This window comes from Lepisosteus platostomus, chromosome 1, assembly GCF_059453375.1.
Source record: "Lepisosteus platostomus isolate fLepPlt1 chromosome 1, fLepPlt1.hap1, whole genome shotgun sequence".
NCBI lineage: Eukaryota > Metazoa > Chordata > Actinopteri > Semionotiformes > Lepisosteidae > Lepisosteus > Lepisosteus platostomus.
In genome coordinates this window covers 76679421-76750715 of record NC_142611.1, presented here as the reverse complement: position 1 = coordinate 76750715, position 71295 = coordinate 76679421, and the positions used below count along the sequence as shown (strand labels likewise).

Here is a 71295-nt window from a genome sequence, read left to right as displayed (position 1 = left end):
GTTCCTGGTGCTTTTTTGTCAGGAAGTTTATAAGTTCTTATAGACAGAAAGCTATTGTTTGGCAAGGGCACAGATGGTTCATGTAGAACAGCACCAGGGCTAGGCTCTGCTGCTAGAGCACAGTCATCCAAGGCTCAATAAGATAAATTGTTCTGTCGCTGAATCCTGTGTCAGTGTTTGTTTCTGAAAAGACAGAAGCCATTTGACTTCAACACTATACATTTTCTTGCATGTCATGTTGAATGTGATCGTACTGAAGTTTTGGAGGGTCACATACAACCAGTCATCGACAAACCAAGCAAAATGTGGTCTTTGGACATTACCTTGTGCTCCTCCAGCTTGTTTGTCAAAAGCTTATCTCTCACTTGAATGCATTCCTTCAGCTGCTTGAGATCCCTGTTTGGAAAAATCTAACAAGACAAGGTAAAAATGTTAACTTGTGTCTGAAGTACTGTAGCTGAGAAAACATTTTTTTTTCTTCCTGCTTCATTTCACTGGCTTTTTCTTGGAAGTTAATAAAAGTTATTTTCTCTTTTTCTGCAGGTTAATGAGGAGGGTTCAGGATATACTAGACATCGTTTATCCAGTGGTTCCACTTGAAGTATGGAGTTGTGAGTTTACATATGAACAGCTTCCCGTCCTCCGGATGAGACGTAAAACCGAGGTCCTGACTTTCTGTGCTCATTAAAAATCTTAGGGCATTTCTCGAAAAGAGTAGGGGTGTAACCCCATTGGCCCTTACCAATCATGGCCTCTTAATAATCCCCATCCATCATGAACTGGCTTCATTACTCTGCTCTCCTCCCCACTGAGAGCTGATGTGTGGTGAGAGTACTGGTGCACTACTGTATGGTTGCCGTTGCATCATGGTGGAGGGGAGTCCCCATGACCTGTAAAGCGCTTTGAGTGGAGTGTCCAGAAAAGTACTATATAAGTGTAAGCAATTATTATTATTAATAATTATATTGATTTATTTTCGTTTCTACCACAGATCCAGTGAGGAGAATATTGCAAAGGTGTGTCAAATTTTGCAGCCAACAAGTGAGGCACCTAGCTAGTTCACTGACTGCTCCTCACACATGCATTTAGGGAGAGATCACTTACTTAGTTATTGCATACAAAATAGGAAACAATTTACCAGATAGCCTCACCTAGTTCTTCACCTAGTGTGGCTTTAGTCATGGGGATCTGAGGACAAGAGGAGCAGGCAGGAAGGGTACCTTTAGCCAGGGAAATATGTCCACTAGGTTTCCTCGTGCAATGGTGTGCACTATGCCGTTGTTGTACTCCATCACCGTGTTGAACTCTGCGTCTTCAGGATGGTACTTGGAGCTGAAGACAAGGGTGCACACCACATTGGTGACAGCTCTGGTCAGCACTGGCCCGGGGTCCAGGGGCTCCCCTGCTTTTGCTGATAGGATGGAGCACAGGATGGAGGCCTCCTCACACACTGCAGAGGGACATGGGACACATGGCCTCATTCAGACAGCCTAGACGGCAACAGCCACCGGGTGGTGTGTTGTGTTATTTAGACAGGCGTGCCAAGACCACCTTGCCCTAGAGTCCAAACAGGCACTTTGTGTTAGGGAGGAAAGAAGGTTTGTTGGCCCACAATTCTACCAGCGATGATTTGCTTTGCACTTAGCACGCAGACAGCCGTCTCAGAGCTTCAGCTGGAGCCATGGAAAGATTCAAAAAGAGGCTCATCACAGCCAAGATATTAAAACGAGGGCCAAGGCCGAGCCATGAGGCAAACGCTTCTTGGCATTAGAGACCAGTATTCCAGGAAAGGCTCTCAGTAATGGGACACACATAGAAGGAGGGAGGTCAGGGAATGTTTAAACCACAGTGCCGAAACACGGGGACGATGACAGCGAAGGAAAGTGATCCTGTACAAATAAACATGACAAGCCTGCCACCGCAATTCTCAAATGTTTAGCATGAGAGATGCTTTAAAATAAAACATAGCAAAGGCAAGCTGTGGCACTGTTCTCAACTATGATTACAGTGCAATTTTAGAAGCTTGTTTAACCCAAAAGATTGGAATGAATGCTGTGTGCTCTAGAGAGCGTTGCTGATAAAATTGTGGTTATAACTTATTTTAGTGGCTTATAACTAATTATTCACAGATGCAATCTGTAGGCAAGCCTTGCCTTTGTAAGAATTATCAGCAATATTTGTATGCGTAAGGCAGCATGGTGGTGCAGTGCTGCCTCGCATGGCTGGGAATCTGGGGTGCTGTCTGCATGGAGTTCATATGTTTTCCCCCTGTTTGCACAGATGTCCTCCGGGTGCTCGAGTTTCTTCACACAATCTCAGACATACAGGTAGGTTAATTGGCCTCAGGGAAAACTGCTGTGAGTGAGTATGTGCTTGTGTATGTGTGTGCCCTGTGAAGGAGTGACGTCCTGCCCAGGGTGTATCCCGCCCTGCTCCTGTTACTTGTCGGGATAGGCTTTTTTGGATAAGGTGGTTAGAAAACAAATGGATGAATTTACATGCATGAAGAATTTTGCAAACCAAGATTATTCAGATCGGATATAGGTATGTCTTAAATGAGAGATTTGACATTCAACTTTGTTGTGTTGCTTTCCTGAGGGAAGAAGACAGGTTCAAAGAGAGCTTCACCTATGCTTTGCAGTTTGCTGCTGCCTTCTCCAGATGCCACAAAGGAGGAGTGTACGAGCCTGCGGTGGGCCTTCCAGAGAGGGCTGTAATCAGCGAAGGCAATGTCCTTCCCCCCTCGGCTGAGCAGGTCTGTCGTCATCTGGGCAGCAGACGAGAAAAAGGACAGTGCTAGTCTGGAACCAAGTCAAAGAAGAGCCACCGTTCTTAATTCTTGGCCTTATAGAAATCTCCCACAAAGATGTGTGGGTCCAAATGCCCCAGTTTAGTGATGGGGATTCTCTACTGTTAAAAGGCGCCGTCCTTTGGATGAGACATACTGTAATATTGAGGTACTGACTCTCTGTGGTCATTAAAAATCCCAGGGCATTTCTGAAAAGAGTTGGGGTGTAACCCTGGTGTCCTGGGCAAATTTCACACTGGCCTTTACCAATCATGGCCTGCTAATAATCCCCGTCTATGAACTGGCTTCATCTCCATGTTTTGCTCCCCACTGAGAGCTGACGTGTGGTGAGTGAACAGGTGCACCATGGCTGCTGTCGCATCATCCAGGTGGGGAGTTCCCATTACTTGTAAAGTGCTTTGAGTGGAGAGTCCAGGCGTCCCCCCAGTAGACTCTGTTAGACTGTGTGGTGGCAACAACAGTTTTTCTTCACCAGGGGAAATGTCATTTCAGTGAGAAGAAGAGGGAGCTAGGCTCTGACCCTGAATGTTTTACAATGTCGGACTGAGCTTGTTCTGCAGATGGAGATTGAGAGATGCATTATCTTAAAACTGTTCCATCCAGGTGTTAGACAATACTGGGGACTCATTTCACAATGCTTTGGTATGTCTATTCGACACAACATCAGTGCTATCGATACAAAAATATTGTTGTTCTTATGATAATGTTTTGAGGTTGTTCCAGTTATAAGCAACTTTTAACTTTCTGTTGAAGCTCAGAGAATTATCTGAGAATCATTTTTTCTGTGTGGCTTGTTTAAGGAAAATATTTTTCCCCTTTTCCCCCCCAATATCTTACTGTATTTATAATTTTCCAGATAATAACCTTATTATTAATTGCAGTTATAATTGAAGAATTGCTTTTTAAAATTTAATATGCAGTAACTGAGGTTTTAAATTCTAAACAGAAATCTGTAAACAGAATATGTCTGGTCAATGACATTCTAGCGTGGCTGCAACAAAAAAAGATTTTCTACCTTTTCTGAACTTTCTGAATTCATTGCAATTGTCAGTCATAAGTTTCCTTCGATGCTCAGCAATTGCAACACTTGATATTAGTTTAAAAAAACAAGTAGCATAATTACACTGATTTGTGCACTAACAAATCTACCTGTACCTGATGAAATGCAATTTAAAAACAAAAAATAATAGGGTCAAGTTTAGCACAGTATATCAGCAGGGATTCAGCCTGTTGCTCTCCTGATGATGAGTCAGTTCTAGCCAGCTTCGTCCATGGATGAGCTCCTGAAAAGAGACGCTTAGGAGCAGATGACGTCTCACAGAAGAGATCCTATTACAAATATAATTTTTGAGACATACAAGACACTTCTAATTCAGGCCTCCAATTTTAAAACTCGCAAAACAAGAGATATGAAACCAAAAGGGAGAAATGGAGTCAAATATGAAAGTAACCTTTTTGTTATGAAAATGCCATAAGAGCCTTGAGTATGGTTGGAATTGGGTACTAACTGAAAGGGCTCAGTCAAACCACAGGTGTCTGGCAGCTGCAGTGAGCAAATAAGGCAGACTGATCAAGTCCAGGCCGAAGAGCGCTGTGTCTCTGGGGCTAGCTTTCAGATCATGTTACCGAAATGTCCTAGAATCCGTCTAGAAAAAGGCTGGATGAGATCCTTGGATCTATGAACTACTAACATGTCTGTGACCTTTCTAAGTTCTTATTCAAGCTCAAGATCAACACACCCACTCTTTCCTAGGTCATCTTGTAAATGTAGCCCCCAGCCTTGGAAAGTATAGTAGTGATCTACAGAGCCTGTGTTTTAGACTTACAATTATTAAGTTCTAGTGCTCATCACGTATTGTGGAAGGAGGCATTTAAAGGATGAGTCACTCTAGAAAACCTATCATTAAAAAACTAAAATATCCGAAATAACAAAAATATCAACTTCAGTCAAAGGTTTCAGGGAAGCACTTAGGCAGAGAGAGAAAGAAACATATTGGAGAATACAATAAGAGCTTTCGCCAAATGCATAAATCCTGCAGCATTTTTCCCTCATTTCTTGTTTTTCCCTTCAGCTTGAATTAAAAATGAGCTCCTGTGAGCAGTCGGTCATTGCACAGATCAATAACAAAACACCAAGGTCATGTATTCAAACAGAGGCAGAATAATAATTTGCCCTAAACAGAACCCCTCAATAATGCACAGCTGTGAAAGGGAACTTTTGAAAATCAATATAAATCATAGGTTTCAAATGGATGGTTATCTCATACCATTTATTCAATTAAGATAAGATAGTAGCTGTTTAGTAAATTCAGAGTTACTGTTCTTGCACTGAGTCTATTCTTTCTCTTTGGAAATGACCTTTGTGGTTCAAATGCAGGAGAAACAGACGTCTGCAAGCTTCATAGAGTGTGTGATCCTTGTGTCTGAACACCAGATTATGTCTATTGAAAATGACATTCCCCCTTCACATTCCTGAGTCCAAAAGCTTGGTCAGCAAATTAGGAATGGTTACAACTACAGTAAACTACAGAATACAATCTATACCTTCTTGTTCATTGCTAGGCATGCTCTTTCAATTTGCCCTGGACCAACTGAAGCAATGAACAGTAGACTTGCTGACAAACACAGGTTGCGGTGCTGAACTGGGATCCCGGTGAGTTCTCACCTGAGCTTGGTTTGGATTTTTCAGTTCAAGTGATACACATACTGTACTGAACCAGCCTATGTTTCGGTCACCATTCTGTAAATCATAGGAAGGCTGATATTAATTAGCTCTCACCGTTTCACAACACTAAGGCATTAGGCCGGAGGAGATCATAGAGTAAGTCAGCTGATAGAAAAGGAACGAGCTGGACGTGTTGAATGACTTCCTCCCGTTGACAACTTTTCTCATACCCGTAGGCACTTACGAACTCCTTAATTTGGAGGAACTGCTTGCTCGTTACTTCCACCATATCCCTGAAAAGTGTTCCTTGCAAAACCCATACGGCATCTATCCAATCTATCCACCTGCATTCAAGGCAACTTACTGTTACGCCACGCCCCCAGAGGACTCGCCATTCCACCTCGCATTCCAGCGCGGTTCCTGATTAGCCCATTTACCCCAGCCTATTTAATGCTGCTTCACACTCTCCCCTCTGTTCAGTATTAGGTTTTTCCTGGCTAGAGCTCCCTCAACTTTTCGCAATTAATTACTACTTGGTTTTTGACTTCCTGGCCCTGGTTTGTTCTCTGTCTACATCTCCTGGTTTTGCTTTGCTACCTTGGTTCTTGCTCCGGTTTTGACTCTCGGCTTCCTCGCGGCTTACAGCTCCGCTTCTGGTTTTGTACTTTCGCACTGGTTTGTTTACCTTCGGCTTTCGGCCCTCGGACTGTTTAATCGACAGCGCCTCTGGAGTTCGTCCTGGTTTTTCTGCGTAGGGTCCTCATTAATATTCCCTAACACTTACAAAACACACAATAATGTGTTCTCCTGTTATGCCCCCAAGCTCTGGAACTCTTTGCCCAAGGATATTAGAGAGTCACCTTCTCTAAACTCCTTCAAATCCAGACTCAAAACCTTCTACTTCACAAAAAGCCTTTACTTAACTGGTTCCGTTCTTCACCCCTCTGCTCTTCTTAGTACCACCTTCCACGGTCTCCTCTATTGTTATTGTTGTATTGATGTCATTATAATTGTGTCCTATCTTGTGAAATCTTCTTATTTATTGTTGTAGTCTTCTTATTTATTGTTATTGTCATCCTGTAAAGCGCTTTGAGAAGCCACCTTTAAAGGCGCTATATAAAATAAAGTTTATTATTATTATTATAATGTCTGCACTTTCTGCCTGCCTAAATACTGTAAGTGTTGGCACTTATTATACATGCAATGTTTAGAATTAGAATTGCTTAGAATTAGCAACAACAGGGCCTCATTCAAGGCAGACTTACCATATGGGGTCTCCCTGCGAATGCCTTGCCATTGTGCAGCAGGACCTCCTTGGCGAGCGTGAAGCTGTTGATGACCACGGTGTAGTGCGGCCCCACGTACAGGGCGAACAGCTCTCCGTACTTCTCCCTCAGAGAGGTGAACTGCAGATGGAGGGGGAGGCTGGTCTTCAGGCTCAGCAGGCTGCCCACGATGGGCAGGGACGGCAGGCAGGGCAGGGTGGCTGGGTAAGGCTGAGCCGTGCTCTTCAGCAGCAAGAGGACCATACAGGCAGCCAGCGCAGAAACCAGCAGCCACTCCAGCATGGAAATCGCCATCCTTGCTGTGTTCCCTTGTCTGAGGCAGAGGCAGAGGACACAGCGTGCTGCGGGGAAGCCGATGACTAGGAAGTGCGTCTCATGCCTTGTACTTAACAGGCTCTGTCTGTGACATCACACAGCCTTGACAGAGTTTAGGGGGTCATGGGTTGAACGCCTGCACTCAGACGAACCACGTTCATGCTACTGCCTACGTCAACACTGAGATTAAATGAATAGTCCTGCCATCTCAAGGTGCCACAGAGTGTCTCTTCTGGAAAAGAAAGCAAGCAACCTTGGAGGCTTCCGGCAGAGCTCCTATTGTTTGTTGTTAGAAAGCCTTTTACAAGTGAATGGAAAGGATGGCTTTAATAATTTTTTTGTCCAGAAAGGAACACATACTGCTGGATAAGGCACTTCATCAAGTTATGTTTTTAATAGTGGAAGTGACATCTTCAGGAAAATGAAGACAATTTAATAAAACTTTTAAGAAGCCAAATTTTGCCCACCATTTTGTGAAAGTTGTTTACCCATGTGGGCAATGGTGCCACGGGACCATATCTTTGTTGTTTCGAGTTTTCAGACTTCTTTTGTGGACAAGATTTTATCCAACACAGAACAATCCAGAAAAACTGGAACTTGAGCAACGATGCCCTCTTCCTCCAACACACACCTCCATTGGTGGTACCCTTGTCCAATTCACCAGCCGACTTGTCCCCAAACTACATTCACACAGCTGACTGTATCAGCACATACAGATACTGTATCGGCTTCCCCAAGTGGAGACACCACTTCCCTCCCGGTATTGAAGTGCTGTGAAGAGGAGAGCCCAGACTTCAAACAGATACCAAAACACAGTTCACTAGGAATGGCAACAGCCAAGAATAAGGTGTATTGAAAGGTTTATTAAGTATTTTAAGTATTAAGTATTTTATTTTACAATTATTTGGTTTAACCCACCTGGCTGAGGTCTAACCTCCTGCCCAGAGGACGAGGAGACTGGGACCCCTTGCAGAGTGAGGGGTGACCAAGATGCAGCAGTGGAGGAGGAGATGGGGTGGAGGAGGAATGCAAAAAGAGATATATGAGGGAGATAAAGGGATTATATACAGTATTTCTGATCTTTTAGGTGAGGAATTGATGTCAGGATTGATTATGAATTGCTAACAGCTGAGGCTGACTGAACTTGGCTGTTGTCATCCTTCCCGAACTTTCATTGTAAACTCAATGAGCACCTAACCATATGGACAATGCCCACAATCCACAGGGGAGGTCTGGCACAGCCGCCCCTCCACCACACTTTCACGCTGAGGAATAGAGAATTAAATAGGCAGTCACTTTCTTTACCACATGAATTTCAAAACTGTAGACTGCAAGCTGTTCAAATACTCTGAGCAGGGAGAAAGAGGAATCCTAAAAATAAAAACTATGAAGCGGTGAAGCATATTCATTTTAATTATGTAGACCCGTGGAGCTTGAAGGGAATTACTGTAGGCGTTTTCACGTTAATGTCCACCTGTTTAAAAATGTTATTCATGTTGCTTTGCTGTCGTGGCACGGAAAGAAGAGCAAATCTCTGATAAAACCGAATTATCAGCGGTGTCGGTATCAGTGGTGCCTGACCACTGGCGCAGTCAGAGGAAAGCTGACGTTCTCCAGTGCTGTAATGTTGTTTGGACCAATTCATTTTCTATCCTGATAGACCGCCACAATAAGAAAAAAATCACAACACAAGCTCACCTGACCATGTTTCCAGGATAGTGGCCCAACAGTGACATTTCTAGCTTCCCAATTTTCTAACTGTCGCCTGCGACTTTTCGGGGTGAGCTTTTCATTTCCAGAGTGTTCTGTGATCTGGAGCTCCTGGAAAAAACGGAACTCTCCCGAACCCAGTGAAATGGCAAATCTGCCGCAGGTGTCCTCCGGATCCACAGCTTGTGTGAGCAGAGATGGCAGTGATGGCTGCAGATCGCCGCAGCATCAGAGACACTGAACATCTACATGAGTAACAACGTCCACTTTTGTGAGAATGCCTGACATTTCTTAGGAATCTCTCTACTGCTGCTGCTTGATTCCTCTCCTCCCCTTGATTGGGGATCTCTGAGCAAAATCTGAGGTTACAGTTAAACATTAGGAAATAAGAACTTATTGATTTTACACATTCTCATTTGTTTTGCTCTTTTTATTCTTCTTTAGCTTTCTCATATCAGTCCATATCTCGTATGTTTTATTTTACTAATATTTATGATTATTTAGCTTTTTAGGGTGTCGCAGTATATCGATGTTGTTTGTCTGGGTTGTAGGGTTAAGGGAAGAAGTGTTTTGATTGAAGGTTATAGAATAGTGTCAATATTACTGATTTAAACACAGGGAAGATTTGGGAATTGGGAAGGGCATCTAATGAGCATTGCATCTCCTCCCATGGCGTTTTCTGCTTGTCGGGAGGTGGGGATCTTGTTTTGGTAGTTGTTTGGGATGGGGGATGTGGTGTGTGATGATTTGAGATAAGATAAGATCACTTTATTAGCCATATACAATTTCTTGCATTAGGAATTCATCTTTTTGCATACCCCAGCTTGCTCTCCATGAGACACAGACACACAGACTCCCTTGGGGTCAGAATGCAGGGTCAGCCATTGTACAGCACCCCTGGTGCAGTTGGGGTTAAGGGCCTTGCTCAGGGGCCCAATGGAGTAGGATTCCTCTGCTGGCTGCAGAATACAAACTGGCAACCTTCCAGCCACAGGAGCAGATCCTCAGCCACAGAGCCACTGCACCACCCCAAAATATTCTAGCGAGTTTGGGTTCTCATGCCTTCACCGCATGGGCTCAAACCCAGCTCACCGGTGTTGCTCAACAAGGGTATTGCCGGCTGAGCTGAAGAAGACCTTCCTTAATAACTATTAGCGGTAAGTTAACATCTAACGAAAGAACGTTTTTGTTGCTGTTTTCAAAGCAAGCCTATTCATTTTTGCAGATTCATTTCTTAAATCTAAGAAAAATATAAAAATGACCTGTGGCTGCAAAGAGAGACTTGTTTACAGGATGTTTTTCTTCAGAAATCTATCAGAAATCTATTCTGAGGAAAGAATGAGTGACATTACCCTCCTCTCTAATTTGCAGTGGCAGTCTGCAGTGCTGTATGTTGTTCAGTATCTCTGTGTTCTGCCCCTGACACTGACCAGAGCTGCTTATAAATACAGCAAGGCCTCTCTCAGCCTTGGGAGTCCAGATACTAGAAGACAGTAAATCATCACTTTTGTAAGAAGAATTTGTTTTGCATCGTTCTTTAATGACCTTCCAGTGTAAGCACATTGTAGATAAATGGGCTTTTAAACCTTCCTGCAGAATCCATTTAAATAATGGGCTTAGCTTACATTCATAAAGTTTTGTAACTCATGTTCCTAAGGATCACACTTGACTTGTAAGGTTCACATTCTTTATTCCATGGTATATATATATATTTGAAATATATACATCATTTTATGTTGGTATCACAATATGATCATTTAGGATGATCATTTAGTTCTTTCCAGAGTCATTGAATAGTAGGATTATAAAAGGCAGAAGAATAGGTATTCAGATCTTTGTACAAGTAAGATATGGAAATATCTCGTTACATGAGCTGAACTCCTTCCTCAAAAACTGTTTGGAAGGTGAAAACTTGTATAATAGATACGAAGTTACCAGTACAGTCCTTCCCATGTTGTAGACTCTGATTGGATCCAAAAATGTTCCCTCAAACACCCATACTTCACCTTAATGTAGCACAGAACAATACCTCAGTATAAAAACAATAACATTCCTGGCTAATTATTAGAGTTACATGCTTAAAATCATTAGCCAATGCAGAAACAATAGATAGGAGATCAGTTACACTCCTGCAAGGGGTTTAACGAGGGATTACTGTAGTTTGAGATGCAAATTAAGGGACATGGGAAAGCCATATTAGCAAACGCTGTGACACGCTGGACCTTTAAAAATGGCAGGGGAGAGCAATGACAGATGGTCAAATCAAGGGTGCAGATTTTTCAAAATTCTTAAAGTTTTTTTGAAGGGTAATTAAGCAATTTATCCATGAACATCCTGGCATGTCAAAATTTACCAAGCAGGCTCTTGCAAAAAGATGAAAAAGAGCTTATCACAGGGGCTAGAAAGTCTGATGCTCTCCCCTCATTTGAAAACTTTCTTAAGGTTCTACTGGATGAGTTTGCAAAACCTTAGCTGGGAAGATCACCACCAGAGACTTACATCCATTAAAGAGCTGCAGGAGCTTTTCAATAAAAAAAATAAAATAATAATAATAATAATTAACTTTATTTATAGATTACCTTTTATACAAATAGCAGCTCAAAGTGCTTTGCAAACCAAGGGTAAAAATAAAATCTTAAAATTAAGAGATATCCTTTCAGTGCTAAAGGAAAACACGGTAATACAGTAAAGCGACATAAATGTCAATTTTAGGCTTGAAAAAGAAATAAATAGAAATGGGGAAAGTCGTAATAAAATAAGAACAATAAAAGATAAATAAAAAAAGAAAGAGAAAGAACAAAGAACCATTTTAACTAAAAGCTAAATTAAAAAGATATGTTTTCAAATGTTTTTTAAAACAACGTACCGAGCTTGACTGCCTCATAAAAAAGTGATAGTGAGTTCCATCATTTAGAGCATAAAAACAAAAAGCAGCCTCTCCACTCTTTCTGTATTTCACATGTGGGATCTGCAGAAGGCCAGTATTTGCAGATCTCAGGTCACGTATAGGAGCATATAAAGACAGACATTCAGTAAGGTACACAGGTGCTAGGCTGATTAGAGCTTTAAAAACAAGTAAAAGAACTTTAAAATCTATCCTAGATAATACAGGTAACCAGTGAAGTTCTTTCAAAACAGGAGTGATATGTGTTCTCTTTCTTGTTTTTGTTAGGATCCGTGCTGCTGCATTCTGAACAAGTTGCTGGGGATTTATTGTTTTCTTGGGAAGCCCACTAAACGGAGCATTACAATAATGGATTCTACTGGACCAGTGGAGGCTGTATCTCATTTGGTTACTGACGGTGAGACAAGGGCTCGGCGCTGAGACCCTGAGATCACACCTGAATCAAAGCAGCTGAAGCAGCCGGGATGAATTCCTCCCTTAAGGATGTTCCGCATCATGGCCTCAGCTGGCAGTCAGAAAGGTTACTTCTAATTGATTACATGCCACACAGACACACAATCACTGTCATCAGCAATATTATGCTGAGTCGCTGCTGTGTCAGCCTACTGTATCTGTGAAAATCAGTAGGAGGGGGGGTTGACACCTGATGTTCCCCCTCTACATGACAATTTGTCATTTCACAAGGCCAGTGTAACACAGACTGCTACTCACCGTGGGGGGGGGTTCAAATAGCTGAATGACTATTATTTATTACCACAATATCTATACTGCTTGGCATACATACACACATAAGACAAAGGCGAACAACCGGATATGTTAATGGTCACAGGTTCAAATGCAGAGTGGGATTCTGCTGGTGTGACCTTGAGCACGGTGCTTCATTTGATATTGCTCCAGTGAACGCCCTGCTGTATAAATGGGTCTCTACATCCTCACTGCAAAAGAGAATGTTTTTGGAACTGTCTTATTTGACAGAGTTCTAGGAAAAAATCGAGTAAAACAGAGGAACAGAAAAAATGAGAGAGGCCACAGTATCGGTGGAGCGGTGGCACTGTGGCTCAGGATCTGCGCCTGTGGCTGGAAAGTTGCCGGTTTGTATCCCGCGGCCAGCAGAGGAATCCTACTCCTCTGGGCCCCTGAGCAAGGCCCTTCACCCCAACTGCTCCAGGAGCGCTGTACAATGGCTGACCCTGCGCTCTGACCCCAAGCTTCTCTCCCTGTCTGTGTGTCTCATGGAGAGCAAGCTGGGGTATGTGAAAAGACAAATTCCTAATACAAGAAATTGTTTAGGGCCAATAAAGTGATCTTATCTTATCTGTGCAGGTGCAGTTCCGTGAATGACATGGACACTGTTTAGCTTGGGGCATAGATCTACAGAGCAATTCAAAAACAGTAGAGTCCAAAGAAAAGCTGCAGGGCAGGAGTTAAAAACAGAAATGAGAAGAAGACCAGATCTAGATTCTGGCACAGGATAGTGAACTAGTCATATTAGTAAATAACACCAGTATAGCATGATTAGTAAGCCATTTCAGCAGAAACTGAAAAATAAAAATTCAAAAGGCCTTTGACATTATTAATGGGAAAACACCTGGCACTTATTATTTATCCAGACAAGTGCAGAGTGTTACAGGTAGGAAAAACACAAACTACAGGCAAACAGGCAAACTCTGAGCAGTATCTGAAGCATATGAAACACATGTTCTGACCAGACCTCTCTGCAGCACCTCAGTAAAGCACTGAGGACAAGAAAGGTGATTTTACTACTAACTACAGCTCTTTTACCAACATGTCAGAGGGTAAAAGACAAAAGCTCATGCACATATCTGGAGGTTTTTTTAAGAAAAGGGGACAGTTCCTTTCCGGTTACTGCAAAGACCATTGCAGTGAAGCATTGCATATATTGGAGTGTTCTTTACAGCACTTTCTAGCTTGTGCAGTGACGTTGTGATTATCAGAGTCTTTTGTCTTTTGCTAGAGTGAAATCCACCCTTCTGTGATAGCTTTGAAAGTAAGAAATGGTCAGGTATTGTGTGTATTTGTTTGGCTGGGTTTGGTTGGTCTTTAAATATATATCTAAAGTAGATAACTGGTAGCATTTTTTGTTCAGTCCATAATCAATAGCCAAACATTAAGATAACTGGTGAAACAGTAGTACTGTTGCTCATTTCCTTAAAAAAATAACTCCAAACATTTGACTCCAGAACAAATATTTGCTATGCTAACACAAAGAGAAGTATATACTGTAATAAGCAAAGCCACAAAGCAGGGTTGTTTTTTTTACTCCCAGTACACAGCATGGTTGGACTGGGAAAGGGATTAAATTATAGGCCTGTATTTCTGCACTTCAGTTAATGCATGTGGTATTGGTTCAACTTTGTCCTCGGTGACATTGCACAGATGCATGAGAGCATAACCTAATCTAAAATATGTACAGGTCAAAGGATGCCCTCTAATGGTCAAAAGCTGTAAGTATTTTTTTTTCTGTTCCTTACCAGCACTGCACAGACTATTCATTTTTTAAATGTAAATCTGTCCTTGGCAGTCCTCTCTCCACAGAGTTATTGATCCGCCAGGGAAAACACCTGTGTGCAACTTGTAAGGCTATACTGAAAAATATGTTCCCCAGTTTCTTTCTACACACTAACAATACATAGAATGCTCTAGAAGAAAAACAAAATTCTAAGTCTCACAATCCAAAATGTCTTTAATTCCTGTAGTTTAGTTCCACACTGAAAAATAGAGAGAAGAAACACAATTATTTGTATTTTTCAGTGAGGAATTAACCTTTATGTGTTTGTTTGCAGCTACTGCACACAGCTCTCCAATCAAACATTCTTAACCAAACACACCATTTGATTCAAGACAGCAATTAAAGCAATCTGATGCCAGGGAATAAACTGTGGATTCAGTTCACAATGTGCTATAATGATGATTTTGCAGAGACTGACCAACAGTGAAGCATGCTGGGGGGTTTATGAAGCAGAGAAAATACAGATGCCTTATCCATCACTGTAGAGCAGAGCTCATTCTATCTGTGCAAGCAGATACTGAAGTTTATTAAAGTCCTAATTTAATAGCTTGGTTAAGAAGATAATTGTTGTTCATTGGCAGTAACTGTTGGCACTTCCAAGCATTTAATCTGTGCTTTCTCAATGACAAGGTGTCTGGAATATAACTTCACCCTTTGTTGATACTTCATTAATTGACAATCAAGATGTAATTCGGGCCAATGGTTTCTTAAATGAACTGAGGGCAGACAAAGCACAGTTCTGTTTGAGAAACTTCCTAGAAACAGGTCGCCAAAGACACAACAGAAATATGTTTTAAAAAGTGTTCAGTAATTGCAGGCTAATTGCATGCTCTAACTTTAAATAAATTAGATAATAATTCTAAATAAAAGGCAGCGCACATACCACCTGTTTAGTTTACCTTGTGATGAGCAATAATAAACTAAATGTTGAATTACTCTTTTCATCAAACACCAACTCAAGCTTAAAAATAACAAAGCAAAGCCAAAACATTAACAGTGGCACTGGATTTGGACACAGGTTTCTTTAATACAAAGGCCCCAAAATTAAGAACTTAGATGTAGCAAAGCCCAGAAGACACAGAGGCCTTTGGGTTTTCTCAAAGGCCTAAAACAAAGGCCAAAGCAACTCTGTTCGATATGCCCTGCTGCTCCTCGGTAGTGTGGATGTGGTTTTGTTCCTGCAGAGTGAATATTTGCTGGTTTGGCACTTCAGAGTGTATTTCAACAAAACTCAATTCAGAAAAGTTTTAAACCCCAAGTCTCCACAGAAAAGAAAATGTATTCAGTAAAGTCCTTTATTGTGACCAAACATAACAAGATAGGCAAATCAGCTTGATTATAAAAAATTGACACATGAAATATGAAGTGCTATATGGTACTTGACACTGACCGTCTGAGATGTATTTGGAGTAGTATTGATAAGGTTTCAGGAGGTCTGAGCCTTCAGAATGCGTTTGTTGTGTTTCTGGAAAAATCTCTTTAATTTCTCTCTAGTACAGTGATTTCCAGCCCTGGTCCTGAAGATCCCCAGTTCAGTAGGTTTTGTAGGGCAACATTAAATTTCACAAAATGGAACTATTCAATTGTGAGCAATTAAACAGGTGATTTAAAGGGATAAATTAAGTATTTTAGAGCTCATCCATTCGCATTCTTACTACTTCTTCCAATTCAGGGTCACTGAGAGCCAAATACTTTCAGCAAGCAATGGGGGCAAAGCAGGGTACACCCTGGACAGGATGCCAGTCCGTCACAGGGCAGACACAGACACAGACATGCACACTCACACCAGGGTTAATTTTCACAGATGCCAATTAACCTACCAACATGTTTTTAGACTGTAGGAGGACACCCACACAAACAGAGGGAGAACATTCAAACTCCAAGCAGATTGCTCACTAACAATTGAACTCAGAGGGCCCCAGCACTGTGAGGTAGCAATGCTAATCACTGCGTCACCATGCCGACCATTTTAGAGATCACTGAGTACCAAAATCTAAGCACTCTTCAATCTTTGAGGACCAGAATCCTCTCAATTGAACAGATTACTTGCTTGATTCATCAGAACCAAGATATAAAAGATCTCTTTTTGATTGGCTTGGAGGTTTCTTTTTCGATTCTAGATGACGGTCTAAAAATAATTACCAACATCCAATGCTGCCTTTCACTTTCACAATTAACACTCAACACATCCAGCATTTACCTAGCACGGTGGTTAATCACAAATTGTTTACCTCATGCAAGAAAACAACTTACTGTATGGTAAGAAGAACAGATGATAGAACCAGCAACTGTGATCATAATATGGTATAGTCTGAAGCAACGGTTTTCAATTTCAGGAAAACAGACAATGAAGAAAGAATGTTTATTATAAAAATTAATAAAATCTATGCCCTTCTACCAAGATCTTGCCTCATTATTACTTTGCCACAGTTTAATAGCTTTTTGCAGTTTCTATTGTGCTGTAGTGTAATACTTTCATGTGCTTCCAGATTAACTCCGCTGGATTTTGTAATATCTCTACCAAGGCCGATTTTGTGAGTGAGTCTGTTACAGTGATGTAACACCCCCAGAAACCCAATAGTATTGAATTCTCCGAGACACAACAGCACTTGCACTTTCTGCGGTGCTTAAAGCCATGCGGTTTGGGGAAGCAGCTCCTCAAGAACTTTTACTGCAGCACCATAGAAAGTGTCCTCACTAGTGGCATCACTGTGTGGTACAGCAGTACTACCATGCATGACAAACACACACTACAAAGAGTATGCAACGGCATAGAGGATTGTAGGATGTGATTTACCATCAATCTGTGAAATTCACACCATCCGCTGTCGCAATAAAGCCCGATCCATCATACAGGATCTAAACTATCCCGGCCACAAACTGTTCTCCCCTCTACCCTCTGGCAAGCGGTACCGCACTGTTAAACCACAGATCCCCTAGACTCAGAACAGCTTCTATCCCACTGCAGTGCGCATCCTCAACAGTTAACTGCAGTGCCTAAATAAACATCTACACTACGCACTTTTTGCATGGTCTACCAAGTTTTTTTTCTCACTATAACATATTTATTGTCCCACTACATATCTATTGTTCAAGTTGTCTACATTGTGTGGTGTTGGCTGCTGTACTGTGTATGTCTCGAGAGATTGGCGCATATGGCAATAAACTACTTTACTCTACTCTCTACAAAAGACCACCCCTTTGGTATAGGGGAATTCACCACCATTGCAGATGATGTGTGGCTCTGGCCTATGAGAGGGCTGTCAAATCCCACCTGGGCATAACAGGATGCAGTTTCATACCTGAGTATGAGAAAATCATAGGAAAACTGGGATCTCAGCACTTGGCTGACACATATACATATTCAAATGCTGGTAGTTTGCTAGAAATAAAAAAAATCTTTTGAGTAAATCTACCTTTCTAATTATGCAATAATCTCTATTTCTAACTTGTGTTGATAAAGTATATTTAAGATTCTTTTTTAGGTCCTGGCTGGATATACAGTTTATGTTTAACTTTGACGCCTGTTCTCATTCCTTAAACCCCTACCAACTTTGGGAAATTAGATCCAGTGCAGGTAGTGAGTACATAACTGATTCTTCATTCTGATATAGACCCACTAAAAACCATGATATCAGCTGACACCGGACAAAAATGTGTCGCAGTGGTTAGCATTGCTGCCTCGCAGTACTGGGCCCCTGGGTTCAATTCTGTATGGAGTTTGTATGTTCCCTCTGTGTTTGCGTGGGTTTCCTCTGGGGGCTGTGATTTCCTATCACAGTCCAAAGACCTACTGGTAGGTTAACTAGCTTCTGGAAAAACTGGCCATGGAGTGAGTGTGTGTTTATGCCCTGTGACCCATGGTGAACTGGTGTCTTGTCCAAAGTGTATCTTGCCTTGTGCCCATTGCTTGCCAGGATAGGCTCCTGTTCACCCCCATCCAGTACTGGATGAATCAGTTAGGAAATGGATCGATGGATGCCTGAAAAATTGATACGTAATAATTAATAATTGCTTCCACTTATATAGTGCTCTTCTGGACACGCCACTCAAAGCACTTTACAGGTAATGGGGACTCTCGTCCACCACCAACGTGCAGCCCCACCTGGATGATGCGACAGCAGCCAAAGTGCACCAGTACGCACACCACACACCAGCTATCAGTGGGGAGGAGAACAGAGTGATAATGGAGATTATCCATTATCGAAAGACAGCGCCTTTTTACAGTATAGTGTCCCCGTCACTATACTGGGGCATTAGGACACACACAGATTGCAGGGTGAGCACCCCCTGCTGGCCCCACTAACACCTCTTCCAGCACCAATCTTAGTTTTTCCCAGGAGTCTCTCCTCCATGTACTGACCAGGCTCACACCTGCTGAGCTTCAGTGGGGGCTGCCAGTTGTGAGTTGCTGCTGGGTGATATGGCTGCTGGCAAAGTGTTTGCCCAACACTTTGGGCTAACCAAACACCAAGTCCCAGAACTGGATTCCTCCTACTTGTAAACAGCCGGGAAACATGGAGTTGCATTAAATTCCAAAAGCCAGGAGTCTCTCGCTGTGCTTTGCTTTTCCAGCTGGGTCAAGGACAATTATTCTCCTGAAACCCGGTCACGCCAAACATTGAAAAAACAAGGGGAAGTATGAAGGTAGGGAAGACAGAAATAGAGGAAGACACTCATAGGTAAATATTCAACACTTTGTACATTCTTAACACATACTGTCACAGTCCTTCCATTGCAAACTCACTCATGTTACTGCTCTGCTAGTTGAACCTCTAATTCTTTTCCGACTTCTTGGAAATAATGGGTGACCATGGGAGAATAGCCCAGTGAAAATTAACTGCAGGACTAGAAGTGCAGATAATAAGAGCTACAGATTTTTTCTTCATATTTTGTGTACCATAGCCCTGTTTGCATGCGAGACAGATGTAATGATCAGCCCACTGTGAAATTAAACAAATAAGAATGGAAGTTCACCACCGTGCAGCTTCTTGAAATCTGACAATCTTGGAAAATGATTTTTTAGAAATTAACATTTGAATCCCCCCCCCCAAATTAAATATATTAAAAAGATAACACCAACACCTCTAGAGATTTCGCAAGAAAGTTCCATGCATGAAGTTTGTCAATAGACACAAGAAATTGTTTCTGTAGTGTAATTGTTTTTTATAAATTGTGATTTTGATTTAGTATGGTTCAGCAGAGAAATGTTCCATTTCCCTAATCTATGTACACAGTTCAGTAAACAAAAAGACATTAGAGATTATCTGGTCTCAGGAAATTTACAACGGATTAAAGGCCAGTTTTTATCAAGCAGATAGCGTCTTACCCTGCCTTTGGCATATACTATCTGTTCAGGCGCTGTCTTTTAAGTTGATTCTGTTTGCACAAGAAAATTAAATAGTACATTTTCATAGAACAGTTTATCCTTATGCGAGTTCCTCAAAGTTTACCTTGTGAGTTAAGTCTATACTGTAAACAGGCGCTGTCCTTTGGATGAGACGTAAAACCGAGGTCCTGACTCTCTGTGGTCATTAAAAATCCCAGGGCGTTTCTCGAAAAGAGTAGGGGTGTAACCCCGGCGTCCTGGCCCAATTTCCCATTGGCCCTTACCAATCATGGCCTCCTAATAATCCCCCTCTATGAATTGGCTTCATTACTCTGCTCTCCTCCCCACTAATAGCTGGTGTGTGGTGAGTGTTCTGGCGCACTATGGCTGCCGTCGCATCATCCAGGTGGGGCTGCACACTGGTGGTGGTGGAGGGGAGTCCCCATTACCTGTAAAGCGCTTTGAGTGGAGTGTCCAGAAAAGCGCTATATAAGTGTAAGCAATTATTATTATTATTATTATTATTATTATTATTATTATTATACCAAATGAATGCACTCTTAACGGCACGATTGGATTCGCTGTTCGGTATGCCATAGTCAAGAGATACCTTCATTCAACAGCATGCAGTTTTAGTGCAATCCCACCGCTGTTTTTGTCTGTAACCTTTCTTACGTTCTAATGTCCATACGTGATGCACAGCCTTTATGCACCAGCAACCATATCACATAGCAGAGCAGCTAGAAAACTGAGAAAGGACTTCACCAGTTGAATTAATGGTAAAATAGAAGTACCCCATGGTTGTGAGTGGTTAACAATGCTCCATCACAGTGCTTGGACCCTGAGCTCAATTCCTGGGATCGTGTCTAAATGGAGAGTGTATGTTCTCCTTGTGTTTGAATGGGGTTCCTCTTGATTCTCATTTTTTCAGACCTTTAATTTTCTTTTCACAAATAAATACACAAAAATCACAAAAGGGAACCTTTACAGTATTATATATACCTAAAACAGTATATATGCACTAGATAAGATCTAGTTAAGATTAGATAAGACACTAGACAAGATTAAAAAAACAACAGAATCATATTTGTTCAGGTGCATTAGAATATCAACATGAAGGGTTCTTGAGATACTGCCCAATGCCCTCTATTTCCCACAGATTTTCTGCTTCCTCCCTCCCTTCTCTCCACAGATCTCTGAGGTAATAGTTCTCTCGGGTGATGAACAGGGCCAAGCTCCTTGCTGCCTTGACTGGGACCTCGATGCCTTTGAACAGCCCCATGTTCCTCACTCTCCACAGGGCGTCTTTCCCACTGTTCGCCACGGCCCAGATCCTGTCAAACACGTCAGGAGGAAGTTTGACAGGAGAGATGCCGTATCTAACGAAAGCAGCGGTCAGGGAAAATTGGGGCAAGAGAGCTTGCAACCAGTCTTCAAACTGGGCCCAGAAGGCCTTAGCAAAATGGCAGGACCACAGGAGATGGGCCAAAAACATACTGGTTGGTTAACTGGCTTTTGGGAAAAATGGCTGGGATGTGATATGATGTAAGGAGCACCCTGCCTTGCGCCCGTTGCTTGTCGTGATAGGCTCCATCTGCCCCCCCGAATTGGATAAAGCAGTTAGAAAATGGACAGATTTAGATCGGCAAAATCCAGCGATCGCACCCCTTCTGTGACAAACAGTCCCATGGCATCTTTAATGACTACTTAGCCAAGTCAAACACTGGTACAGCAACACAGCACACAGGAGAAACCTGGTTTTCCTGTGATAGAGGTCCGGTACTGACCAGGCCCAGCCTAGCTTATCCCCAGAGAGCTGACCACACGATCAGGGTGCAGTATGGTAACTCCGCTGTCACAAGCAGGACAGGTCAGGCACGGCGGTCCTCAGAAGTATCTGCACACCTCACTTTAGGTTCCTTTGTGAGATGATACTGTAAGTAATTGTGTATTTTGTTGTGACCTGACTTCAACAGGGCTCAGGTGTTACCACCTTCAAGTGAGACCGCAGGAACTTCACTGGTGTCAAATATTGCTCTACGGGCTTTCTTAATTGCCACAAATAGCAGGGCAGAACTAAATATGCCTACGGCTATCATTGTTCCAGTGAGGAACAGAGCTTTCATGTGATGATGTGCAGACAGCCACTGATAAAATGGCTACAGTACTTTGCATCTGCTATAAACACATAAACAGAACGTCAGAAATTCAATGCATTACAGAATGCAGTTACATGGACTGTATTTGCCTCTACGTATTGTTTCACTGTACCACAGAAACTTACTCCGAATACAATTTATAACAACCATCTGCTCAATTGAACCATAAAACAAATGTCTGCCTAAATGATGTAGAGGGACTGGGAGTTCTTCCAGGCAGGACATACTGTACAGTACCTTAAAAAGGTATAATGTATGAGTGAGCAAAGGTACTGGACCTGCAACTAGGATACCTGAGACATGGTGTTACTATTATGCAGATAACTGGGCAGTATACAGTATAGTGGCACTCGAATTGAAGACGTTTTAACTAGTCAAATTAACGACTTGAGTGTACGGGAGTGGCCGTGCTTTCATTGTCATTAAAGCAGAACCTAGCACAACTGGTATACAGTTACGTCACCGTTAAAACAAAGCCGAGCATAATCTGCTCACAGTTTAAGACGGTATTTTTTTTTATTCAGTAAATGTTTCTTGCTCGCAAAACAGGCTCTCTATCAACATAACGCTTATGTTACTGTAGCTCTGCAGTCAAAAGATCCTCCGGGCCACCCAAGCAACCAGGTTGCGAGAAAAAGCAATTCCACCAGGATGCATTGAAATGAGTCGCAAAGCAATAAATGTTTCCCGTGAGCCCAGTTTAAAACAGGAATGTAGGCAAAAAAACAAACAAACAGATTATTGGGTCCTCAAAGGGTACGTGGCAAGATCTCTAGGAGACTTGAGAAAAACTGGAAAACTGCACGGACGCGAGTCCAGTTGTCCAGTTTTCGCCAAGTCTCGCCTGCCTGCAGCCAGCGTTGCGTAAAACTAAAAGACAAGAGACGGTCTCTCAGGCTTCAGGTAAGCCATCGTCTCGGAGACCTGCCACATTGCACAGATCCTTCACACACATATCCAGTAACCCCAAAACCCCAGTGTGCGTCTCCCTCCAGCTCCGATCTGTCAGCCCAGATCAGTTTTAAAAAACATGGTTGATTCAGAGTTGCACGCCAGCCTCTCGTCTCTCTTTCTCATCCTTCGTGCGACCCGATTGGCTCCCGCTGTCATGTTCCAGCCCCACTCCCAGCCACTCCACGCGTGCCTTTCCCCCACGTGACTCCCCGAGCGTTCCAAAGTTAAAAACAGAATCTGTTTATGTGTTTAAAGGTGCATCGGGTTGTTTAGCGTGCATGCGAAACAAAAGATTTTCACTTGTTTTGGGGGAAAAACAAGTACGCCCATTTGCTCTTTTAGAATCGTGCGATCTTTTTTATCGTTTTCTTAAACGGGAAACCTATTTTTTTTTTAGTGAGTCTGAGGGTCCCGTAATTTTTTCTTTTATTTTGTTGTGAAGACGGAAAGAGGAAGGTGAGGTGTCTCTTTAAATGCATCAAAAAATAATCGGCGCATGTAGGGTGCGCACAATTTTCCAAGAAAAAGGCATATTTTTAAAACAAGTGCAAGAACTGCGCTGCTGAGGTGCTCATGCATTTGCGTTTTGTTTTCTGCCAGACCCACAGCCGTGAAAGGGGGCGAGAATTAAAGATTTAAAGCAGACGGAGAAATGGCGACTGACGTGGAAGCATGGACCTCCGTTCCACAGCAGGACGGTGAGTTTTTTTTCCGGATTTTTCTCTGAAATTAAGTTGAATTCGCCGTCTGTTAGCCAGTCTTGTGCATTTAAAGCTGCGGAAACCTTCCCGTTTGCACCTTTGTGCACTTTTCACGTATCAGTTCGGCGTTGCAGATAGCCGTGTAGTTGAAATAAACTGCAGCTTTTCGTATTTGTATTAAGCGCTCACACGAATAAGTGATCTTGCAGGGCTGTTGCATGTCAGTTGGCTTGGTTTCTGTGATGATCAGACGTGTTTTGCCTTCGTCACACACAGGCGCTGAGAAATTCCTCTGACACCTTCACGTGGCTGTTTTGCTATACCTCACCATGTAGCCTTTCAGCAGTTCGTTGTATATTCTCTGTTGCATCTCAGAAGAAAGAAAAAAACTATTTTTGGGGGAGGGGGGGCGGTGTTAATTTAGCTACCGTGCTCATTCCCTCAAAGGTGCTGCGTGCAGCTCTTCAGCAATGAATTGTGAAGTCGGCGTGCGTGTTGTCTTCGTTTTTGTGGGGCCTGTTACTTCCCAAATGACGTTATCTGTTGTGGGGAGTCACTCGCTCGCCGAGGACAGCTTCTGTTACGGTTTTACTGCACTTTTCCTTTATAACTGAGCGGGGGTCACGGAAACAAAACAGAGCAGGCACCACAAAGTTCCTTCGTTGTACAGTATATTATATTTACACATTGCGCTAATGTGTACATTTATAAAATCTTAAAATACACACTCACCGTTGACAATCTATTAAAATAAACACTATCCTACGTTACTCGCCCATTTGTCAGAGGTGGTCGACGGAGTTACAAGGGTCTTTGTCTGGAGACTTTAATGTCAGAAAGCCTTTTCGCCTTGTAGCGAGTGGCCACGCCCCCTCTCTGGCTGGTCTGCGGCGCTGCGTGTTCCGCTGTTTTTGTTGTCTTATCTCTCTGCAAAGGCAGCTCAAGAAAAAAAAAATGCATTCGTATGCAATCAAGTTCAGGGAGGCGACTTGGCGCCTGTTTTACGTGATTGGATTTTATTTTTTCTTTCGTGTATTGAATATGAATCTAGTCCCTGCAGATCCTCTTCCCCGTTTGTTATGTAATGATTTGCCTGGTAGATGTCAGTAGTTCTTTGTCAAAACTTCGAGCGTTAATCCCTTGTCGGGAATGGCCTTCGTTGGCGTGGTAATATTTCAGTTTTCCGCACAAACGTGAGTTTTTCTAGCAGGGATCACTAGTTCTAAGCAGTTGGTTCACTCTACTGCTGCACGTTAATATCGATCTCCCCACGTCTACGTTTTTGTCCCTGTGGGTTTCTGCTCCAGCGAGAACAGTAACGTTATGTTCTCCCCCGTTTATTTTTGAATACAGTTCACCGCAGTATCTCTGAACGTACGATTTCGTACGGCCTTTACGGTACAGTAATTGATTATGTAAATGAGGTATCTTTGTTTAGAGCGGTGTCCGATCTGCCAAGCCCTATCGCGTTATTTTTTTGTGTGTGTGTGTCGAAAATGACATACAGCTAGAAGAGTAGATATTTTTCCTAATGTTTCCGATGTGGAAGGCCACGACCTTCAACATTCGTGAGCAAATAACTTCATCCGTGAGATTGACACTCAAGGTCCCTGCAGTTTGTAGGTGAGTGGTGACACCAAGTCAGATCACCTGAGTAAATTATTCTTCTTCCCACAGTGGACCAAGTCGTGTGGTATCAGCGGCATGCACGACGCTGATGTACACTACATCTACTCTGTTTTCTGGGCTGTTCCGAAGGCTAGGGGCGGGCTGTATGCTTGATTTGGGAATGACATGCCCGATTAAACAGTACCCTGCAATGGAGGCCCTTTTGCAGTCAAAGAGCCAGTGCGTGGGTTGTAAAACATTCTTCAGACTCCTCGTGCGTTTTGTGGCAGAGTGCAAACTACAGTACACTGGCAAAATAACATTTATAAGCAACTGCTCTGGTAACCCTTTAGCAAAAATATTCCACTATTATTTTAAGCAGTAGTTTCGCAGAGCCTGATATAAGCACGGATTTTGCCATTTTCACACCCCAGTATTATTATTTTTATCAGCATTTTGATTGCTTTCTGTATAGTATTATTCATTTTCATTTTTCCTAACTAGCAAACTTGAGGCCAGGAGTGGTATGCCAAAAAATACTGAATCCGTTGACGGATTTGAAGACTCCCCCCCCCCCCCCCCAAAAAAAAAAGAGAGACACTTAAAAATAAAAGACCACCGTTAAGGAGGGGATCAGCTCTTAACTGTCACTTTAATTCCTGTTATCTGCTCACCTGATTCTCCACAGCCCCTGTTGAACAGGACTGAAGTCTCTTATCAGACAAAGCTGTACTTCAGTTAATGTTATCAGTAGTACCACTGAAAGTTACCCGTCTAACGTTAACTCTTCAGTTGTCGGTATCAGAAATAAGGTTTTGTTTTTGACTGTTTCTGTTTATCAGTCAGGAGAGTGGCCTTTAAGAGACTAGCACAAGTCCCTGCTGAAGTACTGCGTCGGTCTTCTGTGGAGTAGAGGTTGGCTTGGGTAAAACAGTAAGGCACTACATAGTTTATTCCCCCTAGTACAGCTGTGTGGGTTTACAGTTTGTTAAGCCCAGTTCTCCCAGTAAACGTTTCGATTGTCTTCCTGGATATTAAGGACATGAGGATCACGGTGGTGCAGTGGTTAGCCGTGGGTTCACTTCCAGAACTGGGGTGCTGTCTGCGTGGAGTTTGTATGTTCTGTCCAGGTCTTTGTGGGTGTCCTCCAGGTGCTCCGGTTTCCTCCCACACTCCAAAAAACTGTACTGGTAGGTTAATCGGGTTCTGACAAAATTGGCCCTGGTGTGTGTGTGTGTGTGTCCTGTTATGGACTGACATCCCACCCAGGGTGTGCCCTGCCTTGTGCCTGTGGCTTACTGGGATAGACTCCAGCTCCCCTGTTACCACATGGATAGTTGGAAATAAAGAATAATAATAATAATAATAATAATAATTGCTTACACTTATATAGCGCTTTTCTGGACACTCCACTCAAAGCTCTTTACAGGTAATGGGGACTCCCCTCCACCACCACCAACGTGCAGCATCCACCTGGATGATGCGACGGCAGCCATAGTGCGCCAGAACGCTCACCACACATCAGCGATCAGTGGGGAGGAGAGCAGAGTAATGCAGCCAATTCATAGAGGGGGATTGTTAGGAGGCCATGATTGGTAAGGGCCAATGGGAAATTTGGCCAGGACGCCGGGGTTACTCCCCTACTCTTTTCGAGAAATGCCCTGGGATTTTTAATGACCACAGAGAGTCAGGACCTCGGTTTTACGTCTCATCCGAAGGACGGCGCCTGTTTACAGTATAGTGTCCCCGTCACTATACTGGGGCATTAGGACCCACATGGACCGCAGGGTGAGCGCCCCCTGCTGGCCCCACTAACACCTCTCAATACAATACAAGTGAGAGGAGGCCATTTTGGCTTATCTTGCATGCTTGTTTGCGAGTATCTAACTGATTGTAAGATCTCATTCAGCTAATTTTGTGAAGAAGCCAAGGTATTGGCTTCAACAGTATGGCTGGGTAGATTGTTCCATACTCCCACAAACCTTTGTGTAAAGAAGTGCCTCACGGTCTGATTGGAGGAACTCGTCCAGCTCTTTCTTGAAAGAAGCCAGGGTAAAGGCTTTAGCAACATGGCCTTTAAAATTTGTTCCTACTGTAACGAAGTAAGCTGTACAAGCAAATAGGAACTCAATCCAAATAAGGACAAGTACAGAGTCCCTAATAATTAGTTTTTACAGGGAAGAATTTTAAGATTCATTTCTGGTTTTCAACTTGTAATTGAATTCTGTAATTACTACAGATTAATAACTTTTCATATTGCGTTAACCCCACTGTTTTAGAGGAGAAGTTATGTCTTAGGCCAGTCTGGGATATTTGTCACTTTGAATAAAATGTGGTTTCGCTCTTGTGAAGCTATGTCTTTGGCAACACAAACTGTTGCGGCAACCCGTCTGCCCCCGAAACGGTCGAAACCTCTTGCTGGCCTGTGGCGTTGACTGAAGAGCCTGAGTCTCCGAGAGCAGGGCTGGCAGGCAGGTTTCGTTTGCCGAAAGGAGGAAGCTCAGCCCCTGTTGTTGGCAGGGCAGGGCAGCGTGCGTTTGTTGAAGAGGAACCTGCTGAAGGGGTGCTCGACATGGCCCTGCGCTCCTGTGGTTAAATCAGAGAGCGAAGTGCTTCCTTCCTGACCTACCATAGTGCGCGCTGGGGAGAACAAAAAGTGCAGATTGTTTCTGGGATTTGTTTCCACGCGTCTTTTTAAAAGTTGCCTTTTCTTCTTTTTTTCTCTGCTTGTGCAGGGTGGAAGGATATTTGATGTCATTGTTGGGGAGCCTAGTTCTGAAAGCTGAGTGGGTTTTCAATGGTTTTGTAGTGTAGGTGAGGACTTTGAGGACAGGGTTTTTGAGAAAATATGATATCTTCCCAAAAAATAGAGGCTTTCATGTGCTTACTTTTGTGTTGTTTCTGAAAATTATTTTTACAACGGAGATATAGCCATAACAATGAAATGTGTGTGAAAATATTTGTCTTTTCAAGATGTGTTTTTATGCCTCAGACCTATATGTTGCTAGGATGTTGGCGCGAAATGGCTTCATTTGATGAACATTTGAGAATTCGGGTCACAGTATTACAAAAAGAGCTGGGAGAAAGTACTATTAAATTCTTGTTTTCCTTACAAGGCTTGAGATGGACGTGTCTCAGATCTGCAACGTTTCCTGTCAGTTCAGCCATTTCTTTCACCTGAATATTTGTGGCGGTGGGTTAGTTCTGCTTTTAATGGATTTTAAAAAAAGTACTAGCATGAGAGACTTAACACCTGGTTGACACAGAAAATGTTGTGGGGGCTTGGCAGAGGTTTTTAACGGAGAAGCTTATCTGACCCATTGCACCCTGGTCCCAGGATTAATGTGAAGGCAGGGGAGTAACTATGACTGAGGAGGTCTTTACAGACTTGTAATGTACAGACTAATGTCTTGCACTGGTTGTGACAGAGTGGTGATTGATTGAATGTTGATTGATTGCTGCCCTGCTGTGTGTGTTTGAGCACTCCCCTGACCGCATGGTTGTCCTAATTTGGACACTGCCATATGGACTGATTCCTTTCCTGGATTGTATGGAGCGAGACAGAAGTTACAAGAGGAATGTCTCTTTTCCCTGCTTAGGTCGGAGCTGCGTGGTGATTAATTTGATATGAGCTGCTTTTCAGATAATTTATGTGTGACGCTGTAGTGTGTTTTTATTTTTTTGCCATGTGTAGATTGTGTAATCAATGAGTCTGTAAATAGTCAGTGAAGTCAGAGCGACTCTGTGGAATCTGTTGAGACAGCAAGACAGTGTTCATCCTGCAGTGCTGAATGGCAATAATATAGTATTTAATAGTAGCGTGAGCAGTTAGGAGCTTGTGTGTTCTAAAACTGCTTTTTAAAGTGGTAAGGCTTTCGATTGGAATAATTAAGTCTATGTCCCGAGCAGGGAACTCAGACCAGCATTACACTGGTGAAATGAAAACTGTGTATTCTGAGTGACCAGTATTGACCACGACTAGGACACAATCAGTGACCATACCTTTAAGATGCTTGGAGACCCGGGTTATTTCTTGGTCCTAAAAGAATGTCATAACACACCTAAACTGAATATCTTATTTGAAGAAAGGAGGGGATGTTGGGGACTTGTTCATAGAAATTAAGTACTTTGGTTTTACTAGCAAAAACATTAAAAAGGACCCTTGGACACAAAAGGATGTGCTTTCAGGACTGACAACAGAAATCCCCTTACACAAAGAGTTGTGGGTGTCAGGAAAAAGTTATCAGCCATGTGCTTGCAGGAGATTACATTGGATTCAATGAGGAATGGCAGAGGCCCTTGGATCAGTAGGCTGCTAGTAACGAAGGGAGCAAAATGGACCACGACACATCCTTTTCACTGGTAACATCTCCTGCTGTATGTTCTTATGATTCTGTGTATTTCTCTTAATGAGAGGATCTATTCAGAATACTCAAAGGCATTGAAAAGCCCTGTAGCGCTTGTTGGAGTTAACAGTGAGAGATTATTTCAAGGACACGTTGAAGTTATGGGGACGTGCAATTAAAGCAGTGAAGAGTATGCACTTCTTTACAAAGGTATTCTCTCTCTGTATGTTACTCGTAGGCATTTTTGGCCTGTCAGATAAACAAAGGTGGGAAACATTTGCAAAATATAAGTAACTTTGTTATTAGTTTGATGAAGTAGAAGATAAAGGAAAAGGTACTTTGAATTCTTGATAATTGCTCTCCTGGCCAAGAGAGGTGATCAGTAGTGAGCTCCTCTGTTAGCGCATTGGCCAGCAAGTTAATGTTTAATCAGCATGTCAGGCATGAAAATCTGAAATATCTTCGGCACTGGGAGGCAACTATCAACAGAGCCTAACAGAAGCATTATATAATCGTCTTTTGTGTTACTTGCTCACGGCAGTTGTGTGTGCTGATTAGCCAACAAATGGAATGGGTAAGAGCCCACTCCTTCCTGGTAGATAGAGCACAGTGTGTCTTCTGCAGTTTCACATGCATCTGGCTGTTCAGATATGGTGGACACATTAATCTAAGTGGATTTTGCTTTTATGCACTGAAGCACGTGATGTGGTCATCTTTCAGAAGAGCAGAAATTGGGAGTTCTGTAGGCGGTGCTGTGCTTTGGATGAGATTTTAAACCTGATAAGGTTCTGACTTTGGATCCTATGAAAGTTTTTATAATGGTTTTCCCACTGGGTTTGCACAGTTTGGCCTACCTAGGTTTTCCCCTTGACTAGTTCAGGAGTTTTAGGCTCCGGCTTAATCTTTCAATTCAGTGGTGGAAAGTGCTTCCTATATGTGCAGCACTTTGAGATCTGTTGAGAAATGGCAGCTCTGTCCGGCGGAAAGGAATTCATATTATTATTGCTCCTGATGCTCACCACTCTGTACTCCTTTGTAAAGCAGGTGAGATTATTCATGTATTAACACAAATAAAGTCCCATGAAGGGATTGCTGGATAGTTCATCCAGGTACAATTGTCTTTTGGAAAATATTGCTTTTTTGGAAAAGCAAAATATGCTTGCTGTGTGTTATCAAATTGCTGTTAATTCTCCGTTTCACAGAATTCATGTCGAACTTTGAAGGTGCCTAACAAAGCGAATTGTAAATGGCAAAGACTGGCATGAACCTTTAGGCATGGTCACTTACTAGCAGGAGACTGAGCCAGTGTTGATGCTTTCCATTTATGATGGTTTATAAAGGATTCATACCTGCAGCTACTGTACGGGCGTGTTAAGGAATTATCTAAATATTATGATAATGAAATGGAGAAGAACAAAATGTTCCTTAATGTTTATATTATGTAAATGCAAGTCAGTGTTTCCCAAACAAAACATGTCTTTTAATGAAATTTCTTTTGTGATTATTTCACTGGTCGATGCTCTAACAAGCACCTGCTGTCTTGTAGTGAGACGTTCATCAGATTTGACAAGTTTCTGTGATTGGTGGCCCGGTAACCACAATATGAAGTTCACCATCTAGATAAAAATTCAGAAGCTCAACTCAACTTCCTCAGTATTCTAAATCACTTGTGTACTGCAGTTTTGTTTTACCAATATTGCACCTATCTACCTGTGCGAACTGTGTTAAGGTCACTATTGTGAAAGAACCGAAGAATGCTACTCTGTTCCCACTGCACGGCCGCCTTGAGTAACAGTAACAAAGTAAACTTTTCTCACCTCTTTCTGTTCTTTGGGTGTGTTTTGGTAATTCGCAAATTCGGAGTATTTCAGTCTCATCACAGTGTTGAAGTAATTGGTTTTCCTTTGTTAAATTAATTTGTGTTTGGAATGAAATCCACCGATTGTAGAAGCAATTTCTAATGGAGATATGCACAGTGCTTCGTGGGAATGGTTACAGAGAGGGAAACGAGACGCAGACAAGCCGCCAAGGAGCAGTAACTCAGAGCCATGAGGTCGGTGTTTGTGTTGGGGACGCTCGATTCAACAGCTGGTGTGAAGGCGGAGGGCCGGAACTGTCAGTGTAGGCGGACGGCGCAGTGAGTCACCGCGTCCCTGTTTCCAGGGGCAGGGTGGAGGAGACAAAGGGCCGCGGCGTCCAGCCGAAAAACCACATCGGTCGGGCAAGGCCGCGCCGCGAGCCCTGAGCCGGGCCCCCACCCCCAGAGAGTGCGCCGACAGTTCACAGTCCTCGGGAAAGGGTGCCCGTTCCTGCGAGAGAGGCGTCCTCTCTCACGTCGGTGGGAGGAGCGAGGTCGCTGGATCGGGTTGTCATGTCCAACTCGAGGAGAGGCTCGTTGCGGACCGTGTTGGCGCACCGCGAACGCAAGGTTATCTGTGTGTAGACATATTTTAAGCTCAAAAGGCTTGTTTGTTTTTTTTATAAATATCGCACTTGTTAAAAAATAGCCCAGGATCCCTGATATAGTTGGTTGGACCCGGGCGGTAACAGGGGCATCCTGAGCTCTCAGTAGAGGAAGAATAAACTCGTCATGGTTTATTAATTGGCTCGCGTATTAGTGTCTTAAATCATGTGATTGCAGTTAAGAGTGTGCTTTAGGTTCTGTGAGATCTACTCCATTATGGGGCATGTGAGAACGGGCACTGACGACCTGGCCTCCTCTGGCAGTCAGGCAGGAGTGTTTTAACAGAGGGCCTTGATTACATTGAAAGACCGCTGCAGTTCAGCCACCTTAATATCCACACATTCTGTGCCTCTTGCAGTAACCTCCTTGCATGGAAGACTCAGTCGGAGCTGTTGCCTGACGCTTCTTAAACTACCGTGGTCTATTTCTGCTGCCGAGTACTGACAACGGGGAAAGTCCTAAGCAAAACGGGGGTTTTTAATGCTTCTAAGGAAGCTTGTTCTTCTGCTTGCTGGTCGATAGGATAGGCTGAATTGAGACACCCGCTCTTGTGTTTTTACATGTGAAAAAGCATTTAGGTGAAGTGCAGCGCTGAAATGGAAGTCATGTAGGCCGAACAGGTTCTCTTGGACTCTTTATTATATGGACTCATTTTGTCACCAAGCAACTAACTTATTTTGAATTAAAAGTTGTCTGATCCTCAAGGCATAAATGATTCTCAGTCAGCATTTGGGCCCAAATGATCTCTAAATTACTCAATGTAACACACCCCCCCGCTACATTGATGTCATGTAGACCAGGCAGATTATCTTGGACTGTTTATTATATTACTGTTTGTCACTGTGGAGGATTTGTCCAGCGCTGGTGCCAAACCTCTCTGCAGGACAGGATGGTAATGCGTCTCCATCTATCAAATTCTGCCTTTTTTTCAGCCTGCCTCGGTGCCAAGCCTGGTGAAATCAAGAAAGACAGAAAGATGCCGGAGGCTGGACTGTTTGTACACTGTCACTCTCTGTCTAGGGTGTTCAAAGCCAGTGATTGTTACCTGACAAGGTGCTGCAGTCTGTGTTAGCCCACATTCTGGAAGACCATCTGACTAAGCGCAATGGGGAAATCGAGAGTCTGGCCAGAAGGGTCTGGTTGCTACAGAATCCCACACACATTGCCTAAAATCATTTAAACCCATCCAGCAGTGTCCACCTTTGTGAAATTACAAAGCCTTACAAAGCCTTTGAGTTCTTCTTCTGGTCTGTACCTTTATACAACTTTATTTTTGCAGACCCTTGGTCTTCATAGTTGAAACTCCGTTTGACTGTTAGTTCACAGAGGTATTTATACCGAAACCACGTAAAATACTATTATTGCACAAAACGCGCTCAAGTAGACGTGTGGTTCGTTAAGGTAATTTTGTGCACCTAAATTCGTGTAGTTTTCCCACAGTAAAAGGTTTCAATGGTTAAAATGTAAAATTGAAAATCACAGTCTTATGACTTTTCTTTCTTATTATCTATTTACATAACTGGCCCTAGTGTGAGTGTGTTTGTCCTGTCCTGGGTGTGTGAGTGTGTGTGTGTGTGTGTGTGTGTGTCTGTGTGTGTCCTGTGATGGACTGGCGTCCTGTCCTGGGTGTGTCAGTGTGTGTGTCTGTGTGTGCCCTGTGATGGACTGGTGTCCTGTCCTGGGTGTGTCAGTGTGTGTGTCTGTGTGTGTCCTGTGATGGACTGGTGTCCTGTCCTGGGTGTGTCAGTGTGTGTGTGCCCTGTGATGGACTGGTGTCCTGTCCTGGGTGTGTCAGTGTGTGTGTCTGTTTGTGTCCTGTGATGGACTGGTGTCCTGTCCTGGGTGTGTCAGTGTGTGTGTCTGTGTGTGTCCTGTGATGGACTGGTGTCCTGTCCTGGGTGTGTCAGTGTGTGTGTGCCCTGTGATGGACTGGTGTCCTGTCCTGGGTGTGTCAGTGTGTGTGTCTGTTTGTGTCCTGTGATGGACTGGTGTCCTGTCCTGGGTGTGTCAGTGTGTGTGTCTGTGTGTGTCCTGTGATGGACTGGTGTCCTGTCCTGGGTGTGTCAGTGTGTGTGTGCCCTGTGATGGACTGGTGTCCTGTCCTGGGTGTGTCAGTGTGTGTGTGCCCTGTGATGGACTGGTGTCCTGTCCTGGGTGTGTCAGTGTGTGTGTGTCCTGTGATGGACTGGTGTCCTGTCCTGGGTGTGTCAGTGTGTGTGTCTGTGTGTGTCCTGTGATGGACTGGTGTCCTGTCCTGGGTGTACCCTGCTTTGTGCCCGTTGCTTGTGGGAATAGGCTCTAAGCTCTCCTATACTGAATAACGTGGTTTAGAAAATCACTAGATTGATGATGATAATAATAATAATAATTCCTTATACTTATACAGTGCTGCTCTGGACACTCTACTCAAAGCGCATTACAGGTAAAATAACAACATAACAACAACAACATAACCAATTTATTAGCCCTGTACAATTTCTTGCATTAGGAATTTGTCTTTTCACATACCCCAGCTTGCTCTCCATGAGACACACAGACAGGGAGAGAGAAGCTTGGGGTCAGAGTGCAGGGTCAGCCATTGTACAGCGCCCCTGGAGCAGTTGGGGTTAAGGGCCTTGCTCAGGGGCCCAACAGAGTAGGATTCCTCTTCCAGCCGCGGGATTTGAACCGGTAACCTTCCAGCCACAGGCGCAGCTCCTGAGCCACAGAGCCACCGCTCCGCCCACATAGGGACCCCCCTCCACCACCACTAATGTGCAGCCCCCACCTGGATGATGAGACAGCAGCAAAAGTGTGGTCACAGTAAGCTCACCACACATCAGCTATCAGTGGGGAGGAGAACATGAGTGATGAAGCCAAGTCATAGAGGGGGGTTATTAGGAGGCCATGATTGGTAAAGGCCAGCTGGAAATTTGTCCAGGAAGCTGGGGCAACATCCCTATTCTTTTCGAGAAATGCCCCTGGGAGAATCAGGACCTCGGTTTTACGTCTCATCCGAAGGACAGCGCCTTTTTACAGTATAGTGTCCCCGTCACTATACTGGTGCAATAGGACTCACACAGGCTGCAGGGTGAGCGCCCCCTGCTGGCCCCACTAACATTTCCTCCAGCAGCAACCTTAGTTTTTCCCAGGAGGTCTCCCATCCAGGTACTGACCAGGCTTGTACCTGCTGAGCTTCAGTGGGTTGTCAGTTGTGAGTGAGTGGTGGCTCTGTGGCTCAGGATCTGCGCCTGTGGCTGGAAGGTTGCCGGTTCAAATCCCGCAGCCGAAAGAGGAATCCTACTCTGTTGGGCCCCTGAGCAAGGCCCTTAACCCCAACTGCTCCAGGGGCGCTGTATAAATGGCTGACCCTGCGCTCTGACCCCAAGTTTCTCTCCCTGTCTGTGTGTCTCATGGAAAGCAAGTTGGGGTATGCAAAAAGACAAATTCCTAATACAAGAAATTGTATATGCCAATAGAGTGAATAAAGTGATAAAAGTGTTTTTGTTTTGAATGTATGTTGTATAAGTAAATCTTAATTGCTACTTCAAAGTATCATGACAGACGGTTTTAAAGTAACAGTGTGAAAACTGTGTACAGTGATTGATAGACCAGTCCTGGGACCTTCCCTTCCTGTGGGATTATCCTGACCCGATATCACGCCAGCAGGACAAAGATCGCCCTCCTGAGTGAGTGAGTGTGGTGAGATAAGCCACAGTCTGGCAAATATCCAACCCACGCCTGCCAGACTGACTAGGCACCCTACCAGGGCCGATCCTGCTCAGTAAGGTCAAGCCCCAGAGTTCCAGTAGCTTGCAAAAGTGGTTCCAGTACATGTGAGGCAGTTGAACTGAAGGTAGCCTTGTCCTGAAGTGGAAGCGAGGACATTCATCAATCTTCCAGTCTCTTTGTTTGGCATTTCAGACTGCTGGACAAAAATATTGTTGGACAATTGGACAAGGAGCCCTGTGTGTTGCACAGATGTATTGCAGCACATACGATTACAGCTTTGCCTTAAATGAGAATCTAATCTCAGGTTGCTGTGAGTTGCAAAACCTAGAGGTAGATAAAGAAGAAATACCTTTCTCATTATGCATTCTTGCCCAATTTTCTGTTCCTGTTTCTTTCCACTGTCTGTTTCCAGCGGGGGAAGACGGTACAGTCGTCACTTTTTATTTCTGTATCTGCAGCGCTCTGGAAGTATGGGAGACCAGTTTTAAGGTCATGCGGTGCCCAGCCAGTTCCAGGTTCATTGTGAGGCAGCCGGAATGTTTTTTTTTTTCAATGGTGTTTGCCAGAAAGCCAGTTTCTTCTTTTTTTTGTTAGTGTTGAGGCGATACGCATTCACCCTTGAAAAATAAAGGAAGGACTCACATACTAGCAAGTTGCGAATCTTGGAAAGGCTCCTGGAAAGTCCTTGTGTCAGTTGTTCCAAGTCATTGTTTCATGAAAAAAATCAAGCGGTTGTGGCAAAGGTTCTTTCCGTTTGGGTTTGTTTTTCTAGGGGAGTCTAGCTGTTCTTGGCCAAGAAACACAAAAGCAACAGTGATTCCTTTGTTGCAGTGCCTTGCATTGGCTGACCTTATGGCATACAACAGAATAAACTGGAAAATTTCCATTTCGACCAGATAGACTGGTACAGGTGAGGTTTCACGGTGCCCAGTTTGAGTTAGGCCTTAACTAATGGAAGTATATTAACTCTGTGGGTTTTGTGTAGGACTTGTTTTTTTTTTTTGAAGACCACAGTTTAATCTGCTGTGGCATTCCCCCCCAAAAAACAAACTAAAAATAAATCACAAAATGTGAGGTCATTGCTCAGCAAGGGGAAGCGTTTGGTAATGGCAACACTGCATGTGAGGGGTTTGGGAAATGAGTTCCTATTCACCTGCAACCAAGGGAAGAAGTGTTGAAGATTAATTGAGGTCTTGTCAGTGGTAAAACACAAAGAATAGCCATGGTCAGTGGCCGATATTGAGGACATTGGTTTGTTGGCTCTAAGCCAGACCCCTCCCTTTTTGCTGATTTTCTAAAGGATTTGAACATTTAGAAATGTTAGTGCTAAACTGAAAATTATGATCACTTCAGTGCTAAACTGAATGTTGTGATCAATTTAATTGCTAAATTAGATAATTTAGGTCCAAAAGCTACATGTCCTTGAGGATCATTTATGCCTTGAGGATCAGAGAGTTAATTCAAATAAATTACTTGCTTAAATGATCATTAACTCACAGGTGATCCCAGTCTCTAGAAACAGGTGACCTGTAAGACTAACTGGACTGAGTCTCTCCAGGACCAGGGTTGGAGTCTCCTGTTGGAGAGAGACCTGTAAGACCAACTGGACTGAGTCTCTCCAGGACCAGGGTTGGAGTCTCCTGTTGGAAAAAGACCTGTAAGACTAACTGGACTGAGTCTCTCCAGGACCAGGGTTGGAGTCTCCTGTTGGAGAGAGACCTGTAAGACCAACTGGACTGAGTCTCTCCAGGACCAGGGTTGGAGTCTCCTGTTGGAGAGAGACCTGTAAGACCAACTGGACTGAGTCTCTCCAGGACCAGGGTTGGAGTCTCCTGTTGGAGAGAGACCTGTAAGACCAACTGGACTGAGTCTCTCCAGGACCAGGGTTGGAGTCTCCTGTTGGAGAGAGACCTGTAAGACCAACTGGACTGAGTCTCTCCAGGACCAGGGTTGGAGTCTCCTGTTGGAGAGAGACCTGTAAGACCAACTGGACTGAGTCTCTCCAGGACCAGGGTTGGAGTCTCCTGTTGGAGAGAGACCTGTAAGACCAACTGGACTGAGTCTCTCCAGGACCAGGGTTGGAGTCTCCTGTTGGAGAGAGACCTGTAAGACCAACTGGACTGAGTCTCTCCAGGACCAGGGTTGGAGTCTCCTGTTGGAGAGAGACCTGTAAGACCAACTGGACTGAGTCTCTCCAGGACCAGGGTTGGAGTCTCCTGTTGAAGAGAGACCTGTAAGACCAACTGGACTGAGTCTCTCCAGGACCAGGGTTGGAGCCTCGTGTTGTAAGCGGTCCAGGGAGCTAGGGGGAGAGTCATTGCATTGCCATGTGTTCTCAGTCTGCTCTGCCTTCACAGGGATGTTCCCGAGGCCCGACTCCGAGAACCTGGGGGACCAGTATGACGACGACGACGACGTGCTGAACGAGGTGGAGGTGAACGGGAACTGGACCCCGCAGGAGAAGGCCCTGCACGAGGCCCGGCTGAAAGCCAAGGCCAAGCGCCGCCTGCGCCGGACCTCATCCCGCGACTCCACCCGCGAGTCTCTCTCCGAGGCCGGGGGGGAGCCGGGAACTGACCCCACCAGCCCCAAGGGCAAGGTCAACGCCAATGACCGCAAGTCCCGGATGGGCAAGGGCAGAGGCCTGCCTAAAAAAGGTCAGCGAGGCCTCTCTTGTTGTGGAATTTAGAAAATCCCACAAAATGAGCTTTCACACACAAGTGTTCTGTCTCTTTTTTTTTCTTCCAAGTCACGGCCATTGCTGTCGGTAGTACTGTATTGCCGAAGGGGAAGATGGGAGGCACAGCTCATCTGTTCCTAGAGTGGGGCCTGTGGGGACAAATTGGGGGCCACTTCTGCTGTTTTGTTGTGCTTCTTGAACAAAACGCATCAGCCAGCCGTGTGTGAGAGCCAGACAGTAGCTGGAGGATTGAGCATCCTCATCCTCCGGGACGTAGTAGCTACAGGGAGCTGCAGTTTAGGTCAAGCTCTCATCTGCTGATCTTCCACTCTATGTCACTGTGAGCTGTGTATGCCCAGACTGTACAGTATTAATACAGTGAATGGCAAGGTTTTGCATCACATTTAACTTGTAGGCAATGCAAAACATTTGTTTCCGTGCTTCGTTTTGAAATGCTGGGTCATGAACACGGCCTTCATTTGCAAGCACAGGTGAAAACCTGTCTAGCAGTGGCAAGGTGGAACAGTAGACTTGCCTTGTTCATGCTGCCCAGCAGGAGAAAGGGTGGTTTGTTCAAGAAGCACCGCACCAGAACAAGACCGATACTGCTATTGATTGGTGCCTGTTTCCTGGGTTCTACACACGTGGTGACTCTTTCCTAGTCGATGGAGCCCTGTCACTGACAAACTGGAAAGAAGGCCAGGGTGTTGGCACAGCTGCAGGAGCCCTGTTCACACTGGAGAACTGTGACCGTGCTGCTGAGCCCTTAGCCTTGCTCCTGGGTGTAGCCACACCTCACCTCCTCACAGCTGCCTGGGCTGTTTTAACTGATCAGCTGAGTTTGTTGGTTCACGAGTCCTAACTCACAGAAAAAGTGTTATTTTGCCCCTATTTATTTATTTATTTATTTATTTATTTATTTTTATTTCTTTTTTTTTTTAGAGCAAATTTGATGTTTATACTGACAGCAGTTCTTGAGCTAGTGAATATTGTAGCTGTAGCCATGCACCCCTAGGCGAGAGGAGCAGTGCTTTGGTTTGATAAGCAAGTAGAGTAGAGCTATGCTTCCACACCCTATAAGCATAACAAGCTTTTGTGCATTCATTTATCTGAATTACTTTACCCATTACACTACCAATATTAAAATGACTTAAAAAAAAAAATTAAATACAGGTTTTTAACTTGTGTATTTAAACATGGAACATTATTGTAATTCTATTTTTGTTAATGTGTAGTGTATATGAGATGTTTAACAGAGGTCCTGACTGCTTAAAGATCCCATGACATTGCTCATAAAAGCAAGGATACTAACCATGGGTTTCTGGGTATATTTCACTCTGGGTCTGTATTATCTGGCCTGGCTAAAATTCCCTCATAATTCATCTGGTGAAGTGTCTCACTTTACAGATTGATCTATTGGGGTTGAAGGCACACAATGGCTGTCAAGCACGAAAAAAATGACTATGAATCCAGAGAAATATGGCTTAAATTTAAAGATGAGTTGTACTTCTTATGACCTGCAGGGGGCGCCGGTGGGAAGGGTGTGTGGGGTGCAGCAGGAATGGTGTATGAGATGGAGGAGCCGGACGCAAGGGATCCCAACTATGACGAATCATCTCAGGTGAGTGGGAAGAGGTTTAGGGCAAGTCCTGTTGGAGACGGAAGGTGACCAACTTTCTGTTTTGAAGTGAGCCTTCTATGAAACCAGTTCAAAGGTTAGGTTATTTACAGGTATACGAAACCGTTTCTCCTTAAAACATCAAGAGCAGGGCCTGTCGGCCTGTTTTTTGCTTAGCATTGTAACTGTCGGTGTGCCTTCAGTCTGGTGATGGTGCATGTGCTTCAGTCTCTTTCCTTGCTAGACTATCGTAGAAATGACAAGAGTTCAAAACTGATCACTATTTTTGTGAAATGACATTCTTTTTTTTATTGGGCCTTTCAGATAATCCTCAGGTATTACAGCAGGACACACCTTGCAGAATACTGTTATTCATTGAAGCGTGATATGTTGTCACGCCCTAAACTTCAATTTCTAGGAGGTTATTAATAGTACAAACATAGCTAAGGAAGTGAAACAACAATTGCAAAAGAGCGTCACGAGCCTTTTTTGTGTTATGTTCTGAAGGGCTCTTTAGACAGACCATCTATGTTGATGTAGTTCAGCTTGTTGTGGGGAAAACATCACAAAGCCCCAGACCATGCATTAAAAAACTAGGGCTGAACATGTGTTGTGCATTGCGAGATTAAAACCAAGACGCTTAATCGAACATTCGCAAGGATCAAATGTTCTGCTTTCCCCGAAATCCAACATTTATTTTTCCATCAGATTTTTGTAACGAGGGTCTCAGTCTATTCACTGCCATTCAGACGGAAGGGTCTTTCATTGAGTTTGCCTGAACGTCAGTGTAGTGAAATTTCAAACTCCTGCAGTATAAATCGCAGCTGTGGAATGATCATGTCAAAGCCATTTGTGGAAGTCCTGTCATTTAACAGTAGCGGATTGGAAGATAAGAAGATCATTCTCACCTGAGCTTGAAAGAAAGTTGTTTATAATAGCATAGTAGTATTTTGTGTTCTGTAGCTTCAGAGAGCCTTTTACTATTGGTGTGGATGATAAGACATCTTACAAGTCAGAGCCATGCTTAAAACTAAGCTATGCTCACCAGTTTGAAAATGTTCTGTAATAATACAAAACTTCACCTTTACAGTATTGAAGTGAACTGTACAGTACAACTACACACATGAGGCAATGCAAACAAGACGCCGCATGTGCGTTTTCAAATGAAGAGGGATTTACAGAAATCGGGGATTACCTGGATAGTACTGCATTGTGTTAAAAAGGAGGGATAAATTATGTCTCAGAATTATTTGTTTGAAATCTGTTTGAAGCCATACAAACTAGCATATTGGGATAGGAAAAGACCAAACGCTTTTCAGATGAGGCTGTAAACTTATCTTAAGTTTTTTTCTTAGGGTTGTTTTTGGTATGTTCAGTATTCCTTGGTTTACCTTGACGATTTCGTTTCAGCTTTTTGATGGTTTGCGGCCTTGTTTGATGTTTGACCACATCCTGTTTTTCCACAGTTTTCCTGTATCTGCTTGTCCAGCAAGCAGCAATGGCAATGGATTAACCAACCTCGGCCCACTGTCTTGTTCCGACATTTTGTTTTCTTTGTGGACTTTTTCTACTTTTTCATTCACAGTTGCAGACTTGCTTTCAGATGGCTGGTAACCCAAACAGCTGCCAGAGTTGTTGGTCAGAGACCAGAGGGTGTATTCATTAGGTGCACAGGGTTTGAACTGCAAGCCTAAAATCAGCTGGACTGGACTGCAGCCCTATCGCCCTACAACTCACAACTGACAACCCACTGAAGCTAAGCAGGTGTGAGCCTGGCCAGTACCTGGCTAAACTGAGGTTGCTGCTGGAGGTGATGTTAGTGGGGCCAGTGGTCTGTGTGGGTCCTAATGCCCCAGTATAGTTCGACAATACTGTCGAAAGGTGCTGTCCTCTGGATGAGACGTAAAACCAAGGTCCTTACTCTCTGTGGTCATTAAAAATCCCGGGGCGTTTCTCAGAAACGGTAGGGGTGTAACCCTGGTATTCTGGCCAAATTTCCAGCTAATCCTGGTAATCATGGCCACCTAATAACCCCCATCTATGAATTGGCTTCTCCACCCTGTTCTCCTCCCCACTGATGTGTGATGAGTGTAATGTGAGTGCAGTATGGGCTGCCGTCATCATCCAGCTGGGGCTGCACATTGGTGGTGGTGGAGGGGAGTCTCCATTACCTGTAAAGAGCTTTGAATGGAGTGTCCAGAAAAAGCACTATATAAGTGGAAGGAATTATTATTATTACTGGATGGGCCGTAGAATTTTTCTAAAGCGATGAATTCTCATTATTTGCAAAGAGGATAAAAAGCTGTGCCAACATAAGATGTTTTGTCTGGCTGCTGCTTTTGTGTGTGGTTGGTTCTCGTGTTGGGGGCTAGGATAGCTCTTCATGTAGGGCTTCCGTCTCTGAACGGGCCTGAGAACAGTGTCGCAGGATTTCCCCAGGCATGTATAATCTTCCAAAAGAAAGTCCACTGGAGTCTGTATGTGTTCAAAACTGATGCGTTTTGGAATTTCACAGAAAATTAAAGGCGTGTTGAGTTGAGTCATAGTCTTCTCTTTACTGTGGAAAGAGACTTCCTTTTTTTACTGCTAATGTGAATACAGCCACCAGTCACCAGTGTCTGCAGATTCAGGGTAATACTCGCATTGCAATCAGTAAGGACACTTAAAATTTCCTGTATGTTCAGGGAGGTACCGAATACTGAACATTTATATCAACGTGCTTTGATATTTGGAATCTAATTTAAAAGAATTACAATTAACATTGCTATTTGTCTGTCATCGAGTAATCTGGCTTGGCATAAATTCTGTTTAACTGAAATTTCCTACAGCCATATTCAAACACACACATTAGACACCTCTTCATAATGCAGTCTCAGCTCGTGTTCCTTAAATGAGAATGTAACACCGTACATGGATTTTAAATGTATAGTTTGGGGTTTGAGTTCGATGGGTTAGTAGTTCACGTTCAGCCTTTAGAGCTCTCTTCATGCCGAGGCTCCTAGTGTGTGGAGCTTGCATGTTCTCTGGTGTCAGCATGGGCTTTCTCTGGGTGCTCTGGTTTCCACCCAAAGACATGAGCACTCGGTTTATTACAGGCTCTATACGTTGTCCCTGAGTGTATGTGTGTATCCCCAGGTTGGCTGGCATGCTCTCCAAGGTGCAGTGCCCGCTCAGGCGCAGTTCCACATTGTGTTGTGTGTTTTCGGGATAGACTCCAGATTCCTTTGAGTTACCAAGGGGTAAATAATTGGAGCCACTGTCTCCTGTGACCTTTCATGATTTTATGAATCAAAGTCTGTTCATTTCACCGGCACGGTAACAATGCCTTCTCCTTTAACAGTTTCCTTCAGGAGGAAGACGAAATTCTTTTTTCCTGATTTTTAGTGCTTTCAGCCAACATTTACATGGTCCTTCAGTTGTTTTCCTTTAGCTTTTTTGGCTCATAGATACTTGCTCTGTTCAGGATCCAGAGCCTGTGAATCACAGAACAAACACTGGTCTCTTTTCCAGTAAGCTCAACATTAAATGTGCACATTTTAATATTTATTTTTTTTGCAGCTAAAATTAGTACAGACAAGAAACCTAAGATCTGGCAGCAGTGTGGACCAGTGGTTTGGGTCCTGGACTTGTAACTGGAAGGTTGTGGGTTTGAATCCCAGATGAGTCACTGCTGTTGTGCCCCTGAACAAGTTACTTCAACCAAATTCCTCTAGTGAAATACCCAGCTGTATAAAAGGGTGCAAACTAACCTGTTATGGATTAAAGCATCAACTGATTGAATTTGTAAAACCAGTCAGATATATTTACAAAGGGCCTTGTTGAATCTGGGCTCCTTTGGAAAGCCACAAGAATCCATGTACTTTAACTTTTGATGTGATGTTTGATGACAGTATGATAATAGTATCTGTAGCCGTGGTAACTCAGACGGCAAGGACATCTAGCTCCTGACCGGAAGGTCCCCAGTTCAGTCCCAGGTAGGGGCAAGCGATGGAGCTGCTCTAATTCCTTCCAGACGGCTCCCAGGTCCACTCAGCCTGCTTTCCAAGTGAGTAGTGGGGGTTAATCCTTCTGGGGGTAACAGGCCGGCCGGAGTGTGATGCTGACCACATCACCTCCACCTCCAGTGTCAGATGGTCAAGTAAAAATGGTGCCCTTGTCCCCCATTCCCCAATGGGCCTTTCTGGCCTGAAAAGGGGACCTTACCTACCTATGATAATAGTATCACTTCAGGTAAGAAACATGATGAAATGTATAAAAAAGAGATGTTTAGCCATGAATCTCTTTTCTTTTATTAAAACATTTACGGATGAATAAAGCAGCCATCTTAGTCAAATGCTTGTGTTTTATTTCAATAGTTGTTCATCTGGCACAGTGCTAATCACAGCTCTGCTCTTGGGAGTCCCACACCTCACAGCTGCGCAGCTCAAAGCCTGTTCTGAGCAGCACAAGAGAGCAGTGGCCTAATGGGACACTTGTCTGCTTTTGTTCCTGGTGAAGGGAGACACGGTCTACGCCACAGTGGTGCCGGAGCTGGATGAAGGCGAGCTGGAGAAGACGGTGAATCCCATTGTTCAGGAATACTTTGAGCACGGAGACACGAGGGAAGTTCAGGTAGGTGCGGTTTCTGTAGCTCACGGGGCTTCGGAACCGAGCGAAGCGTCGTCTGTTTTAATGCCGTCGTTATCGTTTTTTTTCTCCGAGAGCTGCGACCCCTGTTGTGCTAATATTTAAACTCCACACACCACACACTGCCGTGTTGCAGCGATGTTTTAAAAGAGATTTTTTTTTACTGCTTTGTTCCTTTCTTTTCCCTTAAACGTAACTGTTTTGACTTGTGTCTCTGTGTTCCGCTGCAACCATAGCTACCTTACCATAATTTCCGTATGTTTTCCTGTTGCTGTAAGGTAAAAAAAAAAAAAAAACAGTTTTTATTTTTAGAATCGGTTTTAATTTAACTAAGCTTAGAGGTCTTATAAATGCACACTGCTTCCGGACTAATTATTTTAAACAGCCTTTGGAATAGCTTCGCACATGAGATTCTTTAAGAGGGAGTGGAAAATCGAAGCACCTTTCTACAGCTTTTCACAGGTGGAACCACAGAGGTGGAAAATGACTTGTGTGACACAGTTCAGGTGGAGCTGTTGTTGTTGTTGTTCACATTACACTTGGAAATCGCCAGTTTGGTGTCTGCAGTTGTTAATCAGTTTGGCTTGTACCAGTGTGGGTGGGGTGAGAACCGCACATGCTTTCTTTCCTGAACATGCTCCTGCCCAGAGCCAAGTAGTGTGTTTTTTTTTTTTCAGTTCGTGCCCGCAAGGCTGAGCAGCACCGTTATTTTAGTGCTGGCTTCAAATTATCCTAGCCTTCCTGTTTTTAATTCAATTTTGAGTATTTTATAATCCCGTACACTGGGCCTAAAGGTGCATCATGAATATTTTGTGATATTTTTACTTGGCAACTTTTGTCACAATTTCAACTAGTCTCTCAAACCTGCACTGTCTGGCGGGTAGGTATGGAGCTGTTAAAGGGGGACTGCAGTCCCAGCTTCTCAGACAGGTCATTACTGTATGTCTCGGTAAAAAAATACATTTGTTGACGTTTAGAGAATAATTACAAATTTTGAATTAGGCACGGAACCATGAACTTTGTGAAAGTACTGTAAGTCGCCATGTTGTTGCAAGCTCAATTTGCAGCCCTTCTCGCTCGCTAGTCCCTGTAATAGACTAGTGTACTGTGATGTACGAGCAAATAAGTACTGGCTGTGCAGCAGACATTTCACTGCAGAAATGTTCCAATGTTTAGAAGTGGTATTTGTCGGCTAAACCGTCTCAAAGTCGAGAGCAATATTTCTCTTGGATTAAAAGGGGCGTATTCACAAGCCTGCTTGTTTTCAAGGTAATAGGGCCGCAACATGTCACTGCAAGTTTTGTTTCCTCGTTCTGAGTGACAGAACATGGTGCTGCACAAACTGTACCTGAAAATTTACAAGTTACTTGTGTACATTTGACTTTTATTACGGTTTGAAATGCACTTGTCAATGCTGATTTTCTAATCCTGAAATATGAAAATAGCATTGCAGTTCCCTTTAAATATTCCTGCAAGTCTTTTCAATCGTTATCTACTAATTAATCCGACTTCTAGTATTGTCTAACTGCTCTTCACTTTAGCAGGAATGTCGTCTGAAGCAGGACAGTCCTTCACTTCTCTGGGGTGTCTCAAAGAAACAGCTCCTGCTGTATTTGGTTTTACAGCCATTTCAAGTATGAGATGATGCACATGTCTGTGTTTCCCAGAATGCACTGGTGGTGAAGACATGGAGCAACACTGTCCTGTTTTCTGTTGTTGCAGGCTCTGTTAAAGGAGTTGAACCTGGGACCTAACAAATACGAGTTCTCGTCGCTGGCAGTGGTGCTAGCCCTGGAGGGCAAAGCCAGCCACCGGGAGCTGATGTCACGCCTGCTGTCTGACCTCGTGGGCAGAGTCCTGTCAGAAGACGACATGGCGCGGGCGTTCGACAAGATGTTGACAGACCTTCCAGACCTCATCCTGGACACACCTGAGGCCCCTCAGGTAAACAAGACCCTCTTCCTGGCCTAGAAACACTTTTTGTTTTAGGTGGCACTTTATTCTTCATTTGCATCTCTCGGTTTAGGAACATGATTAGTTCCTGGAAAAAGCGTCGTCAATGGAAACCAAAACTTCCATTGCTTTCCGTGTAAAATTTTCCACTTGGTTCCCGAGCTCCAGAGCATCAGTTAATATTTACTTTTTTACCCTAAGAAGACCCTGGATTTTCACAGTTAGAACACCGTAGGTCATTTGTAATAATTGGCGTTATTTACTTCAGTGCAGTAGTTATCAAGATAAATAAAATGCGGAGAACGCAGTGAGAACTGGGGGTCACGCTGTGAAAGGTGGCGTCTTCTGTTTGCTTACCATGGAGGCTCCTTTTTTGTTTTTTCATGTCGGCGAACAACGGGTGAGAAAATACATTCTCCATGACAGCGAACAGTTTTTAACCAGGTGTTTGTAAGTCCAGGCATGGGGGGATTTTTCTTTGTGCACTAATGAAAATGGCCTGTGGTAACAGACCTGCACTCTCACCTAGTTTCAGAAGCTGAAGTGGGTAGGCTTTGCTCTAGCAAGTCCCGCTTCTGGAGTTGAAGAACTTCGTTTCCCCAGTAGAGTTTCGATAACCCACCTCTTATTGTGGCTAGACTACTGTTTGTCCGGTATCCATAGTGTTTTTTTTCTGCGTGGCCCTATGCAGTGTAGGTTTTCAATCTGTCTCCTGGCAGTGCTGCTCCATATTTGTTTTTATGAATATCTCCCTCAGGAGTTCAGTATCCAGGTTTCCAGACTTGCTGTGTTGGATAAGCATGGTGCCAGTGGGCTGGTTATAGGATCCAAGCTGTGCTTGTTGAAATACTCATACATGGCCCTTAGTGGAGTTGGGAAATACTGGAGCTGAACTGTAAGCAGGTTTATCCTCAGTAAAGAAACAGGCATTCTGCCACACACTTGTCCAAGTACTGGTGTCCTCCTCGTCTTCATTTTTTATTAAAGAATATGTTTTTAGGGTGTTGAAAATCTTATGCTTAAGTGAACAAAAGTAAGTTTTCATGGTTTGTGCACAATATGGATACCCTAACAACAACTGTTTGTTGAAATGGGACAGTGCCTCTTCCATCATGTCAGTTCCTTCCATTCCTCTTGGAAGATGTTAAATGCTGGAGAAATGAATAACTGGAGCTCTGCAATGTCAAAAAGAAATGAAGTTAAACGCAGCAGAATTCATTGTCTGTTCATGATAATAATTCCTTGCATTTTGTAGCATTTCTTATCTCAACCGATCCCAAAGAGCTTTACATAGAGGAAAGAAAACTCATGTTACTCACTCCTGAAGTGCAGGCCCAGCTGGTGACATGGTGCTCCAGCTGTCCCACTGCAAGTTAGACAGGGGGAGAGGAGAGAAATTACTTCACAAGTTGAGTGGAACAAAGGAGGAGCTAAAAGGCCAGATCGTGCAACTTCAGAGTGTGATATAGTCTGGATTTTGGTCCCTACTCTTGTGAGTAGTGCCATTAGTGTCATTGGATCTTTAATAGCCAAGTAGTCAGGACTTACTATCATAAGAGATTTAATCTGAAGGATGGCACAGCCAGCAGCTATATCGCCCTGCAACTCACGACTGGCAGCCCACTGAAGCTCAGCAGGTGTGAGCCTGGCCAGTAGCTCGGAAAGCTTGGGTTGCTCCTGGAAGAGGTGTTAGTGGGCCAGTAGGGGGCACTCACCCTGTGGTCTGTGTGGGTCCTAATACCCCAGTCTAGCAATTGGACACTATACTGTCAAAAGGCGCTGTCCTTCGGGATGTAAAACCGAGGTCCTGAATCTCTGTGGTCATTAACAATCCCAGGACGGTTCTGCAAGAGTAGGGGTGTGATCCTGGTGTCCTGGTCAAATTTCCAGCTGGCCTTTACCAGTCATGGCCTCCTAATAACCCCCATCAATGAACTGGCTTCATTACTCCGTTCTCCTCCCCACTAATAGCTGGTGTGTGGTGAGAGTACTGTGAGTATAGTATGGCTGCTGTCGTATCATCCAGGTGGGGCTGCACACTGGTGGTGATGGAGGGGAGTCCTCGTTGCCTGTAAAGCTCTATATAAGTGGAAGGACTATTTTTATTATCATTCTGAGAAGAATCCTCAAAAAATCCTAAAAAATCATTTTTATTATTACGTCAGTTTTCGTTTTGTTTTGGTATTTTACCCCCATAGTTTATTCCTTGTCCCCTGTCTCTTCCCCCATTGTGTGTCGTGTTACAGACCCTGACCTGCCTCTGGCTTAAGGCCTACCTGTCAACCAGAGATCGGGGTATTTAATCTAACACTCATGATGTAGTGCTCAGTCTTGTCTTATTATTTTGTGGTCGTTGATGTAGTCTTTTGGAAATATTTCGTCTTGCACAAGAGCTTGTCACGTAAATGGACACCCTTTTCACTTTTGTTCTTTGGGGACTGTAGTCTTACGGCTTCTGTGACCACCCCATGACATAACACCATGCGGTTTGATCACACTGCCATTGTTTTAATCAGAGACGTGCTCTTTGAGTTCTGTCATGCAGTGGTGGCCACCTGGTTTTGAATGGTAACCCGTGCTGTTGATGGGCTTTTTAAAACCTCAGATATTTCATGGTTCTGTTTTATAGAATGCTGGCATTGTAGGAAGAAATAAGCCAGCTCTATACTCAGTGCCAGAGATGCAAATATATGCTACTGTACATGATGTATTTTGCCTTCTTTGAAATGTGCCAACACAAAGTTGTACAGGATGTGATGAATGGATAATGAACATGCTTGGTGTTTGCTTGAGGAGAGGAAACTCAGTCCTGAATGGGCACATTGCAGTGCGGCAACCCAGTGTTTTCCGATATTCTCCAATTGCTTTCTGTTTTTTCCCCCTCCCCCGCAGATGCTGGGTCAGTTTATCGCCAGGGCGATTGCAGACCACGCGCTGCCGATGAATTTTCTGGACCGCTACAAGGGCAAAGTGGACTGCGACCATGCCAGGTGTGTGAAACTTGACTGAGGTCATGGAACACGGGGGGAGGGGGGTACCTGTCAGATCATTACCTTGTGAATGACCTGCATGCACTTGAACACGTCCTGTTGCCGGTGCTGTTCAGTACTGTGGGTACAACATAAATTGTTGGTGAGGGAGCCACATGTCCAGTACCAGACAAGTACGTACTGGATCACCTGAATCTCTCTCTTGGTGCAGAATGTCGTTTCACGTGTTTTTGTCCCCAGGTACGTTTTGGGGCGTTTTCTTTGGCTCAAGATCAAGACTGATCTGGAAGCAGCCTAAAGCCTCAGCTTTCAGAGTAGTCGGGAGACCTTCAAAACACTTTGCACTGCTTTGTGGTGAAGAAGGCCTTTCCCTTTCACGCGACCGTCTTCGTTTCCATTTGTGAATAAGAACTGTCCGCAGTGCTACCATGTTCATCTGCTGTACTCACACCTGACAGAGGCCAGTTGCTGTTGTAAGTGGTCCTGGCGGTCCAGGGGTCATCCCTTGGGACCAGGGCATGGTGTCTGTTCAAGTTCAGGTTCACGTTTATTTGTCATTCCAGCCATATCCAAGTATACAGTGGAATGAAATAGGGTTCCTCCTGGTGCACAGTGCAAATACAGACAGGACACTGACACAGACATGGTAGACAGGATACACATAGTGCAAATTACAAGGCAAATACATTATACAACATACACAACACACGGGGGGATTTAAACCCTGTTTCTGGAATTGGGGTGGGTGCCAGTAGATTCCAGGGTGTTGAGGAGCCTGACAGCCTGCGGGAAGAAGCTGTTCCAGAGTCTGGTGGAGCTGGCCCGTACACTGCGATATCTTTTCTCAGATGGTAGGAGGGCAAAGAGTTTATGGGAGGGGTGGGAGGGGTCATCTACTATACAGAAGGCCCCGTGTAAGCAGCGTTTATGATGGGTGACAGAAATGGAAGGGAGGGCGGCTCCAATGATCTTTCCAGCTGTTTCCACAATTGTTTGCAGGGTCTTGCGGTCTGAAGTGTTGCGATTTCCAAACCAATCAGTGACCCAGCTGGTCAAGGTGCTCTCAATGGTGCTTCTGTAGAGAGTGGTAAGAATGGGCGGGGGAAGGTTTGCCCTTCTCAGTCGCCGCAGGAAGCGGAGACGCTGCTGTGCTTTCCTGCCTAGGGCGGTGGTCTGTTCCAGAAAGTCCTTACTTTAGGGTTAACATGCCAGCCAGAGCCCTACAGACTCGGCTGCGCTTTTACCAGACCAGTTAACTCAGGTTATAGTGGCCCAGTGCACGGCCATTTTAAAACCTCACCCAAGTACATGTGCACCCACATCATACAGAGTTCAGATAGTCGTTCTTCATGATCGCCTGTCTTTCCAGTTGTCTTCACAGTGGGGCTGTTGCAGTGGATAGAGGTGGAGAACAGCTATTTCATTTTATCGCTGAGTCAGCAGTCGGGTCATTGCCGGTGGTATGCAGCTAGTGTGTTCATAAAATCGAACACACCTGACCGACCAGTTTGCAGTCTCTCCCGTCCCATTCAGCAGATTTATCTAATTCAAGAAATTGGTTGGGGGGGCCTTTTCCTTCAAGCGTATGACAAAAGCAGAGGAGAACAGTCTGTGATGGGAGATCACATTGGTCACAAATAAGCGACGATGATGAGCACCATGAAGAGAGAAGAGGTGAATCGTGTGTAGAAGGTGTGAAAACAGCGGCGTGTGAGAAAGTGTTCTCTTGATTATTTGCTGCCTGTTTGTGGTTGGCTCCAGGGCTGCTCTGGACCGGGCTGCTGTACTGCTGTCCATGAAGAGAGAAATTGTGCGACTAGACAATGTGTGGGGTGTGGGCGGAGGACAGAGGCCGGTCAGGCACCTCATCAAAGAGGTAGGGAAAAAAAAGTGCTTTTTGTTCAATGTTGTGGATGTGGACAGATGCTATGTTCGAAACGGGTGCCCAAACTTGACGCTCTGTGTGTAGTCGGTTTTCAGCCCATGTCCTTAATCTTAAAGATCTATTTCAACAACCTTCAAAACAAGACAACAGAAGTGAGAAGGCAGGCAGGTTCGTCTTGGTTCATGTTTTCATCACAGTAGTTTGAGAAACAAAATATTCAAAGTATTTGAACATTACGAAGCAGTGTGTAGGTGGTCAATGAAGGCTCCAGATTTATTAAACTGGAAGATAAGAATAAGCATAAGGATTATTTATTATTATTTACACTTATATGACACTTTTCTGGACACTTCACTCAAAGGGCGTTACAGGTAATGGAGACTCCCCTCCACCACCACCAGTCTGCAGCCCCACCTGGATGATGTGACAGCAGCCCATACTGCGCTCACAGTACACTCACCACACCGCAGCTCTCAGTGAGGAGGAGAACGGTGATTAAGCCAATTCATAGATGGGGGGGGGGGTTATTAGGAGGTCACGATTGCTAAAGGCCAGTGGGAAATTTGACCAGGACACCAGGGTTACACCCCTACCCTTTCTGGGAGATGCCCTAGGATTTGTAATGAGCAGAGTCAGGACCTCGGTTTTACATCTCGCCTAAAGGACTGGGCCTTTTTCGCCGTCACTATACTGGGACATTTTTTTTAGTCCCTTGCCATCTTGGCCGGGTTGCAAACTAGGTCTCCAGTGATGGAGAAGCTGCCCGTCTGTAACCTGTGGCGCAGTGAGGGAGACGTGCGCTGATGTGCTCTGTCATGACCGGTCTGCTAGCGGACTAGACAGTGCTCGCCTCGCTGCCCAGGTCAGTGGGAAGCTCTTTGGACATGTGTAAGTGCCAGGAGCACAGGAGATCCCCTATGTAATATCTTCTTTCTGTAGTAGATTCCCTACTAGTGTTATTTCCTGCTGGTTCTTGCAGCATTTTATTACACATTTGTTTTATATACAGATTTTAATATCCTTTTAATACAGCAGGTTTGTTTGAATTGCTTTGGGGCATTCCAAGTAAAGTACCTTGCTCGGGGGCACAGCGCTAAGTTCCCACCTGGGATTTAAACTTGCAGTACCTGTGATACAGAGCCCAGTTTAAACATCCCACACTGCTACTGTTATTAGGCTGGTACGTACACCCCTCTTTGTACAACATGCATGGGTTCATTATAACCCAGATGCCTGGGACAAGTCCATGTTAAAATTCTAAAAAAGCGTAATCTAATCAGTCAAACATTTCCTGATTAGATAAAAGTGCACACTTGTTAGCTGCTCTCTGGTTCACTTCCCTCTCCTTGAATAAATGTGTAAAAAGGTGGATCAATTTTGCTTTGTGTTCAAAGAAATGAAGAAATGTGAAAAAAGAGCAAAACGCGTACAGTGTGCCGAAAACGTGGAACATTTGTATGAAAGTTCTGAGGGAGTTCTTGGGTCTTAGTACACAGCATTTATTCAGGAGGGACTTGCCCTTAAATCAGGTCTGGATCTTTCAGAGCTGAAAGACAGCAACTGGGAGTGTATCTCAGCATTAAGGGAGATCATCAACAGTATTGTTGTCTGCTGTGAAGAAGCTCTGTGTGACTGTAAGAAAGACATTGTATGATAGTTCACAATCTGTACATTCTTCATGAAACCCTCTTCCAAGGAGCCCAAGCCAGGAACCTGGACAGATTAAAATTCTAATAAATATGATGCATTTCTGCTATTTAACAATGATATAAATAATTGATTAAGCTAATGTTCTGATTGAGTCCTCACCTATTTTAGTACTTAAGTAATTTGCATGTTTATTTTGTGCTCATGCAATCTATCCCTGTTCAGCCTGTTCATGACTCCATTTAGCTTGTATTTAATTTAGAGCAAATTGTTCTGGAACCTATCTCTGGTCAAAATGAGTTATAAATAGGCGCAAAATAATATAATCTTTCTTGTCTTGGTCAGAGACCCATTCAGAGTTCCTGGTGAGGTGACGGATGAGTCACTGTCGAGAGTGATTTCAGATTTCCCTTGTTTTTGCTGGTGCTGATCTGATTTTTGTGCTGTTGTTTCATCTCCTTGGCTTTATGGAGATGCCTGGGTCCCCTTGTTTAACGAGTAAACACTGTCTTCTGAAGACAGATTAACGGCACGGCCCGGGTGAAGACGACTGGTTTAGGATAATTAGGATAAGGATAAACAGTCTCTAGCCAAATCCCTGATGGATAAAACTGTACTTCAGACTGTGAGCTTTATCTTAGTCTACCAAGAACTACAGGATTGGGCTCGTAAACACTGCCTTGCTTGGGCTGTTCTGTGCACTGTATCAGGTCCCAGCTGCCCAGACTTCTGAAGAGTTGGGTTTTAAAACCTGTCCTTGAAATTCCATTGAAAATCTCTCTTCTCTTAGTGACAGATCCTCACTTAAACTTCAGGTTGACTGTTTGAACTTCAGAATTTCAGTTTTGTTTAATACACCAGGAAGGGAAATAGTGGGTCCTTCAAGATGAAGGCAATTCCAGGACAGCCTTTTGGCACGAAGCTCATTGTAGCTGTCAGACGGAGAGTGATGAAGACAAATGTCTTTTGCAGTCTAAGTAACGGGTGATTTAGAAGGCAGTGCAGGCTGGTGTCAAGTGTCATGGGGTGGTGGTAGGCTGCTGTCTGAATATGAAATGATGTGCACTGCTGTAAACTGAGACGTATGCTCACAAGGTGGCAAAATGGTGAACGAGACATTTACACACTATAAAGTAATGAGTGTGATAGTTTAGGGAAACGACCTTATAGAGTTCTGTAATGGTCAAAAATTAGAAATGTCTTATGCAGTGAGGGGTGGGCCGTCTGCTTTTTGTCATTATGCCAGTAGATTATTGTTCCAAATTGCCGGGCTCACAAAAAGGTTTCTTGATCGTGTAGCAGGGCATGAAAATGTAAGAATAGCTACAGAGGATAAAGGTCGCTCGGCTCATCAAGCATGTTTGGTATCTGGCAACTTACGAATCCCAGGATCCCATCCAGCCAGCTCTTGAAATAAGACGGTGTGTGGGCTTCCCCTTTACCATGTCCATTTGTGTCCACTATTTTTATTTGTCTCCGCTGGTTTTGAAGCGAGTCCAGTAGGTAGTAATTTGGGTTGTTGAATCCTTCAGTTGAGTCACTATTGAGGACTAAAAGGGCTCTGTTCCTTCAGCCGGTTGCTCTAGGACACTCCCACAGTCTTTAATTCCCCGTGCCCTGCTTGCTGGCCCATTTGTGCGTTGCACGCTGGTCTCCCTGGTGAACGTGAAACAGAAGTTCAGGATTGCTTTGTCACACTGTTCCGCGATTGTGAGTACCTCTCAGGCAGGTCCTGTGGAAGTGATCCCTCTCCCAAGACTGGGAAGGTTCTTTTCTGCTTTCCTGTAGTGACGCACCTCTCCCTTCAGCCCACTAATTGTTCTGCTCTCCCCTCGACTAGTGTGTTGTCCTCGCCGTGGACGTCGGTTTCCTGTCCTGTGTGCTGGTGAGAGTGGGCTCCTGACCGAGCTGTTTTGTTGTTGTTTCTGTTTTTGCCTCAGATGAACCTGCTGCTGAAGGAGTACCTGGTGTCGGGGGAGGTGTCGGAGGCGGAGCACTGCCTGCGGGACCTCGAAGTGCCTCACTTTCACCACGAGCTCGTCTACGAGGTAACGCATCATCAACCCGAGACGCTGTGGGCCGCCGGCCTGCCCCCCTCCGTGTGGTCTAAGGAACTAAGGAACGATAGAGCCGATGCCTTGCTGCCTGTTCGGCAGTGTAGCAGTGTTGTTTAGGGAGACAGGAACTGGAAACACCCAGACTTCGAAACAATACACAGTAAAATGCTAATGTATAGAGGACTGTTGTCATATCACGGCAACATTTTTTTCAAGCACACATTTATCAGTCAGATCAAGCCGATGGATGAGGACGTTAAAAAGAGATATTGTAAAGATTCAAGAAAGGACTTGAAGTGCCTTTTCGTTTCGCAGCCTTTGGAGAACAAACCTGAGTTCCCACCGTTCAGTTGTGAAGGCTTGTGGTTCCCATTACTAATACACATTGCCACCTAGTGGCTGACTAGAGTAAGTCCTCCACCCTAGACCAAGAAATATTCGTGTAATTAATGTTCTGTTTAACAGTGATTATGCTACAATATAGGTTACACCCTGTACGCAACTGCCTGTTACCACTCATATTAACATCAGATTAGTTTGCTGTGGTCTTTAGCAGTTTGCTGTGTATTTATAATAATGGATACATGTGATCATGTTGAAACATTGAAGAATTCGGTCTGCTTTCCTGGCTACAATCTTTTATTAAGCTTTCAACTGATAAATGAGAGTGCTTTTTGTGTAATTCATTTTTTGTAGGGCAGCTGTAATAAACATCTGCTGCACTCGCTAGGCACTGTACATTAGTCATTCTCGTCTCTTGTCTGTACTGTGGCTGTATTATTATATATCCAGCCTTTATTAAATTAAATTATATGGCCAACCAGCGCAAAGGGTTATAGCTTAGTGTGTCTTCCCTTGTGTAAGGCTCTTTCCATAAAATAAAGACTCGAGCTGTAAATTATTTTAGATCTGGGGACATGGCCTAACCATCTCCTGTGGTCAGTCCCACTTTAATATTAAACATTTCTAATTTCATGTTTACAGTGACTGTGACAATCTAGGATCTTCACACCTCTCTTGGTTTGTTTAACTGTGGTGTCATATCTAAATCCAAGTAGTATTTTCTTCTAAAATTATGCTAATTATACACATAGTTCCTTATATAGCACAGTTTGAGCTAGATACATGGTCAGATATCACCAGTTAGTGAAATGTAGCAGGCCTCAAGATGATGATCTGAACCAGAATGCATAATCGCATTGTGTTAGTATAACCAATAAGGTTAGATGATGCTCTTTGGTGCAAGAGCATTAGACTAAAGTGGAAAACAATACTGACCTCTGGTGGTGAGATAATGTACCATGTTCCATCTGCTCCTCTTCAGCCAGACAGGATTTTGTGTTTTGTCCCTTCACAATGTGAGGGTACACATGCACCCATTTACTTTTCCTGTAGGAACTGACATCCTTCGGGATCATCCTGAGGATTTGTACACCCATGGGACAGAAAATAATCGCATTTTAATAATCATCAATTTCCCTACGGGATTAATAAAGTATTATCTATCTATCTAATCAAGGAAACATCAATCTTCTAGTCAACCTGTTTCTTTATCAATTTTGGTGAAGTACTCAGGGAAGGGTCCAGATAACACCCACTGCAGCACAGAATCATGTTCCTTGTCTTCCTCCCTTCGTTTAGTTTAGCAGTTAGAAGGCTTTGTTTTTGTGCTCCTTTTTAAGTGCAAAATAAGTGCAATTAATCAGATATTACTGCCATTCCTGGAGGGGTCTCTTGCGCCTGTTGCTGCCTCAGAAAGCTGACCTTTCAAGCTCTTGTCTTCTCACATCCAGGCTGTAGTCATGGTGCTGGAGTCCAAAGGGGAGACCGCAGTCCAGATGATGGTGAAGCTGCTGAAGGTATTCTGGGAAACTGGGCTCATAACCCTGGACCAGATGAACCGAGTGAGTGTTCAGTCACAGTGACTTGCGAGACGCGAGGGTAACGGATCAGAACTGCTATAAAACTGTGAACGAGAGGCCCTTCTTGACACAAAGGGTTGTGGGGGCCAATGAGGTTGAAGCCGATTCCCCGTGCTTTCTTTCGAGAAGTGGCTGGATGTGATCCTTGGATCGTTAGCTTTTAGTGACCGAACGAGCTCGGTGGCCCTGAAGGCCTCTTCTCGTTGGGAGCCTGACGTCTGTTTTAGAAAAAGCAAGCCGCACAGTGTCAGGCGAGGACGAGAATGTCTCGCCTCTTACTGGAAGAGCTGCAGGGCAGCAGGTGTGACATAGTGACGGAATCTATCCAAAGTCCGTACAATAGCACTGACCGTGAGGTCAGAAGTACAGCCCAGGGAGCAGCGATGGCCATTTTAATACAAAGGGCATCCATTTCCCTTGGAAGCTCTGTCTGTTAAAGGTTACCTTGTGCTTCCACACACTTGGGAGAGATGGTGAACAATAAAGTCTCCATCCCATGACGCATGTTTGGGAATGTGCTTGCAAACCATCCACACTTGGAACACCGTCCAGCAAGAGGACCAATGATTGGTTTTAAAGCCCCTAACCACGCCTCTACTACCTGCACTCACTAAGCTATTACGAAATGTCTAAGGGGACATCATTCCCAGTGGAAATTGCCTCTAGAGGCCTGAGACAGAGGGGAGCCCGAAAAAATTAATGCCACATGAACACATATTTGGACGTTTAATGTGTGTAATAAGGAAGTTTTACCAGTGGCTACGCAGTGCCGTGGCGGTAGGCCTGATGGGCGGATCTTGTGTTGCAGGGGTTCCAGCGCGTGTACAACGAGCTGCCTGATATTAACCTGGATGTGCCTCATGCCCACACTATCATGGAGACCTTTGTGGACCTGTGCTTCCAAGAGTCTGTCATCACCAAACAGCTAAGAGACGCTTGTCCTTCGAGGTGAGCCTCGTCAGCCCCTTGCTTAATTCGCTTTCTGTAGCACGTCCTCCTTCTTTAGGGAAGTTTTTGTTCCATCATTAAGTTACGTATGAAACGGGAGGAGAAAATATTACAAGTAGAACTTAGGAATGGTTGGAAAAAGCCTGGAAAGTCTTCTGTTAAGGTTCCCAATTGACAGATGTAATCTGAAGTGACAATTTACAAGGATTCAAGATGGAAGGGGCAGGATTGAGAACTAGGTAATTAAAGGAAAACCCCTACCCCGACAGTAAGAGTAGGGGGCATGAACTGGGTCAAGGACGTTTACACAAGTGTAAATCAAGAGGTAGTGGTATTAATGATTAGAAATTCACACAAAGGACTTCAGGGATCTGGAATAAGGTAACCAGATTCAACGTTGAAGAAGATTCCTGAGGAAGATGAGTTGAGGACGATGATCTGATTCAGCCTTTCCAGCTAAAGAAAAAGCTGAATCAGATCAATGAGCTGCTAGCAACCAGTGGGCTTCTCTCAGATTGTAGCCTTTCTTATTTTCTTACATTCCTACAATTGCGTTGTGCATCCGTGTGAAGAAGCATCCATCGGTTCAGCTCTCGTGTTGAACTGAGCATGAGAAAACGCACACCGGTCTGTAAGTGTAAAAGTGCTCAGAAGTGTTCAAACCAGCCTGACCCGTCTTTTCCCTGTCGTTCTGGCCACCAGGGGGCGCAAGCGGTTTGTGAGCGAGGGGGACGGAGGCCGCATCAAGCAGTAGAGCGGAGCGAGAGAGTGTGGGCGCCTCCCCCCTGCCCGGGGCCCGAGGCCCGCGGCAGGGAGAGCCCCGAGTGGCCCCGGCGCTCGGCCCCACGTCAACGCCAGCGGAATGTGGAAAGGGGGGAGGGAAGGGGGGGGGAGGTGTGGGCTGTGGAAGCTTTATTTCTCCTTTTTTTTTTTGGTCTTTCTCCCGAGTTCGTGTTTTTTTTTTGGCGTGCTCTTGAACGGAGGGAGGGAGACTGGAGGGAGCTGGTGGGGGGGGTTGGTTATGGCGATTCCTGCACCGGTGACTGTCCGTTGTATTTTGCATTGCATGTCAGGCCATGATTCAGATATTGGTCCTAGTGACGAAGAAAGGAAGCAGCGGGGATTCCGAACTTCTCTTAACAGGGCTCTGGGGTGAGGGTGAGCATGTCTGGTGTCTCTTTTATATTTTACTTCTTGACCGCGTTATACTTGCACAGTAATGTCTTGCTTTCCTGCGGCTCTTGGCGGTTTTCTGGTGGGGAAGCCTCTCCACTCCCTGCAGTCTTGGTGCTAGCAGCCTAGCTGTATCTCAGTTCAGTGCCGCTTAGGAAAGACGCTACACCTTGACCAGGCCCTCTCCCGCCTGCTGTCTTTGCTATTCCTGTTGCCAGTTTGTTGGGAGGTCTGACTTCAGAGTGCAGGCAGCCACGGGGTGGTGCTGTCCGGGAGGTTATGCCTTATCCCTCTACACACCTGCTGCTCTGCAGACGGTCAGCACAGTCGTTGCAGGTTCACCGGTGGAGATGAAGGCAGGCGCAGGCAGGTGTGTGGCAGTGAGTAACATGTCCTGAGCAAGGTCTGAAAAGGTCTAGAACTTACCAAAAAAATCTTATTGGGGGTGTAGCTAGGATAGACCGTTTGTAAAGATGGCTTTTCAGCCAGTCATCAGATACTGTACAGAATTCCAGGAATATTGTAGAAGATCCATAGCAAAACTGCCAATGAGCAGTGAAGGAGCTGGAAGGATGAGGGAGTCACAAAATATTTTTTTTTTCAAGTGTAACAGCAGAGATGTCAAGCGTTCGACATCTTTTTTTTTGAGGTAGAACCAAAGAGCGTGGGGTTCTAATGTCACAGTATTCATGTTTTTGCGCTTTTAATGTTGATTCCATTTCATGCTTCTGAAAGAAAACAGTTTTTTTTTTCCCAGAGTCAAACCCAGCTGTAAAAATATGGTGTGTGGGGTATGTCTTTGAAAATGAGATTTTGCAAAGATTTCTAAATCCGGGGAAAACGCAGAACTTAGTTTGCGTAGGAGACAGAAGACGGTTCTCACACACCTGAACTCTTCTTGTTTGCATGAGCTTCAGAACTATTCTTCTGGAGTTTAGCTACTTGCCCTCCTAGCTGTTGCAGTTTTTATTTGTATGCATCCAAAGATTTGTGCTTAAGCTGTGAACCTGAACTGTGTAAAAGGGGACACATTAGCTCTGTTATACTGGCCTATAACCTGAGATTTTCCAGTAAAAGTGACCAAACGACATTCAAAATCACGACCCTGAAGGGGAAAATTGAAACCGATGGAACAGCTAGGGAAAAAATTTATTCCATGTTATGCCAGGAACGAAAAAAAAAAAACACGTATTACTTCAGCCTTTTCTGGTCGGTTAAAATGGGCCAGAATATTAGAAACAGGTATTGTGTTTTTCAGTGGATTTGAAACATGTATAATAACCTTGATGACAGCTGTTATAAATAAAAAGTGCACAGAAAAGTACAAGTGCTACCATTACTTTCATTTTTTTTTGTTAGGAATGGATCTTATTTTCCATGAGCCTTTTTATAGCTTGGGCAAAATCTCATCTTTTCATTTTGTTTCTCCTAGTCTGTATGCTGTCCTATTCAATTCTCTCCTTCTGAACCAAAACGGATCTTCAGAGCAGGGTTGCTTCTCTCTGGCACTTTTCGTATTCTGAATTATGAAACCCTTACCTAGCTTGTAAGAGAGCAGTTTTTTTAATGCTAAGTTCTTCTTCACAACATTTTGACCACAAATCTCTTTAAATCTGATGTCTTTGTATATAATGTACTGTCAGCTTTTTTTTGCTTTTAAAGCTGAAACCAGAACTCCTACACAATATGACAAAAATGAGTACAAACTCTGATAGTTTCCTGACTCCTTTCTTTCTATAAGAAATAATATGTAGTCACTGATGAAATATTTCTAGAGGCACACCTACTTTGAAAACATTTTTCAGGTTTCACAAATTTACAAATGTAGAGGCCTTCCAAAGGGTGCAGTTTACAGAACAATGCACCTATTAGATGAATGAGATGCTAAATTGCTATTGGTTTATGGTGAAGAGTGAGACAGGTTTATTTGCAATCAGTTCCACCATTCGTTGACTATTGTTGGCTCGGCATATTTGAAGACAAAATATTTAGAAATATTTAGAAATGAATGCAGCCCCGATTGTCTGAAAGTGCTGTTCGGGCAGCTAGGATGCATTATAACCTTGTTAGTTTATTTCCTTTGAAAGAAATCTCTACAAGCTGAACAGACAGCACAGATTGTGAAAACAGAATTACTTTTTTCAAAGGGCTTAAAAGCAGCCTCACCAGCTGCAATGGAGACAAAGCATCCACTAGCTTCCTGAGTGGCCGCCTTCCAGTCAATTAATGGTCTGTTTTACTTTGGGCTGTGTAGGATTTTAAAATATTGTTCAAATGTGAATTGCAGCAAAGAAAAGCCTTTGCATTCCATCACCACCCAGCACCAATACATCTTGAAACTGCTGCTTGAAATGATCAAGTGCAAGTATTTCCTTACATCTGGTTTCATGAAGTGTCTTTTTATTTCCCAGTTCTCTTTAAAATATTTCCTCTCAAATATAATGCAAAATTAAGTGGGCGTACAGACTTATTATCAAGGTCCTGATACACCTAATGATAACACCTAAAAGGATTACATCAGCTGCTGGTTTACAACTGTCCAGTTTTAGTTTGGCAGAGTTTGATCAAATCATTCAGATGACATTGCGTTTTTAATCAAATAAGTGTTAAATGATTGTGTATAAGAAAACTTAAGAAATGGAGAGAGAGAAAGCCCTGCTTTGGAACACAGTGACTGAATCGCTTTGTAAATTCAGAACCTCTTAACGGTGCAGGAAGTAAGCACAACAAATGTTGACTTGTGTGCATTTGTACTTCAGTTGTTTTTATTTTTGTCCCCAGTAAGGACAGTTTAACCAAAAGGACCTGGAATGTTAATCTCTCAAGGTGCACTGATAGAGCCTTAGGCACATCTCAGTGTGATGTTCTCTGCTCAGCTCATAGTCGCCCCCATGGCTGGTGGTTTGGCCATCATCAATGGGGAAAATCCCATTCCTTTTCTTTGGTTCTACTCCCTGCATTATTTTTTTCCCCGTTGTGGCTGGGGAGTCCTTAGCGGGTGTGCAGATGTGCAGTTAACACGGTTACTTCTGTATGTCGGTGCGCATGATAATCCACACACTTGTGATAATACCGTATTGTTAAAAGCCACCAGCCTTTTTAAAAAAAAAATCAGTCAAGCAATCAAATGCTGGTAAACCCAACAAGGATGAATGGCATCAACTTTTCATCACAGCTTCACGTGGTCAAAAGGGTTAATAAAAATACAGAGTAAAAATCCGTCATTCGGGTTCGATGGTGTAGGGTTATCATCAGCAGCGTCCTTATTTCTCGGGGTATGTGTGTGGAGGGGTAAAGAGTTAATTTTTGGTGTAAATACCTAATTTCAGGTTATCACTGGGTTTTTGTAACATTTTAAAGTCATTTTTTACAAGTGTGAACGTTACTGTCTGAACAGTTGTTTTCTTTCAGGTAATTTGTTGAAAATGATGACAGTGCTTTAGCTCCTATCACAAATGGTAACCAAAAAACCAGTATTGCTGTTTTTTTTCCAGTCTTTTTGTACCCTCCTCTGAACCTGTAATGCAACACATTGTGAATCACTTGTTAAAAAGCTTTACTTCTCTTTGTTCTGTTACTTCCAGCATTGCAAATACATTTGGGACAGTGTCATTATTTCAATAAAAGTTGACCTAATCCTAGCCTCTTTGTGTCATGGTGTAAAAGTGTATTAATCTGAACTTTTGCTAATAACATTCAGAGAAAGAGCAGTGCCATGCTGATGAGTTGGGTTGCCTTCTTGATCTTTGCTGGTCGCCCTGACTGTTTCACAGGTTAAGAATGACATTCATGTCAGAATGTTCTTAAGGGCAGATTTCCTTGGCTGTTGCTCTTCTGATCAGGTTTTGTTAAAGTATTCACGTTTCCTTGGGCTAAAGCAAAATACAAATAATCCTTTATTTATCCAGATAAGTCACTTCGAGAAACTCGTGTTTACAATGACAACCTGGAAAATGCTCACACGAATGGGCATTTACTGCTGCAGACTGAAGCACCGTGCTCAAGGGAGAGTAACCAAAGCATCCGCCCTGGGATTGCCGGAGCTCTCAAATCAGACAGCCCACTATGCTGCTGCTGCACACCCAATAATGCCGCCCCAATTCAAGCAATGCATCTGGCAGACCTGACTGTTGTTTGCACAGGACAAAGCTTTCATGTAACATTGCCAGGTTAAGGAAAAGGTGTGCAAGGTGTTTGTTAGTAAACAGGGAGCTTGCATTGATTAGTAGAGCTACATAACGTGCTTGTGGAAGGCACAAGGTGAAATTTGGCTATGACTCAGAGGTTCGTGAGAACAAGATTAAAGAGGCCTAAAGTGCAACGGTACGTACCGTACAGTATCTCGCAGTATAACAATTAGTCATTTTTACACACGTATTTGTTCCAAGCGAGCCGTTCGCTTGATGAACTATGCGTCAGCACCTGGAGCTCCCGGAGGGTTACAGTAGGATGCTGATTCTGACCTGAAGAACTCAAGGTTAAAACCCAGCAGGCTGATTACAGAATCTTTCCATCGCAAATTCTGGTCTTTTGTCTCGAACAAATCCACCATCCAGTGAAGAGGAAAAGGGCCAGTATCCCTTTACCCCAGTCTAAAAAAGGTTGGTACAGTACTTGATGAAATTTTATTAGTTTAACACCTGGTGAATCTAATGCAACTGGGGAACTCTGACTTTGTTGATAGTAAATATGGAAATTTACCTCCCTTAGTCATGGATTTATCATTACGAATTGAAGAAGAACTAAACTCCAGCACTCAGTCAGAAAAGGGCACAAAATTTGTGATGGGAATGCCAAAATATCTAGACGAGAAACAAGCTCAGGAATTTATCATCTCAACTCAAGGTACAATATTAAAAAACACACCAAAAAACAGGATTTATTCAGGAATTTAGTTCCCTGAACCATTAAAAAGTGCTGGGACTCAAAAAGGCCTAAAGTACCCAACAAGACTGACCCAATCAAGCACTGCATCTAAAAATCTGAAGTGTTTGTAAAGGATAATGCCTTCATTTCACATTGGTTTTCATTTTTTTCCATTTTAAGTAATTTTGAATGTGCCTAAAAAAATATAAGATTTGAATGTAGCTTCAAAAGGACATTAATGGATTACTCTACAAATCTTGGCTTAAAGAAATTGTATGGGGATTGTTTCTGATTAATTTGTCAGCTGTCAGCCAGAAACATGTAGTAGTGGTTTGCGTTTTGCACTTGTAACTGGATTTCTGTGGGTTCATGTCCCAGATGACATACTGCTGCCATGCCCTTGAAAAAGGTACTTCGCCCAGCTAGTTCCAATAAAAAAGCATTGGCCAAGTACATGAATTGATTAATCCTGACTGACCGTGATACACTTTGGTGATTGTGAATGTTGTATAAGCACTGTTGCTCAGATCTAGCCTGTTGAAAATGAAGAACAAGAACACAGCAAGGAACCAGTACCCCCTATCATTCCTTTGAGTCATTGGTATGTTGTAGGTGGAACTAGGTCACGTCAGGACGGACACAGCAGCAGTGAAGCCAGGTCCTCTTGAGCAATGAATGGAGGTTCTGTATTGACCATCCTGGTGTTGTAAGCAGGTGTGGCACAGACAATAGCGCTTATTTACTAGAGATCAATCAATGGAGTCATCCCAAGCTTGGTGGTAGGATCTACACTCAGAACTACTCTAGGCATGACCGGTGGTTGCCTGCCTGTACAGCCTTACAGTGGACCGTGGCTTGGTGACCTTGGTGTGATAGTATTTCAGCTGAAATGAAGCCTTAATCAACAGGGATGAGCTTTGACGTTTTGCGGCATCCAGGTTTCAGAGTAGCGTATACAAGCACATGCTCTTCTAGGGCCTTCCAAGACGAATGTGACAGAGTTCTTCAACACAGCATCTGCACAGCAAAGTGTGTGCTTCAGATGTACAGCTCTTATTGCTTCCAACAAGGGTCACAAATATTTACAGGTAAACATGATGGCAACTAAGTACTTTTTGAAGCGCAAGAAGGAGAGAAGCGGTAATGTGCAGACAAATTCATGATACCCACGAAAGGGAGAAACTCGGGCAGTCTGAAACACAGAAGACAGAGAGAAACTGGGATCTACACTTAAAAGGATTTCACCTGATTTTAGTATTGGCTGTATTTTTTCTTAAAGATATAAGCATCCCTGTTCATATACTAACAAATGAAAAATGCTGCTTTAAAAACACTGTAGCATATTGCAATTTAACTTTATTTTGTATCTTAATAAAGGAATTGGTAACAGCACATGTGTTACACAACCTGATTTCCCAAGATTTGTTTTCCATACGCTATCTTTAGTTAAAATGGGTTACATTACAAGTCTCAGAAAAACACAAGGCGTTTTGATATGGCTTTTGAATCTTTCTTTGGTTTCCTTGGAGATTAGCCTGCATGATTTTCATTTGTAACCCATTTTAGAGACAAGGCAGAGCTAAAACTGATTCTTTAATATCACAGACAACTCCCTTTCATAAACTCTGCTAAATACCACAGTTTCAATTTGAGTTTTGAGCATTTTGGGCAAACACAAAAATACAGATGAATAGGAAAATGTTTATAAAGCAACTTTAATTGTCAAAAAATGATCATCTTATTGAAGAGTACAGTACGTATTCTATTAAATTTTTACTTACATTGGTATGCAGTTTCTTCTTCTTAAATGGAAGTAACTTCTCTCGTAAATGGAAGAGTAATTGAAAGGTTCTTTTAAAGTTTTCTCTGTACTTGGCAGTTCCTTTGTTTCCTACACACTTACTGTGAAGATTTTTTTTGAACCATTCTTAGGTTTTTCTATGAGAAGTGCAATTTTTTTAGTCACATCTATACTGTCTTCAGTGCTGAAAAGAAGATTGCTCATAGAATACTGTATACAATTTTGGTCACCACATTACAAAACAAAATGCTTTGAACTGAGTCCCAAGAAGAGTGACCAGATGTGTTCCTGTACTTAAAGAGATACCAGGGAACATGACACAGGTATTCAAAATCCTCAAACGTCAATCTAGTGCAGTGGTTCTCAAACTTTTTGGACCAAGTACCACCCCTGATCAAGCCAAAACGTACCACCTACAAGTCATCTTCTCATAGGAACCCCAGAAAATCTCAATGACCAACATGAGCACACGTGTAATAAAAAATAGCACTGAGCACATAATTTGGATCATACTGCGCTGTATCAACATAGTACGTAGGCTGCGTATTTGACACAAACTCATTTTATGAAAACAGAAAATATGAAAACCCGTCTCAAGTTTTCTGAAACCGATTTAGTCAATTACAGATGAAAAATGTATTTTTAATTATTTTAATTACTCAAATTTTAGAGTATGGAATAAGCTATCCAATGGGGTTGAAGCTGAAACTTCCAAATAATAATAATAATAACAATAATAATAATAATAATTATTATTATTATTATAATTGCTTACACTTATATAGCGCTTTTCTGGACACTCCACTCAAAGCGCTTTACAGGTCATGGGGATCCCCTCCACCACCACCAGTGTGCAGCCCCACCTGGATGATACGACAGCAACCATAGTGCGCCAGAACGCTCACCACACATCAGCTATCAGTGGGAGGCAAATGGCCTCCCCTCCATTGTAAGCTTTCATATATTCTTATGGGCTTTCAGAAGCAGTTGTACTGCCCTAACTGGGTACTGACCCAGTTTACTACCGTATTTAATTCTGACTCCCCGAGTCTCTAGGGTGTTGAAATAAAAGGCCAGATGAGATCCTTGGCTCAACATACCACCTTTAAAGTGCAACTGGCTGCCAACCACTGGTCTCGCTACGAGCGAGAGCGAGAGTTCCCACGGATTGTGACTTGAAGCGGCCCTTCCTGCTCGCTAGTCACTGTGTTGCACGAGCGAATAAGTGCAGGTTTTGGAGCGGACATTTCACCGCAGGAATGTTCCAACATGATGGGCATGTAGAGTTAACAAGTAAATAGTATTTGTCGACAAAACTGCCTGAAAGCCGAGAGCAATATTTCTGTTGGATCAAAAGAGATGTATTCACTGCTTGTTCACGATGTAATAGTATCCGCTTCACCTCACCGGACGTTTGGTTGCCTTGTTCTGAATTGCAGCCAATGAATACAATATGGAGCTGCGCGTGTCTGGAAATTTTATCTATTTTGTGATGTAAATAGGAGGTTTTACACATTACTGTGTACATTTTACTTTCACTGTAGTTTGAAATAAGATAAAATCACTTGCATTTGCAATGCAATTTCTTGCATTAGGAATTTGTCTTTTCGCAGACCCCAGCTTGCTCTCTATGAGAGACACAGACAGGGAGAGAAGCTGGGGGTCAGAGCGCAGGGTCAGCCATTGTACAGCGCCCCTGGAGCAGTTGGGGTGAAGGGCCTTGCTGGGGCCCAGCAGAGTAGGATTCCTCTGCCGGCTGCAGGATTTGAACCAGCAACCTTCCAGCCAGAGTGCCACCACTCCACCCCTATATCTTTAAATTTGATATTCAAGAATGTTAATAATTTTGAATATTTGTCAGAATTCACAGATTTTTCACTAACCTGGAGCAGTTATAATAATAATAATAATAATAATAATTGCTTACACATATATAGCGCTTTTCTGGACACTCCACTCAAAGCGCTTTACAGGTAATGGGGACTCCCCTCCACCACCACCAATGTGCAGCATCCACCTGGATGATGCGACGGCAGCCATAGTGCGCCAGAATGCTCCCCACACATCAGCTATCAGTGGGGAGGAGAGCAGAGTAATGTAGCCAATTCATAGAGGGGGATTATTAGGAGGCCATGATTGGTAAGGGCCAATTGGAAATTTGGCCAGGACACCGGGGTTACACCCCTACTCTTTTTGAGAAGCGCCCTGGGATTTTTAATGACCACAGAGAGTCAGGACCTCGGTTTTACGTCTCATCCGAAGGACGGCGCCTGTTTACAGTATAGTGTCCCCGTCACTATACTGGGGCATTAGGACTCACATAGACCGCAAGGTGAGCGCCCCCTGCTGGCCCCACTAACACCTCGTCCAGCAGCAACCTTAGTTTTTCCCAGGAGGTCTCCCATCCAGGTACTGACCAGGCTCACACCTGCTGAGCTTCAGTGGGTTGCCAGTTGTGAGTTGCAGGTTGCGAGGTTAAGGGCCTTGCTCAGGGGCCCAACGAAGTAGGATTCCTCTGCCGGCCGCGGGATTTGAACTGGCAACCTTCCAGCCACAGGCGAGGATCCTTAACCACAGTGAAACTGCTCCGAAATGGACTCATCAATGCCAGCTCTTTCTTACCTCAACATATAAAACTAGCATTGCAGTTCCCTTTTAACCGAGGGAGCAATATAAATGCAGTGATGTCTCTTTTGGAATCTTACGAAGAAACATTGTCCATCCACCTATTTTCTAACCACTTGATCCAGTTCAGAGTCCCAGGAGAGCTGGGATCTATCCCAGCAAGCAACTGGTGCAGGGGGCAGTATATTCTGGATCAATTACCAGTCCATCACAGGGCACACACAGACACAAACCCAACAAACACGCACCAGAGCCAATTGTCCCAGAAGCCAATTCAAAATATAATAACATTTGCAAATGTGGAGATAATTTGACCCATCTTGGTCAAAGGAAACTAGGACATCAATGTAATTGTTTCAGCGGTACTGTATGTGACTTGGTAAGTTTTTCTAGAATTTTTTTTTGATTTATCGAACACAGCTGAATGATTCTGAAATAAAATAATATTAAAAAAATCACACGATGAGGCGAAAGAGTCGATATGAAATCCATAGTTTACTACGTTTTAGCTACCACGAGGTGGAGACAAAGAGACTAAATGTAAAGAATACAGAATACAGAGCCAATCACTAACATTATTATTTAGTATAGAAGGCCATTTACTTAAATTATTATTATTTTTTACAATATGTGACCACCACACATGGTCCATCTGTTCTGACACGTCACGAAACCTTAATGAAATCGTCTGAAAAGAGATCCGAAAAAGTTAGGTCTCGTCATTTTATGACAATAGTCGTTTTTCTTCCTGTATTAATAAAAACACCCTTAACACAAAGTTCTTTCAAACTTCAACATTCAAGGTGCAATTGAATTCTACTCACCTTGCCTTACTGACAATAACTGTACAAAATAAATCAGATTGTATGTTCAAATTGACCATGTAATCGTCTTTAATCGTTGCTTATCACTTTAAAAGTATAATCCTGCACCAAACCGCAGCTACTGAAATGTAGCATATTAAAAACAATGTGCGCACTTTAAGGGGGTCTTTCATCACGCGAAATACTAAACTTTTAAGTCTTCAGTTTAATTTTAACCATGGTAATACACAAAATGATACTTCCAACTGTATCTTGTGTCTTCAGTTTTCCTTACCAATAGCGAAATCATTGATCACGTGGCTATGAGTCTGACGTCAATTAAAATAGACCGCAAGGCGTTTGAATGGTTTGGACATATTTTGAATGCCTTTTTTAATATTTTTACTCTAATGTTTCCCATTTTATAGAGATATTGAGGATGGGATGTTGTGCAATAGATTATATTTTACTCCGTTTAATGGTTTACGTTTTACCTCGAAATACTTTTTTTTGTAATAAAGGAATGCTCACCCACTTTGTGCAAGTGACGTGTTTCTCTTGCGCGGGATGTAGTCGCTACACGTCTGCCTGTGAGTGTGAAGGAATCGAGGCGAGCAGGAAGTGGCTGGATTGATGATGTGCACCTGGAGTGTGACACAGCTGTAAGGTAGTACACGTACCAGAAACGGACTTAATGAGGAATCACTTGTAAAGTGTGAGCAGACGCTGTCGTTTAAGGGCGGAATTGCGTGCAATGTATCGCGTTTGGTTGTGGTTTTATGTCCATCAGTAGCAGCTGTATTGAAAGAAGTAGTCCACTTCCCAAAGAAAGCGCCCTGCGAACAGCTTCCTTGTTTATTTGAATCGGTCGAGGCATTTTGCCGTTAGAAAGTACGCCGAGATATTATTGAGGCAGTTGTACTAGAATCCTGCATGCATACACGATTAAATTACGTTTCTTGTCACCAGTGGGTGATTGTTTTCATATAGATTCTTTACATGGCCTTTCCAGATCTCGAGCAAATTTAGCAGCTGTGTTTTTTTTTATACAAAATTGTATTAAACAACAATGTAAAGTGGGTATCATAGGCCGTAGGATTTTAGCTTGAAATATATCCGCTGTTCTTTATAGTAGCATTGAGTTAGTAAGTAAATCCCCACACGTGTAAACACTTTCTTCTGTATGGTTATCCATGCGTTCTTCTCTTTTCCAAAGCAACACGAATCTCCAGCAGTCTCTTGCTTTGTTGACCACATTCATTGCTTAAATGTGACATAAACTGACCGACAGAGCTGTAGCGCTTTGGAAAGGCCGTCAAGTTGTGTGTTGGTACAGAGAAGGTGGCATAGTAAACGCAGAGGAAGACGGCAAACGGAGCAGCTTTGTTAACAAAAGATTAAAGTCGGTCCTTAGTTATGATCGTACTGTAGAACAGAGTTGTGCCCTTCAGAGTTGTGCCACAGCCTCGTAGGGTGTTAGCCTCTGATCTGGAAGAGAGCATCCGTTTGAGACTTGGAAAAAGTCTAGTGTCATCTAACTAATCAGGAGATCAGCTGGAACGAATGAAGCCTCCTTTTATTATGTTCGGCTCGATAATGCTACGTTTATAGTACATTTGTAATTGAATAGTTTGTTACAGCTTATACGACAGCTCCCTGTATTTGTACTGCAATGTTTCCACCATCTAACTGGGAAGAGCAGATGTGCTTCTGACTACACAATAGTAAAGCTGGACATTTTTTAATAAAAAAGAAAAGATTTCACCTTGTCTCATTTAAAGAGTGACTTTATGAGCCAGTTATCTTTTCATTGTCTTAACAGTTGTAAAAGAAACTGGAGTATGTTTAATTTCAGATGTGTCCTTAAAAAGTTAGGTTGTGGCAATGGGATTTTGTATACACACACTGGTGGGATTATTTTTTATGTTTTGAATACAGTAATAAAGTGTACATGGTCTCAGTGCAGTGGTCTTACTTGAGATAAGATCTTATTTAATTGCATAAAGATGTGCCCCAGGTTCTATGAATGTAACACAAACAAAACAGTCAATATGAGCAGTTTTCTTTGTTCAAAATTTGGATTGGGGGTATTGAATTTCCCTTCGGGATCAATAAAGTCTTATCTTGAAGCACTATTGCACAAGGTATTTCTATCGAAGAAGACAAATCCTTCTTATTTTATCCTAGTAAAATTGACTTAGGTTGTGAT

At 43.5% G+C, this 71295-nt stretch overlaps 3 protein-coding genes across 5 annotated transcripts in view; 2 read left to right on the top strand and 1 right to left on the bottom strand.

Annotated features, from left to right (window-relative positions):
• Window positions 1–7134, bottom strand: part of LOC148678737 (steroid 17-alpha-hydroxylase/17,20 lyase-like) — a 12664-nt gene extending 5530 nt beyond the window's left edge. The window contains exons 1-4 of the mRNA XM_088637837.1: window positions 6740–7134; window positions 2629–2767; window positions 1221–1450; window positions 324–410 (exon numbers count right to left, since the gene is read on the bottom strand). Of these exons, the coding sequence (XP_088493963.1) occupies window positions 324–410; window positions 1221–1450; window positions 2629–2767; window positions 6740–7054 (771 nt within the window). The 5' untranslated portion in view covers window positions 7055–7134. The remainder of the gene's footprint in view (window positions 1–323; window positions 411–1220; window positions 1451–2628; window positions 2768–6739) is intronic.
• Window positions 7135–22879: 15745 nt separating this feature from the next.
• On the top strand, window positions 22880–62627 carry pdcd4a (programmed cell death 4a). Its single transcript, XM_088638178.1, has 12 exons — window positions 22880–23118; window positions 23263–23360; window positions 37850–38149; window positions 39696–39793; window positions 44288–44401; window positions 46139–46360; window positions 49262–49359; window positions 51121–51235; window positions 54832–54939; window positions 56742–56852; window positions 57679–57818; window positions 58521–62627. Exons 2-12 carry the CDS (start codon window positions 23315–23317, stop codon window positions 58570–58572), a joined length of 1404 nt encoding a protein of 467 aa, XP_088494304.1. The 5' UTR covers window positions 22880–23118; window positions 23263–23314; the 3' UTR covers window positions 58573–62627.
• Window positions 62628–69603: 6976 nt separating this feature from the next.
• The window catches only part of mogs (mannosyl-oligosaccharide glucosidase), an 11886-nt gene continuing 10194 nt past the window's right edge, over window positions 69604–71295 (top strand). The window contains exon 1 of one of the 3 annotated variants that reach the window (XM_088637789.1): window positions 69604–69753. The gene's annotated coding sequence lies outside the window, so the exon portion shown is untranslated. Of the gene's footprint in view, window positions 69802–71295 lie in introns of all 3 variants that reach the window. The other 2 variants (XM_088637828.1, XM_088637798.1) reach the window with 2 other exon arrangements.

Excerpts from the sequence above, each read along its gene's own strand:
- pdcd4a (XM_088638178.1), top strand. The coding sequence starts at position 23,315 with ATGGCGACTGACGTGGAAGCATGGACCTCCGTTCCACAGCAGGACG. Across the intron at positions 38,150-39,695 it reads CAGAGGCCTGCCTAAAAAAG|GGGGCGCCGGTGGGAAGGGT; the intron begins GTCAGCGAGGCC and ends TATGACCTGCAG. Across the intron at positions 39,794-44,287 it reads ACTATGACGAATCATCTCAG|GGAGACACGGTCTACGCCAC; the intron begins GTGAGTGGGAAG and ends TTCCTGGTGAAG.